The 60346-nt window shown below is 38.6% G+C and overlaps 2 protein-coding genes across 3 annotated transcripts in view; both read right to left on the bottom strand.

The window, feature by feature from the left end:
• Positions 1–17390: 17390 nt before the first annotated feature.
• Positions 17391–21328, bottom strand: LOC100922955 (chymase). 2 transcript variants are annotated; one of them, XM_012540754.3, is made up of 5 exons: positions 21204–21328; positions 20513–20660; positions 19649–19784; positions 18183–18437; positions 17391–17710 (listed from the first exon to the last, which is right to left on the bottom strand). In XM_012540754.3, the coding sequence occupies exons 1-5, from the start codon at positions 21262–21264 to the stop codon at positions 17573–17575; spliced, it is 738 nt and encodes a 245-aa protein (XP_012396208.1). In that variant the 5' UTR covers positions 21265–21328; the 3' UTR covers positions 17391–17572. The 2 variants fall into 2 exon arrangements, with proteins under 2 accessions (XP_012396208.1, XP_003758955.1); XM_003758907.4 differs by having other exon boundaries at positions 20513–20690.
• Positions 21329–38304: 16976 nt separating this feature from the next.
• The window catches only part of LOC116421023 (chymase-like), a 23158-nt gene continuing 1116 nt past the window's right edge, over positions 38305–60346 (bottom strand). The window contains 2 exon segments of the mRNA XM_031949340.1: positions 38305–38325; positions 41689–41910. Of these exon segments, the coding sequence (XP_031805200.1) occupies positions 38305–38325; positions 41689–41910 (243 nt within the window).

Here is a 60346-nt window from a genome sequence, read left to right on the forward strand (position 1 = left end):
CTTTAGCATCTTGGTTAACATACTATCACAGTAAACAAGGCAATTTATCTGCATAGATATTTGTCAGTTTGTGATTAGAAATTACTTTAGTCATTAAAATAAAAAACAAAACTGACAATACACAAAATGCAATAAGGGAAATAAGCAGAATGGGAGGAGCTTAAGAGAAAGTTTTAAAAAACCTGGAGAGGGAATAATCACAATGTAGGCTTTTTAAAGATCCTAAATGGGCATCATGGGGGGGGGGGGGAGGGGGGGGGGGGGGGGAAAGGGGGAAGAACTAAAATGAAGAGGAACCTTAGATCTCTTACATAGCTTGGTGATGGGTAAACAAATTCTGATATATGAATATAATGGAATGTCATTGTGCTATAAGAAATGATAAAAGAGATGTTTATAGAGAATGGGGGGGTGGTGGTGGTATAAATGAATGCAGAGAAGTGAACAGAATCCAGAGAAGAATTTATAAGGACAGCAACAATATAAAGATAAACAACTTTGGAAGACTTAAATACTGTCTCCAGAGGACCTATAATGAAGCATATTGCCTATCTCTAGACAGAGAGGTGATGAAAGACACATACTTTTGGACATGGCCACTGTGTAGATTAGTTTGCTATATACTGTTCTTATTTGTTATAGGTTTCCTCCCCTTGAGGGAGAAGTTGGAGGAAGAGGGGAAATTAGACATAATGATGCCAAAACCTGAGGGTGATTACAGTATTTTTAACAAGGCAGAGAAGAGAATGGAAGGAAATTCAAAAGGAAGTATAGGCTATGGTAGTCTTGCCTAGTATATAGAGTTCTAGTCTCAAAATTAGGAAGACCTGGATTCAAGTCCCACTTGAGACTGGTGGTGTTAATTAACCTGGACAAATGACTCTCCTCCTTAGTGCAACTTTCAAAAATCAAATTATAAAGAAGGTGTCAATCTTCATTGGTAGAGAAAGTTTTCATTGGGAGATACCTCTGTCAATGAAATCATACATATTCTGTCCTTATCTCTAAACTGCATGGTACAATCTGACTTCTTTAATAGCCATACATGGTTAAGGGAATTTTAATAAAAGTAATACTTATATAGCATTATGTAGCAGGTATATAACATTTAGCATTATGTGACAGGTACTGTGCTAAATGACTGACAAGTATCAACTCACAATCCTGCAAGATAGATGTTTCAATCCCCCCCAGTTGATATATGAGGAAACTGAGGTAAACTGAGTTTTAGTGACTTGCCTAGGATCATCCCGCTGATAAATATCTGAGATCTCTAGCATTTCTAGGTTTTGCAGCAAAATATTCCAGCCTCCTTGTTACAAGCCTCTCTTGTTACAAGAAAAATGCCTTCCACACCCAATTAAAATAATGAATTAAATATTTAGGCAATAACTAGCACTTTGACTTGTAAAGTGCTTGACATATATCGTCTCTTTTGATCCTCACAACAACCCTGGGAGATAGGTTTTATTCTCATTTTACAAATAAGGAAACTGAGGCAGAGAGGTTGAATGATTTCCACAGGATCCCACAATGAACAATAAGACACAATTCAAAGTCAGATCTTTCCAACTTCCAGGGCCAGTGCTACATTTTACTATACTATAGTTGTCACATCAGTTGAAGGCAACTCCCAAGGGCTTCCATTTAGACCTACCTACAATAATAACCTGTTACCCATAGCAGTTACCCATAAAAGCAGTTACCCATAGAAGTTACCCATAAGCATCTGTACAGCTACTAACTCCCATGGACATGCATATATTTGTGTTTATGATATACACCTCCTGATTAGCCATGACACCTGAGAAGCAAAGAAGTCTTTCACAAATCTCCATCTGAGTAAAGGTTCTCCTTTCCTCAGTGATTTTATTGCCAAATCTCCAATGGAAATTGGGATACTTCTATATACCCATTCAGAGTCCTTTGCTATGATAATAATATGTTACCCATTATCAAGTGACTTTTACATATTTGGAGCCTCACTTTTCAAAGCCACTTGACCTGAACTGACCTTTTCAAAGCCAACATACCCCTACGGTTCTTGTAAGTTCAAGCTAAGCCTTGGGGCACTTTGGTTCTTATCCCAGGAAAGCTTATCCTAACAATCCCTCAAATCTGAATGTAAAGTCTTGGAGGACTTCAAAGGTCCAGGTGAGTTTAGGGAACAATTGAGTGAGGGGGGCAGGGGCCTTAGGAGTGGTGCTGAATTTGTGTGGGGGCAAAAGCACCCTTAACATTCTTCATTTTGAATGTTGTAATACAAATTTACTAATACCACCATCTTGTCCACCTCAGATTGAGTTATCCTCAAAGTTTCTTGTGGGAAGAGTATGATTATCTTTTTTATCCATCTAACATAGCATCAGATATTGAGTATTTTGACTCTTTCCATCATGTCCAGAGTGACTATTTGAGAAGACAGTCTTGTTTTCCCAAACAGCTGCTCCTGAGGTTGATCCAAATCTCCCATTCAAATTTTACTAGTTGATTTGCCTAGATCTATATAATGTGGAATGGAGGTTGGGGAAGGCACATAGGTATAGCCAAATGTTATTCATGTACAACTTAGTCCAAAAGGTAAAATGATAATAACTAATACTTATATAGGAAGGTTTGCAAAACATTTTACAGACATTTTCTCATTTGTTGGAGATAGGTGCTATTATAATTTTTTTTTTCAGATAAGAAAACCACAGTGACATTCTTACAAAATTAGGCAATGTTTGAGGCAGAATCTGAATTTAATTTTTCCTGACTTCATGCTTACCCACAATGCCTCCTACATTAATTTTAATTGTAACCAAAGGAACTTTTTTTTCATAAAATATTGGAGGCTGGGAAGGAGAAACAAATCCAGTCCACCAAATGGATTTCTTTTAAAGCTTTTGTTCAATCTCAATGAAAGTTCCCCTCAAACTCAGGGAACTAGTTACAAAAGGAATTCATCTTTTTGTTGCAAGTAGTCAGAATCCTTATTTTAGACAAATAAAAAGAGATGAGGAAATCCTCATTGGGATTTATTTATAACAGCTCATAACTTTGCTTATATAACAGCTTATAACTTTGGAAGAGCAAATCCTCTGTAAGTTTCTATAAAATGATGGAACTTTACAACTGAGAAAACCTTTGAGTAGCCTCCCTTAGACTTCATCCTCATTAGTCTTTCTAATGATTCATTAAATTGATATTTAAAATATCCTTAAAATATCCCTACTTTCTTGATGATAAAACTCCATTCACCCTCCAATTCCTTTGTAAAAGGTATCACTTGTTGGGAAAAAGTATACTGGTGGGGAATAATAGGATAAATGGCTCAAGGTTCTCTTCTCATTGGTGTTGGTTCCCAAATTTTATTTTTATTCCTGCTTCCATTTTCTTTCTGTATGGCTCTAATTTCAGCAGGACTTATTATATTTCTCAGCTAAACATTTGGATTAGAAATCTTGTTTCCTGATAGGAGTCTTTCAACCCTTAACTTTACCATTGATCCTTTCAGCTGTGATGTTGCTTCATGCAGAAATTGCCTCTACCTTCTTTTTTTTTTTTTTTCATTGTTTAATTAATATATTTTATCATAAAGTTTATTATATTGATTTACTATGAAATACAATGAAATACAAAATAAGTATACATGTCCAAAAAGTTATTTTGCTGTACAAAAAGAATCAGACTCTGAAATAGTGTACTATTAGCCTGTGAAGGAAATAAAAAATGCAGGCGGACAAAAATAGAGGGATTGAGAATTCTATGTAGTGGTTCATAGTCATCTCCCAGAGTTCTTTTGCTGGGTGTAGCTGGTTCAGTTCATTACTGCTCCGTGGTCACGTCCATCAGAATTGGTCATCATATAGTATTGTTGTTGAAGTATATAATGATTTCCTGGCCCTGCTCATTTCACTCAGCATCAGCTCATGTGAGTCTCTCCAGGCCTTTCTGAAATCATCTTGTTGGTCATTTCTTATCGAACGATAATAGTCTATAACATTCATATACCACAATTTACCCAGCCATTCTCCAATTGATGGGCACCCACTCAGTTTCCAGTTTCTGGCCACCACAAAGAGGGCTGCCACAAACATTCTTGCACAAACAGGTCCCTTTCCCTTCTTTAAGATCTCTTTGGGGTATAAGCCCAGTAGTAACACTGCTGGATCAAAGAGTATGCACAGTTTGATAACTTTTTGAGCATAGTTCCAAATTGCTCTCCAGAATCTGCCTCTACTTCAAGGCATGGTCTTTAAAATTCCAAAGCTCATTCATTTTTTTCTCTTTATTTGTGTAACATGCAAAGACAGTTTAGCTTCATTGTCCTTACATTGACAATTCAACTTTCCTAAAGCCATTAATAAAAGCCAAATAATTCTCTGCTTTGCAATATTTTTACATTTCTTGTCAAATTTCCTAAGTATTCTTTACACTAATACTTAAAAGTCAGTGGGAGTTTCCTCCTTATCCTACTGAAAGGATTCCCCACACTCTCACATCCCTCTAACAAAATTGAAGCAACAATATGCCAGACACCTATATTTGGCCTTCCAATCATCCTAACCCTCCTGTATTTGCCATCCTTTTTACCATGTCAACGATGATTTTACTTGGTGTCATAGCAATTTTTTTAAAATATAATTTTCCCAATTACACATTTTTTTAAACATTAATTTAAAAAGTTTTGATTTTCAAGTTTTCTCCCTTTCTTCCTCCCTCCCTTCTCTACTTTCTGAGGTGGTAAGCAATTTGATATAGGTTATACATGTTGCAATTAGTTGTGAATAATTTCTGTACACCATGTCAAATATCCTAGGTCATTTCTAAGTTAGATCAATCCAATAATTCGGGCCTTCCAGTGGAATGCAATAAGACACTTATGGTCTATAAACTGCAGTAAGATGAGGTTTTCTTTCTTTCTTTCTTTCATAATAAAGGGCAGCTAGGTGTTGAAGTGGATAGAGCACCAGCCCTGAAATCAGGAGAATCTGAGTTCAATTCTGGTTTTGGACACTTGACACTTTCTAGCTGTGTGACTCTGAGCAAGTCACTTAACCCTAATTGCCTCAGGATAAAAAAAAAGGATAAAATTCGTAAGACTGAATGGGATAAACTGAGACCTCATAAGAATGTGGTTTTGATCTGTGCCCTAAATGTGACTTGAGATTTTGCAGTAACAAGTTGAGCTACAGCTAAAAGCTGCAGATATTTGATTATCTTAAAGAAACATTTCCCTCATTTTGCCCCCTCCCCCAACTTTTCATTATCATTTAAGTACCTAATAGGTAAAGTGTATTCTGAGGTTGATATTTAGTCTCTGGGTAAATTAGAACTCTCCAGCTATTGGGAGAAAAGGTAATAAGTGGGGATGGGGGCTTCTGCATTAGGGTCTATATAATCCTATGTTTACAACTTGTACTTTGCACTCCTCCACTGACACCTTGCCTGTTGGGAGTTGCCCTTTCTCCCGAGATTATAATAAATCCTTTCTTGCTTTTTACCTTGAGAGGCTGATTTTAATTTGGATAAAGGGTACTATCCCACACAGTTTTGGGGGCATATTCTAGGATGATTCCTCTTAGTGAGAGGTCTTCTCCCTTCCTGAATCCTTAAAGAATTCTCCAGTGGTCCTTGGACTTGGCTTGGGAACTCCCACTCTTGATCGGGTAAATTCCCAAAGAGAGACACTCAGAGAAAGCAAAAATGGAAGTAGGCTAACCAAAATGGAGATGAATTCGATTCAGGAAATAAGCCAGCTGGGAAATTTTAAATCAGGTAAGTTTTGCACAACCCAGTTGGGTGTGAAACTGTAAGGGTACTCCTATTTTCCTTTGGTAAGATGTGATGAAGTTAATGGCAGTGCAGAGAATTCTGGAAATCCCCTTTTGGGCAACGCAGATCCAAACCGAAATATTAATGGCAAAAATGGAGGTTTATTGTTGGCTAGGAAGCCTGACTTCTTCAGAGGCAAGTCCTGTTAAGGAAATGGGATTAGCGCCAAGAAGAGAATGTTTCCGCATTCTGCAAAGAAATGAGTAAACAGAAACCTGTTATATGAGCAGATTTTAGCTGGGGGTGGGGCAGCCTGAGCTGATCAGATGAGGATCTCCCAAATGAAATTGTTTGCCTTAGAAATGGCCCAATCGGATGAGGCCACTTAACTTGTCTGGGGAGGTATGCTTCCCAGGATGTCCTGAGACTCGAATCTCCCTTTTTTTTTTTTTTTTTTTTTTTTTTAAACAGAGTTTACCTGTGTCAAGAAGCCAAAATATTGTGAATTTTGGGAAAGGAACAAGGTAGCTGGCTCTAAAAACTTATCTAGTGTTCTGGAGAGTCCTTTAGGAATAACTGGGCTGAAGTACCAAAATGTATAGGGACTAAATACTAGTGTTTTGTTTGGGGAGGTGCCCCAGCTGCTGGGAGGAACTGTCAATTCCCCAACGGCTGGGTATAAATTCAAAGTAGCCTTCAGTATCCAGCTGGCCTGGTCATTGTTGGAAAAGCTCTTTGTGAGTGTGAGTGTGAGTGGGGAGAAGGGGCCTGTTAGCCTGTTTTGTGTCCTCTATGTTTCTCTCAATAAGTTGAATTACAAAGGAATAGATCTGGTTGTTTGGGATTTAAAAGTGCTTATTTTATATAAAATTGGATTTGTGCAAATAGTTTTTTTTTAGCTAGAAAGATTGATTAGTTCTGAAATAGGGAAACATTTTAACACCTATATCACAAAGGAAAAAAAAAAACCTGACCTTTCTGGGATCTTGAACAAGCCAATTTGGGTCTGCAGAAATAGTGAATTTTTTTTTTTTTTTTTTTTTTTTTTAGCAGTTCTATAACTTTTATTAGATTCTGATGTTTTTTGAGACTAATCATTAAGTTGTTTGGCACTGTTTACCAACTAAATTGATTTAATCTATTGTATTTTTAAGTAGGGCTAATTTATATGACTAAAACCTTTCTGAAGGCCTGAACATGAGGCTTGCAGAAAAACTGAAAAACTAAAAAAAAAAAATCTCTGGGATTTTCCAAGCTTCTCTCCTTGGAGAGACTTTTAGAATCTTTCCTGGCTAGGCTGGCTGGCCTGGATTCTTCTGGGGTTTGTGTGGGTGCTCCAACATCTTGAACATGCCCCTCTCCCCCACTCAAAGGATTTGAACAAATAATTTTCAGATAAATTTAAAACTATTTCTAATCATATGAAAAGATGCTCCAAATCATCGTTGATCATAGAAATGCAAATTAAGACAACTCTTGAGATACCACTACACACCTGTCAGATTGGCTAAGGTGACAGGAAAAGATAATGACGAATGTTCAAGGGGATGTGGGAAAACTGGGACACTGATACATTGTTGGTGGAACTGTGAATACATCCAACCATTCTGGAGAACAATTTGGAAGTATGCTCAAAGAGTTATCAAACTGTGCATACCCTTTGATTCAGCAGTGTTACTACTGGGCATATATCCCAAAGAGATCTTAAAAGAGGGAAAGGGACCTGTATGTGCCAAAATGTTTGTGGCAGCCCTCTTTGTATTGGCCAGAAACTGGAAAATGAGTGAATGCCCATCAGTTGGAGAATGGCTGAATAAGTTATGGTATATAAATGTAATGAAATATTATTGGTTCTGTTAGAACCGACCAGCAGGATGAATACAGAAAGGCTTGGAGAGACTTACATGAACTGATGCTAAGTGAAATGAGCAAAACCAGGAGATCATTATACACAGCAACAACAATACTATATGATGATCCGTTCTGATGGACATGGCCATACTCAGCAATGAGATGATCCAACCAGTTCCAATTCTTCAGTAAAGAAGAGAATCAGCTACAACCAGAGAGAGAACACTGGGAAACGAGTGTAGACCGCAACATAGCATATTGTTTGCTTGCATTTTTGTTTTCCTTCTCAGGTTTTTTTGGTTTTTTTGTTTTTTTTTTTACCTTTCTTTCTAGATCCAATCTTTCTTGAGCAGCAAGATAACTGTATAAATATGTGTACATATATTGTATTTAACATTTACTTTAAAATATTTAACATGTATTGATCTACCTGCCATCTAGGGGAGGGGGTGAGGGGAAAGAGGGGAAAAGTTGGAACAGAAGGTTTTGCAAGGGTCAGTGCTGAAAATCTACTCATGCATATATTTTGTAAATAAAAAGCTATAATAATAAAAAAGAAGGGTTAATGGAATTACACTGGAACAAATTGTACCTAAGTATGGATTGGTAAAGACCAATGATTCTGATAAAGGAACATACTTGACTTCTAAGGTTTTATAAGAAATAATGGGGAGGGATTGCAAATTTGAGTGGCAATTCCATACACTTGGGTAACTGCCCTCATTAGGGAAAGTGGAAAAAATGATTCAGATTCTTAAAAAACTGATTACTAAATTGATGTTAGACACTAAATTGTCTTGGACCAAGTGTTTGCCTATTGCTTTGTTAAAGAATTAGAACTGTCCCAGAAGTGATCTGAGACTTTCCCCACATATTGGTTTATTTTATTTGGGAGGAAAAAGGAAAAGAGCCTCTACTGAAACATGTAAGAATTCTTACAAGGTTCTAAGTCAGTGGAATTGATAGAGACAATGGTTGTTTAGTAGGGTGCTTAACAGTTCTCCAGATGTACTTGGTACTTACTACAGTTCCACAATATTCACAACTTTGAGAGAGCATATATAAGTAGGAGCCTCAACCAGGATTGTCTCCGGGAGATTCACAAGCCAGGATTCAGTTGAGGAGATTCATAAGCCAGAGATGGCAGAACGAAGGAAGACAGAGAAGTGGTGGCAGGCTGTTCTGTGGAGAGCACTGAAACCAAAATCCGGAAGGCTTCCAGAAAACTAGCTGAGCCCCAAGTGAAGGAGATAAGACTTAGAAAGAGACAATAAAGAATTTGGATTTTAACTCCTGGCTACATTTGAGATGATTATTACTCAGAACTGAAACAAAGGCTGCCTCTAGAAGCTCCCCGAGAAACCTGCTCCCAGAGAACAATTATACTTTAGAGGAGAACATTACAGAAACAAAGGATAAGTTTTTAAGGAATTATATACTGGCAGTGTCCTCATCCCTCTTAACTTTTAGAAAGCAAGGATTGCTGTTTCAAACAACACTTTTGGAGTTTGCAGTTTCAGAAGAATTGGTGCTTACTATGTCCTGGAAGAAGCAGAGTGGAAAGGATCTTACCAGATGTTACAGATGACTGAGATTGCAGTCTAGAGGCTGAGAACACCAGAGTTAAAGAACCTTTGGAGGAACCTTAAGAATGGACTATTAAGGACAATTTATAACCTCTAAAATTGACTTTGCACCAGGGCAATTAGGAATGTTTTGGTAGGAGTGGAGATTAATTGTGCTTAGAGGAATTTTAATAATATTGGTGTTGTACTTGTTATTTATATTTCCAGAAAAGTTTATATAGGGATTCCTTGATTAAATGAAGTTGAATTAACATTTTTTAAGGATGAAGAAATTAATTCTGATAGTGTTCTTAAATGTGAAATTAGGAAAGCACATTCTATATTCTATGTGAGTTTTAATTGCTTGCACTGACTTGTTTTAAAACCGTTCTCATTGTTTAGGGAGATTGAGAACAGTTGTCTGTCTTTATCCATTTGTACATGGTTAATACCTGAACATTTTTGGTTATTGATTGGTTACTGAGCATCTTGAAATAAAATGACTTGTGTAATGTTTAATTAAAACCCATCTACTTAAATATGAAGATAAGCTGTGAACTTTCTAGGATGAATCTCTTATCAATGGAAGATTATAGTCAATATTTATTTGATCCTTGAGAGCTAAATTCACCTGAAGCTTTGATTAATGAAACTTGCTATTTTAGATACAATCTCTTGGGATTATGGCTGATTTTATTATTTGGAGTTTTGAATTCAGGTATTATCTGATGGATAAACAAACCAGTAATCTACCATCTGAAAGGAATATGCCACAAACTACTCCGAGGAATGTGATCCTGAATTGTTACAGGTGGAGTTTAGTATCTGGGCAAAGGTTGGGAGGACAATCTTGGCCTCCACTCAATGTGGAACCTTTCTGATTCAGTTTCCTTTGGTGTTCCTTGGAATAAAAACCTTCCTGATTATTCCTGAGTCTGGCTAAAAGGTGGAATTGTTATGGCATACAATTACCTAAAGTCAAACTGATGTTTTATCCTTTCATGTATGTGGTCTCAGACTGAGACCTGAAGGACCAGTTTTTGATTATAATCGTGTCCCTGCTTTTTCCTCTTATAGCAAATTTCTAAAACCAGGGCAAGTGTACAGTAGAAACTATGAGCACAATTCAAGTATGTAAGAACTTGCAATTTCCTATCTGAAAATATCATTATATCCTAGTTATAGGTAAGTGAGTACTTATCTAGTCATCTATCTGTTGCTAGATGCATATGCCTGTCTCTTTTAGCATCTCTGTTGCTGCTGACTTTGCTGACAGGCATCTTTATTGGTGAAGAGTTACCTACTCTATAATCACTGGGGACACATGGTTGGGGTGATAGGTGGCCCCAGATGGGAGTTGGGGTACAGAACCCCAGTTTGTATGCGGAATAGGCTCATCAGACTACAGGCCATGGTCTAAATAATAACTAACCAGAAGACAAAGGCACTCTATTAACAGACCAAGCCACTCAGACTAGAGAAGCAGCACTCCAGCATTGGTGTTAGATTACTTATTGGCTGAAGAAGGTGGGAAATTTGTGGGAAATTAATTTTTTGCTGGGTGAAAATTGGTGATGTGGACAGGTGGTGAAGGAAATTGCCAAAGACATCAGAAAATTGGCCCAAGTCCCATTCCAGACTTGGTCCCACCATTTAATACCTATCGTCTTGGTCTGGAGGAAGCTGGTGGAAAGAGCCTTTGGTTGCTGCTGATAGCTTTAAGTGGAGTCATACTCCTCCCTGTCTGTCTCCCCTGTGTGATATAGCTTATGACAAAGATAGTGCCAGGATGGTAAAGATTGAACAACCTGGAGGGGGAAGTTCCGTTGGAGTTGGAGTATTAAAAAGACCCTAGGAGAGAATAAGGACAAACAAGGTCCAGAAGGACTAGAAACCGAGAACAAGAGGGTTGTGGAAATGTATCAGACATGGTGTGAACTCTTCCTGTGCAACAAGAGAACTGTTCGGTTCTGCACACATATGTTGTATCTAGGAAATACTACGACATATTTAACATGTATAGGAGTGCTTGCCATCTGGAGGAGGGGGTGGAGGGAGGGAGGGGAAAAGTCGGAACAGAAGCCAGTGCAAGGGATAATGTGTAAAAAATTTCCCAGGCATGGGTTCTGTCAATAAAAAGTTATAATTATTAAAAAAAAAATCATGTGAGAAATCTTCAAAGGTTAGTAAAGGAGGGATTGAATGGGATAAACTGAAGACCTCTCTGAAGAATGTGGCTTTAACCTATGCCCTAATTGTGACATGAGGCTTTTCAATAACTTGAGCTATACCTAAAAGCTGCAGGTGTTCGATTATCTCAGATAAACAGTTCTCTTCTGTTCCCCACCCAACTTTTCGTTAGAATTTAAATGCTACTAGGTAAAGTGTGTTCTGGGTGGATATTTAGTCTCTGGGTAAATTAGAACTCTCCAGCTAATGGGAGAAAAGGTCAGAAGTGGGGGTGGGGTTTCTGTGTTAGGGTCTATATAATCCTGTATTTGCAGCTTGTGCTTTGTACTTCTTCACTGATACTTTGTCTGTTGGGAGTTACCCTTTCTCCCCAGATCCGTCTCTGATTTTTATTTGCATAAGGGTCACTGTCCCCCACAAGACCATAGATCTAGAACTTGATGGGACCTGTGAGCTTATTAAGTGCAATTCTTTCATTTTATAGACAAGGCCTAGGGAAGTTTAAGTGTCTTGTCTAAGATAAAATTGGCAATATGTCCCAGAAATGTGATTTGAATCCAAGTCCTTTTGACACTATATGACAGTGCTTTTTCCTTTGTACTTTTAAGGAATTCAGAAAAATGGCTGTTTCCTTTAACATCTGTATTCACTGTAGCAATTGGCCTGTTAAGTCAGAAAGGCAATTTTTGCTGACCAATGGGAATCTCGATTAAAAACCTCCAATACTAAGTCCTGATAGGGTAGGCTTTTTTTTTTTAAATAACTTTTTATTGACAGAACCCACGCCAGGGTAATTTTTTACAACATTATCCCTTGCACTCACTTCTGTTCCGACTTTTCCCCTCCCTCCACCCCTTTCCCCAGATGGCAAGCAGTCCTATACATGTTAAATAGGTCATGGTATATCCTAGATACAATATATGTGTGCAGAACTGAACAGTTCTCTTGTTGCACAGGGAGAATTGGATTCAGAAGGTAGAAATAACCCAGGAAGAAAAACAAAAATGCAAACAGTTTACATTCATTTCCCAATGTTCTTTCTTTGGGTGTAGCTGCTTCTGTCCATTATTGATCAATTGAATAGGTTAGGCCTTTTAAACTGGAGGCAATATGAAAATCAAATCAAAAGCATTCAGAGAACATCCTTCCCACACCTTAAAGGGAAGCTCTCCCAATTGACATAACAAAGGTGCTATTGCTACTAGGGCAGTCTGTACCCAGTAGAGAAAGTGTCAGGCCTAGAGTCAGGAGGACTCATCTTCATGGGTTCCAAACTGACCTCAGACACTTTTTAGCAATGTGACCCTAAGCAAGTCACTTAATCCTATTTGCCTCAGTTTCTCCATCTTAAAATGTGCTGGAGAAGGAAATGGCAAACCAATATCTTTGCCAAGAAAGCCCCAAAGGGATTCACAGAGTCAGATGTCTTGGTATCTCTGCTAATTCTGGTAAATAGACTCTCTCTGTCTCGTCTCCCTATGACTTCCTAAGCTATTAAAATGACTCACTGTGACGTTGTCTTGCATTTCCCAATAAAGTTGCTGTCTGGTGCATTTTCTAGATCTGTTTGGGGAACTTTTTTCCTTTCTATTGTGTGATCTTGGCTCTGCCCTCCCCAAATCTTTTTTGTGAAAACTATTCTTTAGAGAGAATTTTGGGAAGTAGGTCAGTAAATTTCAAACTCTCCAGATTACCCCCCAAAAGAACAAACTTTTGCCTCAGGGCGAGCATAGACTGGTAAAAATCAGGTAGACTTGGGGTGGACTAGGGGACTTCCTGGAACAACCTAAATAGACCAGAAGAAAGACCCCCAGGCTGAGATTAATTGGGATGAAGTGCAAATACTTCCATGCCACAGAAACACCTAGGGGGGACCCCCATGGCCAAGTAGCTTTGTCTGGAACCTTAGCATGAACCACAGAAACTTTTACCTCCAGGATTGCTTGAGGAGTCCGAGGTCTGAATCCTTGAAGAGTGAGGGAACCTTGGCTGATGGAGAATGTCAGGCCCAGCTGTGCTGACAGCAGTGAGACCCTGGAGGAGAAGGAGCCAGAGGCAAAGGGGCAGGAATGATGCTGGCTGCAGGCACTTGCAGGATGGGGAAGCTATTGATTTGGGGTTTCAGGTTAGGAGAGCAGAAGTGAAACTAGGGGCATCATCCTCATATCCTACAATGAGAGATGCTTACACTAATACTTCTCATTAAAAAAGATGAATTGGCAAAGAAGAAAGAATCCAACTATAGAAAGTTACTATGGGAATGAGGGAAGCCATCTTCAGAGGAGCACACTGAAATAAAAAAAAAGCTTCTTATATCCCAAAGAGTAATATTAAATGGCTCCCTGTCCAGAGAGAATTTATAAAATAACTCAAAAAAGAATTTAAAAATTAAATGAGAGACACTGAGGAAAAACTTAAAAAATAAAAATCAATCAAGAAAAAGAAAAAGATTATGAAAAAAGTTAACCAACTGGAAAAGGAGAAATAGAGACTTAAAGAGGAAAATCTGAATTGTGCAAGGGAAAGGCAATGAAATTATGAGACCAAGAAATACAAAAACAATATAAATAAAAAAATAGAACACAACCTGAAACATAAAAAGAACAGATCTAGAGAATGGATAAAGAAGAGAAATATAAGGATGATTGGACTATCTGAAAGTTGTAACCAAAAAAACCTTGATACAACAATGCAAGAAATAATCCAAGAAATTTGTCCCGGAATGATAGAACAAGAGGTGAAAGTAGAAACAGAAAAAAAAAAAAAGCTACCAAAGACCACTTCAAAGATATCCTTTGTGGAAAATACATAGGAATATTATTGCCAAATTTTGAAACCTCCAGATCAAAGAGAAAGTTTTACAAAAACCAAACAAACCAATTCAAATATGCTGAAGCTACAATTAGAATTGTCATCAGCCACAATAAAAGACCACAGTTCCTGGAATCACATATATATATATAATCATATATATCAAAGATTTATTTCAAGGAATTTTAACATAGACAAATGTTTTGTTTTTTACATGAAAATTTATACCATATGTTTAAAATTGACATCAGCATTTGGGCAGTTGAAAAGATACTTTGGGACAGAGTTAAGAATGATCTAACTCTAAAAAGCAAAACCACCTAGGAAAAGGTAAAAATAGTAATTATATAAATAAAATGCAGAGGAAGAATAGACAGAGAGGCATTAGAGAGGGGAGGAAGGTTTGTAGTTCTGAAAACCTACTCACATGGAGAATGGGCTAAATAGGCAACATTACATATATACCATGAAGGGTATCGCATCCTCCAAAATCTGTAAAGCAATAAGGGCAGAGAATTGGGGAGGGATAAACAAAGAGAGAAGGAAGAAGGCAAGGAAGGGATTCAAAGGTGAAAGGAAGTATAGCAAAGCAAGTTAAGGAGCAGAATTAAAGCAAAAGAATTAGCAGGGATAGGAAAGAAGAGATATAAACATGAAAAGGATCAGGAATAGAATGTTAGGGAAAAAATACAATTAGTAATCATTAATCTTAGACAAAGTCAAACTAAAGATTAAATCTAGAGAAATCTACATTATATGTCACCTAATAATTGTTTTAGATGTCTCTTTACACATGAGTAAATACAGGTCTATATAAAGATACATATATGTGTATGTTGAGTATATGTAGATATATGTATGGATGTTCTATGTATGTGTGTATATAGAAATATGTGTATTATTTGTCTGTAAATGGGTATAAATGTATATGTTTGTGTGTGTTTAACTATAGCATGCTTAGAGTTGGGAATGAAAAGGGAACAAAAAAGTAAAAAAAAAGTGTGCAACAGAGAGCAAAAGAATAACCTATAAGGAAGCAATGAAAAGATGGGATACTCATGACTATAATTTCTTCTACTTTTTTTGAACTGGAAATTTGTTGTTAAATATTTTGAATATTCTCTGATGTTTTGCTGGTCACATGATAATATTCTATTTTGTTTATTTTTTCTATCCTTTTTCCATTCTGCTTTTTATAAATAAAAAAATGAAAAAAGAAAACTTGTTTAGGCACATCTTCCATAATTTATATTTATGCAAGGCAGTTGATGTTTTTGAACATCGATGTAAGACTTTAGATTTGTTCCTATTAAATTTAATTTTGAGAGAAAATGACTTGATAGAATACCAACTTGAGAGTCAGGAACCTTGGATGCAAGTATTATTTTGATTAGTTGTGTAATCATGTGTAAATCACAACTTCTCAATGCCCCAGGAAAGTCTCCTCTATAAATTATGGAGGAATTGCCAACTGGCACTGATATGGGGAATTTCTATATCACAAAATCCCCAAAGGAAGAAGTTTGGTCCTCTCAAATCCTCACTTTTCCTCCATCTTATTAGAATTAGCCCATCATTCAAGCTTATAAAGATAATCAGATCTTCAACTGAATGCTTTTGGATCCTGATTCTTTCATCTAATGTATTTACTATCCTTAACTTTATTTCAGTCTGTGCATTTTGTAGAGATGCCTTCTATATACCCATCAGTTGGGGAATGGCTAAATAAGTTATGGTATATGAAAATAATCGAATATTATTGTTTTATTAAAAATGACAGATTGATTTTAGGCCTGGAAAGATTTACATGAATTAGTGCTGAAAGAAACAAGCAGAACCAGGTCAATATTGTACATAGCAACAGGCAGACTGTGCTATAATCAACTACGACAGACTTTATTCTTCTTAGCAGTTCAATGATCCAAAGTAACCCCAATAAACTTTGGATGGAAAATGCCATCCAAATACAGAAAGAGAATTATGGGGACTGAATGTAAATCAATACATGCTATGTTTGCTTTTTTTTTTCCCCATGGTTTTTCTCCTTTGTTCTAATGTTTCTTTCCTATCATGATTCATAAAGAAATATGTAAATGTACATGTATAATCAAAAAAAGTTGTTTCTACATGTAATGGGAAAATAAAAATAAAAAAAAAAGAGAGGTGCCATGTGTATCCTCATCCAAGTTCTAGATGAAAATGCTGAACAGCAGAGCACAAAGAATAGATTCCTAGGACACTGCAATATAGATCAATATAGACTGATGGTTGATATTAATGACTACTCTTTGGATTTAGTCACTCAAACAACTCCAAAAATATTTAATATAAAATTTCACTATATTATAATTTAGACGATTAATGTCATCTTATCCATAAGACTATCAAAAGGGATACTATGGTAGTAGGGATTTAGAATTAGAGAATCTGAATTTGCTATTTAGTATCTGTATGAAATAGACCAAGTAACTTAATCTTACTGTGCCTCATTTTTGTCTGTGCCTCATCCTTGAAGTGAATGGAGGAGATGGAATAGACATTCTCTAAGAATCCTTTTAACTTTAAATCCTATGATTTTAGCACTGTCAGCTAGCTTGTTGAAATCTAAGACTATAGCTTTCCTCTTATTTATCTAATGACCCAATCAAAAAGGGAACCATAAAAGTGTAGCATAAGCTATTCTTGATGAAACACTATTAACTCTTATGGAAGATTCTTTCTTTCTTTTTTTCCTTTAATTTAAAAAAAATATATCTTTTGAATTTCTTTTGTTTTTATCATTTTATTTCCAAATGTATCTTTCTCTCTCCTTCATCCCAGAAGGCCATTCCTTACAGCAAAGAATAAAAAAGAAAAAGAAATAAAAGCTCTGCATCCCCTTTAAAATGTTCACAAATAATTTTTGAAGTAATATAAGCCAGCATTTTCCTAGAAACCATAGTGAAGCTCACTAATTTATCACGTGAAGGTCGTACTCTCTTCCTTTTTTTCCTTTCCAAAATAAGGCCAGCATTCTTGTGGTGCCCAATTAAAACCCAATGCAATGAGTGGCCATTAGGAAACACCAGCCAAGAACGATGAGGACTATTTACTTTCACTCCAAAACTGTGAATACTGACTCCCTCTTCTCTAGGACGTCCTTTGCTGCTATGCTGACTACCTTGGGCAGGGAGAGGGGGGACTACAGAGGTAGAGAGTAATTACTCACACAAGCCTGGATGCTTCAGTTTATTGCAGTCATAGTCGACCCTTACCTTCCTCCCCTCCCCCACACATCTTAGACTCTGGGATGAAGCTGGACAGGCAGGGGGACAGTCCTAGTGTGAGGGACAGTCCCAGAGAGGAGGCTGGGCCCTAGGAGGGAGATTTCTTTTTGCTGAGCCATGGCCACGGAGCTAATTTGCTTTTAGGATTTTATCGATCCAGGGGCGGTAATGAGCAATTCTTGTGAAGACAGAAGGTGGTTTGTTTTTTCCATATGAATCAATGCCTTGGGCCACACCAGAACAAACGAGGGGTCCTCCAGAATCTCCCTGTTAGACAAAGAGGAGTAAACAAGAAAGGTTGATCCTCCCTTGCCCCCCTTAGCCCTGGCTCTTTCTGAGCTGGTTGCAGAAATCCTGGGCCTTCCTGGGTTCATAAGTTCCAGCACAGATTCTTTCCTTGGGTCATATCCAGAGGCACCTTCCCACCCAGGCTTCCTTCTCTCCTCCCCATCAGTATCTTTCTGAAACTCTGAGTAGAATATGGGGGGGAGGGGGAAAGACAGAGAATGAGTCTCCCACCCTCCCACCCACAAGTGCTCGGGAAATGGGACTTGGATTTGGGGATTTGGAATATTTCCTATTCTCACAGACCTCATTCTTCCCCCCAACCTTATGCTCCAAACCCCTGCCCAATGCCTGGATCCAGCTGAAAGTGCTGAGCCCATCCCTTCTTAGGAGGGTTCTGACTCTTAGAGAGAGAGTGATTTCCAATGAAGAGAAATATGAGTTGTGGACTCACCTTTAATGTTGTTTTATTTGAATTGGGAGTCCCTACACACAAGTGGGATCTCTCATTAAAACATTTTAAGTCTTTGCAGTCACTGGAATTCCTTAATGTCAGTTCCACCTCTTGTAAAGTGTCTGATGCCCTGGCCTCTGGTTTTGTCCTTCCCCAGCCAGCTGCTAGACATTCTTGCCCAGGTAAGACAGATTTGAGTCTTGAGGTCAGGGGGATAGTTTTCACTGCTGCTGTCAGGTTGGCTTTCTTTTCCAGCTGTGAGAAGGAAGGAAAGGGGGTTTTCAGTCCTATAGACAGAGTATGGGAGGTGGGTCAAAAGCGCAAGGAGATGCAGGGACCTCAGATTCTTGAGAAAAGCATGGAAAGACATAGAGTTAATATCATAGAGTGATAGAGGAAGGGAAAGAACCATAATTTCTCACATTTATATGCCATTTTATAGGTAGCAAAGTGATTTGAATTAATGAAAAAGCATTTATTAAGCACTATTTGTATCCCAGGCAGCATGCTCAGCTTTTCTCATAATAGTCTTGTGAGGTAGGTAATGAGGGAATAATGTATTATTCCCATTTTACATATGAGAAAACTGAAGCTCACAGAAGTTAAATGATTTGTCAATAGTCCCCCAGGCAGTAAGTGGTTGAAGTCAGAACTTGACCATATTTTCTAATTGTGAATTCAATGCTTCCTACTAAGTTACACAATTCTCATAGACTGTAGCCCCTCAAACACCTATCACAGTGTCTCAGAGTTATAAGGGCCCCCAGACATCACAGTATGATTTTTTTCCCAAATAGAAATGTCCTCTTTGAAATCCAACATTTGAGGCCTTCAGTAACGGAGGACTTACTACTTCCTGAGTTGTTGGCTTATTGATCTAGTGGAATATTTCATGAATGAGCTCTTGGATTTGAACTCTGGGAAGGTCGGATTTTGAGAGAGTTAGTGGGTGGAGGGTTGAATTTAGAGCCAAGAAGACCTGGGTTCAAATATTACCTCTAGCTCTTAGTGGCTTAGTGAACACCAGGGCAAGGTGTTCAGACCTCTCTGAGCCAGCGTTTCCTCATCTATAAATTGAAGAGGTTGGAGTAGATAGTCTCTAAGATTCCTTCTAAGTCTAAATCTATGATCCTATGAAGGATACTTTTCTTATTCAGACAGAACTGAAATATGGACCTCTCTACCCCCTTCTCCCACCTGTTACTAATGGTTCTGTTCTTTGTGAATAAGTAAAATAGGCTGATCTGCCCTCTCTCCCCCCATTTCTGAACATTGACCAAGGAATACAGAAGCAAGAATGGACTCAGACATCTTTTTGTTCAATTTCTCAGGATATAGATAAGAAAACTGGAGGTGTGAAAGTTCAAGTTATTTGCCCAAAGTGACACAGCTAAGGCAGGGTCCAAGATTGGATTAGTGCCCCAAACTTATTGACTCCCAGTTCTTTGTTTTCTATTAATTATTACCTTTAGTAACATGATGTCATTGAGAAACCTTGTGCCATTATATTCTGGGTGAGGAAATTGATGTTTGACATTAATGGTCTGCCAAGTTCTTTCTGAGTATCTGATGTTATGTGCTCCAAGTTTGACTGTGATGAAGCTGTTGGAGAAGCAAGAGAAGAGGGAGACATTAGGAGTTTCAGATTCTTCATGAAGGGAACATTTTGAGAATGGGGTCCAAGGACTCTCCTAGAATGTCAGTCTCTCCTCTCTGTCTCTATGGCAGCTGGCGGGGCTCAGGGTTGGGATGTGGGACTCAAGCAATCAGGGCTGAAGTACTTGCAAGGGGTGGAGACAGTTCCCTAATTTCTTTGGGAGGGTTGTCCAGATGAGGACAGGATGACAAGTGGATCTGCTTGTCTTGCCTCAGGCTGCTCTTGATTCAGCCTCCAGGGACAGAAAGTCTAGAAGGTCAAGGATGAAATTAAGAGGAGCTTCCCTGCACCAATGTGTGCTCTCAGAAAACCCTATGATGAATTTAGTTCTCCATAGAACCACAGTTGCTAAGTTCTAGGAGCACCAAAAACATGAGTATCATGGTATGTCAGGGAAGAAGAAATTGGCTGAGATATGGAATCTTGGGTGGTAAGATCTGAAGCATGAGCTTCATTATTCAGGGCAAGACAGTCATCAAAGGTGGATTGGCCTGAAGGGGAAAGGGCAGTTCTCAACTAGGAACATAAATCCTCTTGCTTTAGCTCAGACTAGGATTCTTTTCCTTTCGGGTGAGTACCCCCTAAGAGACAGGAGTGCCCTTATTAGACTCTTATTTAATGCAAACCTCACCTGGTGAGTATCAGGGAGGGGGAAGGGGATAGACATACTTACTCTCCTTCACAATGGGCTGCTGTCATCACAAAGTCACTGCGAATCAGGAACCCACCACACCTGATCATTTTATTACATCGTGTGATATTCAGAAACACCATGTAAGGACGGGAATGGGGCCTGGATTCTTTCCCCCCAAAGATCTCGTCTGAAAGAGAACCCATTCCATATGCACATACTACAAATACATAGATATACACAAATGAGACAAAACATCAGGTCTGTGGAAATAGTGGGACACCATCTCCTCCCTAGCCCAACCCAAACCCCCTAGTCTTTCCCTCTGTCATTATTGCTTCTCAGGTCTTATTTTTTCCCTTTTGGAATTAAGGCCAATCTTATGACTCTTGAAATATCATCATCAATATATTTCTTACATCCCCTTACAATATCCATCTCTATTTCAGCATAGGGCAATATCTCCAAGCTTCAATCCCAATCCTTTATCCCTTTACTTTTACCTAACCTTTACCTTTAGTCCTTATCCAAGCACAAGGTCATGTCATAAGCTTCCCTCATGAAAAAACTTTGAAAAAATTTGAATAAGAAGAGCCTCTCTAGAAAGAGATTGGGCCCAGTAAGAAGTGCCTGCCAGGCAGAAGTCTTTTTCCTGGGACACTGCCACTGTACTCCTGGGAGTGTATGTGGAACTCTGACTCAAGCCTGATTCTCTGGGCAAAAGGACACTCACCAGCTCCAGTCTCATGAGAAAGAAGAAAAGTCAGCAGGAGGAGGAGGAGTAGGAGCTTCATCTTCCCAGAGAAGATACATAGAGCAGATGCTGCTTCTGCTCCAGCTCTCTCCTATCTTCTGTCATTTGTAGCTAAGGCAGGTAGAAGAAGGAGGGGCACATTGACCACAGGAACTTCCTGATCATGATTTCTTCCAATGGGGCAGAGTCAGTTATCTGATTAAACATAATTTCTCCTGCAGTTGCTCTTGACTCCCCTCTGTGTTGTCCTGGATCCCCAAGTTATGACTTGGACTAATCAAACTACCAACTAAATTACTTCTTATGTCTCACTTAATAAGGCTACATATACCAAATTCCCCCCCCCCGCAAAAAAAAAAAATAACAAAGAACAAAAACAAAAACAAAAAACCCCACAACAAAACAATGGTGATCGGGGAGATAGCATTATTCTCTCTGATTAAATCTTGCAGTTATACAACAGATCATCAGTCTTCTATCTAGGGATCTGGGTGTATTGGTGAAGATCATTATGCAACCAACAGTTCTTTCTCTACTGTGTCCTCACATGGAGATGATCCGATCTGGGTCCCTGATTGTCTCAGAGACCTCCAGACTGAAGCTTTGTCTTCATTCCCTCATGTCTGTATACTCTCTCCAGGCTGGTTCTACTTATTGGGATCCAACTGAGGGATACGGGACCTTTCATAACAGTCATTTATACCGTTACCATCTTTTAAGGTTCCAAAATGTTTTCCTTTGAGTAGAAATATTGTTGTCCCTGCTGAAGTGAATATTAGCATTGGTAGATAGATGATGTTCTAGAGTTCACAGCTGTAGCAGGGATGTTGCTGGTCGGTGAGCTTTCAGGATAGAGGGCTGTGACAACTGCTCTAATACCCAGGATACCTTAAAATCAGCCAGAGTCAGGATAAGCAAAAGTCCTTAGTCTTTATTCTTGGTCTTTAGGGGTAGAAGTGAAGGGGATGGAAGGAGAATCTCCACAACCACCTTCTTCCGCGTCTACTGCCAAAAATGATTCTGGCTAGTCTTACTCCACCCCCAAGTCCCTCCTACAATCCTCTGTATACACCAATCATTGAACCAGCACAGGATAGTGGGAAGGGCCATTTTCCAAGCATATGCCCATAGAGTATTGTCCAATTGGTAGTTAGCCTCAAGTGCTTGGCTGTCTTGACCTCAGTGCATTGACTCAAGAGTTCAGCCCTCTACATCTCCCACTTTCTTTTGTTTTAGAACACAAGTGGTCATGCCCTCCCTGACTTCTCAGGAAGGGAGATGAAAAGCACCAAAGGGAAGTGGGGATTGCTAGCAGGTTTCTGGGCTGAAGGGTCTTACTAGAAACAGGTATGCACAAACCCATACGCATGGGAGGTATTACACAAGCACATAGCAATAAAGCATAGGCTATTAGTGATTACTCTACCCACAACCAGTGCAGGCTTAATGTGGTGCAACAAACATGAATTGTACAATCAAATAGTGATATAACAAACAATATAAATAAATATGGTATTGTAAGAGATTTCCAGAAGTCCTAGAAGGAGGATATGTAAACAACAGTCACACATATGCCTTCTTCAGCAGCCAAGAAATACTGCAAAATCAATCTATTGTCCATTGTTTCACGTATCAGGGAATCCAATGATCCCTACAAGTTTTTGAAGTCCTGAAACAGTCTTTTTATATGTTAGGGAATCCAGTGATCCCCACAAGTTTTTGAAGTTCCACAACAGTCTTTTTATGTGTTAAGGAATCCAATGATTTTGGAGGGTTTTGAAGCCCTACAACAGTCTTATCATGTCTCAGAGAATCCAAATTCCTGAGGGCTTTGAAGTTCAACAATTTTTGATGTCCATGAGTCAAACACCATAACTGTCATGCTCATTCACTGGTGGGCACAGTCAGCGATGGAACCACCCGATGTTTCTTGGGTCTTCTCCTTTGTTTCAAGGGTCTGCTCCGTCTCTCTCTGATGGACAAGGTGAATACGGCTCGTTGGTACCCATCTGATTCCTTCTCCATCTGTGGAGATACGAGCAAACCCTCTCCCCCAAGCAGTTAGCCTATCTGGTCCCTTCTATTCACCACTTTCTGGGTCTCTCCACATCACCTGGCGATTATCTAAAGATAGTGGAGCTGCTCACACTGGACACTGCCCTTCCAGTGGGTTATAAAACCTGTCTGCCGGAGCCAGTGCATCTTTATCAAAAATCAAGAAGTTAATAGTATAAAGGGCTAGATTTAGAAGTTCTTTAGGGTTACCTGTGGCTCCCCCTGTCTTTTGTTTTTGGAGGAGCTTCTTAATGTCTCTGTTTCTCCTCTCTACTATTGCCTGTAATTGAGGATTAAAGGGTATGCTAGTGGTGTGTAAAATCTTATACTGTGCATAAAACTGTGCAAAATGTTTAGAAGTATATGCAGGCCCATTGTCTGCTTTTATTGCTTGTGGCACACCCATAATGGCAAATGCTTGTGTGAGGAATTCAGTGACCACTTGAGCTGTCTCTTTTGCTGCTGGTATTGCAAAAGTGAATCCTGAAAAGGTGTCTACCACAACATGGATAAAAGACAGACAACCAAAAGATTTATAATGGGTTACATCCATTTGCCAAATTTCATTGGGTCTCAAACTATGAGGGTTCTTCCCTGGAGGTGGTGTAGGAGCATGGAAAGGAAGGCAAGTTGTATAGGCTTTTACTATGCTCCTTGCTTCCTCTCTTGTTATTCCAAATTGCAAACGTAAAGCTTGAGCAGCCTGATGATATTTAAAATGAGATTCTTAGGCTTCTTGAAATAAAGGAGTATTGGCCAGCATAGTTAGAAGGCTATCTGCCTTTGAATTACTATCACAAATAGGACCTGGAAGTCCACTATGAGAGTGGACATGCAAGATATAAATCTTACCTGGATGCTTTCTCACTTGCTCTTGAAGTTCCTTAAAGAGCTGATATATATTAGAGGCTACAAATTTTATTTGGGCTGTGGCATTTCTTTGCACCATACCTACTGAATAGGTCAAATAAGATATTATATTTATATCTCCTGGATAATAAGTAAGAGCTAGCATGATTGCATACAATTCATTCTGCTGAATGGACTGAAAAGGAGTTCTGACTATTCTCTTTATAGTTAAGTCACGAGAGTATACAGCAGAAATATTATGTTTGGATGCATCTGTAAAGATAGTTAGTCCTTTAGGAGGAACTTTAGAAACCTTCTCTTCAAGAATCCATTGACAATTATGTAATAGTCTGGTTATATTTAATGGAGATCTGTGTGTAAAATGTGGAGCCATGGCTAATAAAATTTGCCACTCTGGGATGGTTTCACAGCATACATTAATTTTTGCATTAGTATAAAAGGTATATATCTTGTCAAGTCTTATCCCAGATAATTGTACTGCTCACTTAATGGCCTTTAATAAAATTCTAGCCACAAGAACTGGGTAAGGAGTAAGGCTTTGTTCTGGTTGTGCTGGGAGGGTCACCTACTCTATCACACTGTCTCCTTGATGAAGGACTGCTTATGGGTGTCTCTTGTGTAGCAAAAACTGATATTTCCAAGGGTTTTTGAGACTCTTTCAACCACATTGCATAAGGGCAGTTCAATTTCTCTCAAAGCCTCTTGAGCTTCTTTTGTAAGCTGGCATGGTGAGTTTAAAGCATTGTCTCCCCTTAAAATGTCATATAATGGTTGTAATTGAAAGGTAGTCAAACGTAACACTGGATGCATCCATTGGATATCTCCTATCCATTTCTGAAAGTCATTTAAAGTGTTTAGCTTCTCTGTTCTTAAGCAAAGTTTTTGTACTGTGAGCACCTTAGGGTATACTTCATATCCTAAATATTGAAAAGGAGCATGTCTTTGAATTTTTTCTGGAGCTATGTGCAATTTGTAGTACCTTAGTGTTTCCATGGTCTTTTGTAGACATGCTTCTAACAATTGTTCCTCAGGTGCACATCCCAATATATCATCCATGCAATGTAATAACATAACTTTTGGAAATGTTTTTCTTACTATAGTAAGAGCAGCAGCAACATACTTTTGGCACATAGTAGGGTTGTTTTTCATTCCCTGTGGCAAAACTGTCCATTCATATCTTTTATAACGCTCAGCTAAGTTAACGCTGGGCACTGAAAAGGCAAATCTTTTCATATCTTCCTTATCTAGAGGTATAGAATAGAATCAATCCCTAATGTCTATAACCAAAAGAGGCCATTCTCTAGGCAATTGAGTAGGAGATGGAAGCCCAGGCTGAAGAGTTCCCATAATTTCCATCTGTTCAATTACCTTTTTTAAATCAGTTAACATCCTCCATTTTCCAGATTTCTTTCTTAAAATAAATCCTGGGGAATTCCAAGAACTTAAAGAATGTTGTAAGTGTCCTTGGTGAAGTTACTTCTGTATTATATCTAATAAGGCCTGAATTTTATTGCTACCTAAGGGCCACTGTTCTATTCATACTGGTGTATCAGTTCTCCATTGGTGTTGGCAGGCCTTCAACAACAGCCCTGCCTAAAAAACTGAAGTACTCATTTTTAATCCTAATTGTTGTAAAATGTCTTCCCCACAGATTGATGGGGATTTTTCAACATAAAAGGAGTAAAAACTCCTGTTTCACCTTCCAAAGTCCATTTCAAAGGGGTAGCATTAACTTCTGCTGCTATTGATCCTCCTACACCAGACATGTAGTGTCTCCTTAATCACTGGCCAGTGACTAGGCCAGTTGGCACCTCTAATGACTGTATGATCTGCACCTGTGTCTACCAATCTTCTAATGGTATGCCATTTATATAGATAGTGAGCATAAGTTGGTCAGCTGTCACAGCTGCTGTCCAGTATTCCTGGATTTTGTTGCTTGAAGTCAGAATCTGGGCCATCACCAGATTGCTTATTAGGAGTCTGTATCAGTAAACCTGATGCTACTACTTCTCCTGGGTGATAAGTCACACATTGTCTTCCTGTATTAGTGACTGGGATATTATCTACACATTCCCCAGTTTCCCATATCAGTGTATGGATAGACACTGTTTTGTAAGTGCTCTCAGGAGGTGAAATGGTCAAGCCTACTGTACCCAGAGGCAAGGGATCCATAGGCTGGAGGGGAACAGATTTCACCTCTGCAGGGGGTATCTCAGTTTTCCCAGCTGAATACAACTCTATTCTCCCCAATTGTATTCCCCTTCTCCCATCATATGGCTTCCTGGCTGATTGGTCATATCTGAATACTGGACTTCTAGGCACTCTCTGGGTGTAGCATCGGCTGCCATCATGCCCCAAGTATTTTTTGTCTTGGGCTCTGGGGCTGGGCCCCTCATCCCTTTTCCCTGAATCAGTCTACATTCTGATGTCCAATGGAAGCCTCTGTTGCATTTTGGACATGGGGTATTTGTTGTGTGTTTTTTTTTTTTCTTTAAAATATAAGAGTTCTCTCTGGGAGACAGGGTTTCTTGGGGAGGTTTTCTGGAGGCAGCCTTAGTTTCAGTTGAAAGTAAATAATCACCCAAAATCGTAGCCAGCTGATAAAAGTTCAGATCTTTTATTGTGTCCTTCAATATAGCCTGGTTAGCTCAGAGGCCTATCTCTCTGCTTAGTTCCAAGAGCTCTTGTAGCTTGTCCCTTGCTTCTACCTCTGCTCTCTCTCCTTGGTTCTAAGAGCTCTTGCAGCTTTGTCCTTTGCCTCTGCTTTCTTCAGCCTCCAGATGGAATGAATCTGTCTTGCCTCAGAGAGAGGGCTTCTGGCTCTTAATCTCCCAGAGTGCTGAATCTCTGACACCTGGGAATGTTCCCAAGTAAAAACTTTCGAGTGCCTCACTGAAGCTCTATTTATGCTGCTTCTCCGAGAGTGGGATTGTGGGATATCTCCCAGCGTGCTCTCTGGCCCTAAGAGCTTCAAGGGAGGTGTGAATTCAGATATCTCATACTAAACCCTGAAATCTCCCAAACGTGTGAACTCCAATGAGTACTTAAATAGTTCTTGCTTATAAGAGCTCTCTAAAGGTATGAACACAAGCATTATTGTCTATCAGTATTAGCAACTTATCACCTTGTAAGGATTGACTCTAAAGTGTGAATCAATAAGCATTGTATCAATTCCATTGAGTTAACACTAGGATTCTGACAAGTTTTCACCTTGTTTCAAGTTGAGTTCACATTAGGATTCCAACAGGTATTGGGTCTTGTTCTCCAACCCTGTTTTCTCACTCTATCTCTATGCCAACATTGAGCTTTTAGATGCCCAATTTGCCACATTGAAAGCATTGATGAGTCTCTCTGGAAGTCCCTTGCCCAAAGGGACCCTGTTTTCCCATGTTGGGATCTTGGGAAGTCTGCTTCATAGCCTGGCTATAAAAGGCATTTGTGCCCACTGTGGCACAGTATCTTATGATCTCTTTTAAAGGAGCATCCTTGTGTAATCCTAGTATAATTCTTTTACAAACCTCATAAGCAAGTTTTTTCTAGGTTCTTCCATGTTTGCCCTGCTTATAAGCATCAGAGCTGAGATGCAAACACAGAACTCTATAGTCCACCTTTCTTTGCCCAAATGCACCTTTCTTTCTTTCCTCAAACATTTTCTTACTTGAAGTTTATTCCTTGGCACAACCTTGGCTGGGTTTTGCCATCTTTTATATCTTGTATAGAGAAACTGTGTTCTATGCTTCTTGACATCTTCCATCCCTGGCAAAGTTTGTTTCCAAGCATGCAACTATATATGCTCTTAGGATAGAACTATGACCTGCTCTCTTTCTACCTTTCTCTATGTCTTTCTCTTCTCCATCCCCTTTCCCCTCCAGTTTATGTTCTAGGTTTCAGAGAGGTCCCTGAGGTTCCTTTTGTAACATACTACAAAATGTGCTCCCCTTTCTTGTTGGAATCTTTACAAACTGTTAAGTCATTAGAGTTGATAGAGACAATAATTATCTAATTTAGCATGGTTCAGTATGATTAATCTGATCCTATGAGGAGATGTTATGGGCCAGAACTTGAAACAAGGTACTAAATACAACTGATAGACAATAATGCTTGTGTTCACACCTTTAGAGAGCTCTTATAAGCAAAAAGTATTTTAGTACTCATTGGAGTTCACATATTTGGGAGATTTCAGGGTTTAGTATGAGATATCTGAATTCACACCTCCCTTGAAGCTCTTAGGGCCAGAAAGCATGCTGGGAGATATCCCACAATTCCACTCTTGGAGAAGCAGCATAAATAGAGCTCCAGTGAGCCCCTTGAGAGTTTTTTACTTGGGAACATTCCCAGGGGTCGTAGATTCAGCACTCTGGGAGACTGAGAGCCAGAAGCCCTCTCTCGGAGACAAGAGAGATTCATTGCATCTTCCACCTTGGTGTTGGCTGGAGGCTGAAGAAAGCAGAGGCAGAAGCCAAGGACAAAGCTGCAGGAGCTCTTGGAACCAAGTAGAGAGACAGGCCTCTGAGCTAACCAGGCTATATTGAAGGACACAATAAAAGATCTGAACTTTTATCAGCTGGCTGCGATTTTGGGTGATTATTTACTTGTAACTGAAACTAAAGCTGCCTCCAGAAAACCTCCCCAAGAAACATCCTCCTAGAGAGAACGATCTTATATTTTAAAGAAAAAACCCACAACACTTTCTCTTTCATGTCCACCTATAGTTCAGGGGCTAATTTGATGATATTTGTCCTATGTGACTATTGGAACAGCCAACAGGTTTTACCTTTAGTCTACAGAGGGAATTGGGCTGAACCAGAACAACTACATAGAGTCCAACACTGAATCTCCAAGAGAACAATACAACTAACAGTAAGTATATTACCTCAAAGGCAGGATATAGGAAGGAAGAAGGTAAGGAAGTTTGGCTAAGTTCTTAGACAGACCAGTATTGTTGACTCTAAGACTTGTGTTTAGACTATTCACATGCAGGTGAAGATGGGAAACCCCATAGAGAATTCTAGCTCCATATCTTTCTATTCTCTTCTTCCATTTGCTTCTCTGTTATTGTTTGGCTCTTTGTGATCCCATATGGGGTTTTCTTGGCAAAGATACAGGAGAGGTCTGCCATTTCCTTCTTCAGCTCATTTTACAGATAAAGAAACTGAGTTAAGTGATTTAATGAGAGTCATGCAGCTAGTAAAGTGTCTGTAGCTGGATTTGAACCCAGGAAGATGAGTCTTCCTGACTCTCAGCCTGGTCTTCTTTTCTTTATTAAATCGGGGAAGATAAGCCAATCTGTCAAGAAACATTTATTAAGTGCCTACTGAGTGATAGACACTGTACTAAATGCTGAAGATAACAAAAAAAGGGTGGGGGGCAAAAACCAATTAATGCCCTTGGGAAGTTCACAGTCTAATGAATGAGAAAATAAGATAACAAATATGTACAAGCAAGCTGTGGCCAAGAAAATATTGGAAATAAACAAAAGGTGAAACACAAGAATCAAAAGGCATTGGGAAAGACTTCCTATAGAAGGTGGGACTTTAATCAGAAGTAAGAAAGACAGGGAAGTCAGAGGCAGAAATAAGAAGAAAAAGCATTATAAGTATGGGGGACAGGCAGAGAAAATATCCAGAACCAAGAGATGGAATGTCTTGTTCAAGAAATAGCTAGGAGATCCCTGAATTGAAAAGCATGAGTGTAATGGTGATAAGGTGCATGGAAGGTATAGGACTGGAAGGATGGGTACATGTGTGTGGATATGTTATGAAGGGTTTTGAACACCAGAGGATTTTTATTTCATCCTGAAGGTAATAAGGAGCCCTTCGAGTTCATTGAGGATGGAGCATGATATAAAACTATGTTTTAGGAAAATCACTTTGCTGGTTAGAGGAATTAATAACAGAAAATAAAGAGAAAATTTTAGGGTGAAGTAGATTGGAGAAATCTCAGAAAGAATCTCAAATCCCAAATTTAATCATTTGTCTCAAGGGAGACAATTTGCAAGATATTTGGAAACTTTTTTCTTAGATGGGAATGTACACACATACATACATAACCGATATGTTATGTATATATGTGTGTTATATATATATATATATATATATATATATATATATATATACATATGTTGATATATATGTATGCACACATATATGTATAAAAAAGAACTTACATTATAATGGACAAGATAACATCAGGAATTTGCATTCTAATCGTGGAGATAACATCCATGTTATGTTGCAGCTAAGGGATGATCAATGTGAAAGTTACAGGGATAGTGAGGGCCATGGAGGAGCAGATTAATATATTCTATCCAGAAACAGTGGTTGCTCATTTGGTCATGGTTCCAGAACTGGAGATAAGGCTATTGGTAGGAGTTTGTATGGGAAAGATACTTACAAAATGGTCAGGTGGTTGTGCTATGGAGGACACAGCTGGAGAGAAGGGAGTGAAGCTTGCCTGGGTTTGCTTGAAATAGTTGTCAGGAGAAGTAGTTACCAATGAGGACATCAGTGTCCCAAGGTGAAAATTCTGGAAATGGAGGATTAGAGCCTGAGCCTTGCAGACTGTTAATTGTTCACTAGTAAGCATTTACCCCTTGGAAATCCACAAGCAGTTAAAATCTGTGCTTGATTTATTATTTTTTGAATATTATTATAGAGCAATGGCATCAAGCTTAAATGGAAACAGGGCCAATAAATTATAAGTATCCTTGTGGACCATATTTTTGACTTTAAAAACCCAATACTTTACTTTTTTAATTAAAACAAAAACACAATTAAAACACATAGAAACTCATTTTTTTGGTCTGGTTTGGGGTTTTGGAGTTTATTGACTAGGTGTGTTAGGGAGTCTGATATGGTCAGAGCTATACTTTGGAGGACTACTTTGGTAGTAGAGGAATGGGCTAGAATGAGGAAAGACTTGGGACAGGAAGGCCAATCAATAGACTATTGCAACAGTCTGTGAGATAATGAGGGTCTGCAACAGTGGGAGAGCAGTGTTAGAAACTCAGCAAGAGATTTAGTATCAGTTTTGTGCTAACAAATAGAACAAAAGTGGTAACATTTTCTGAAGCAAAATCTGATCCCTATTGGTACAGATATTCTCCAGAAAATTTGTTGTAGGTGGTGACTTTTTTCCAAGTTAGATTTAGAATTCTTGTATTTACCTAGTTCGAGAGAATGACTTTTTGCATGACTTGGGGATAGGACTGGGTGAGATTGTGGCAGTTTAGATTTTACCTCTTATTAATATCTTTATGAAACCAGAAGAAATTTACAGTTAATTTTGTTTAGAGATAATTGTAACTGTTTCCCTTATTTCCTATCACCTCCTCAAACAGCTGGCTCCTTAGAGGTGGTAAAAGGAAATAAAACATTTTACAAAGGAAACGAAATATCCTAGAGATAAGAATGCTGTTCAAGACCTCCATGGTTCAGAACCTCCTTTATACTGCTGCCTGAGCTCAGTTGTTTAACTGGAAAAATGGGGTTCACAAAGTTAATAGTAGAATTGATAGCCTTCTGTACTTCTGGTTTCCTTAGGGATTTGGAGCAATGTTGGGAAAATAGACCGTTTAAAAGCTCCTGATCCTCTATTTCTTACTTCACTTTGTTTTCTACCTTCCCTTCTCCCTTTATCTTCCCATTCTTTTTTAGTATGTGATTTGGGTTATAAGGATCTGGGTTGGAGGGAATGATTAAAAATAATTTCACTTCTTCATATCTCTCTCTATTTATCATCCATGTTCTGACCTGTATCCCCAATCCCAACAGGTCAGGTGGCCAGGAGCAGGGAAAGTTGAAGCCTTCCCATCAAAGGGGCCTCTTATTTCCTCCTTTCCTTCAATTTGCTTCATAAATTAAGACAATGTTAGATTAGCATAGAGTTATACCTTCCATTACATTTATTTATTCACACGCTTTGTACCCCAATAAATAAGATCTCTAAGGATCTTGGCTTTCATTTTTATTTTTTGAGTTCCCATGATATAGGACAGTGAGCCCACCACGTACTCTGCCATCCAGGAATAATGGCTTTTTTCTTGCTTATCCTAGCAAAGGGCATCCTATCTCTAGACTGTGGGATCCCTTCCTTGCTTGGAATACTCTCTCTCCTCATTCTGACTTGTGGCTTTCTTCAACGTTCAGCTAAAATCCCATCTTCCCCAAGAAACCTTTCCAGTGCCCTTTAATGCTAGTGCCTTTTCCCTATTGGTTATCTTCAGTTTACCCTGCACATACAGTTGTCTTCATTTTTTCTTTCATTAGATGTAGGGTTCCTGAGGGCAGGGATTTTTTTTTGCTTTTCTTTGTATCCTGTGCCTGCATATAATAGGTGCTGCTTATGGACTGACTGCCCTGCATGTGGTCAGTACTAAATAAAGTTTGTTGAATTGAGTTAAAAAGCAACTGTATATGTTATCGCCAGGATACAACTTCTTATCTGTAAGGTTGACACAGAAAAGAGAAACTGTATTTATGTAATACATCCAGAAAAATGTGTTCTTTAAGGTATCCAGGTCTCCATCACTAGAGATGAGATATGGGGAGAAAATAGCTGTTGTCCAAATTCAATGAATAGCTTAAAGTTGCTAAAGAACCCCTTTAAAGGCTAGATCATGAAGGGAAAAATAGCTTTATGGAAAGTCTCAGAGCACAATCTCTCACCTTGTAGGTTATATATGAAAATAAATTCATGATAGATAAAGAAAAACCTTCCTGGTGAATCACTTGGCTTTACCTTTCCCCCCTTTTAAGGAAAAAGGACCCACATGGGCAAAAATGTTTGTAGTAGCCCTTTTTATAGTAGCAAGGACCTGAAAACTGAATGGATGCTGACTGAATAAGTAATGGTGTATGTATCTTATGGAATATTATTGTTCTATAAAAAGTGATCAGCAGGATGATTGTACATATAGCTATATATACCAACCCTCCCCCCCCAAACAAAAACAAAAACAAAAAACCCACAACAAAATAATGGTGATGGGGGAGATAGCATCATCCTCTCTGATCAAATCTTGCAGTTATACAACAGATCATTAGTTTTCTATCTAGGGATCTGGGTGTGTTGGTAAAGGTCATTATGAAACCAACAGTTCTTTCTCTACTGTGTCCTCACATGGATATGATCCGATCTGGGTCCCTGATTGTGTCGGAGACCTCCAGATTGAAGCTTTGCCTTCATTCCTTTCCATCTTTGTGCTTCTCTCTAGGCTGGTTCTACTCATCAGCATCCAACTGACAGGGCCTCTCATAACAGTCATTTATACCACTAGTGTCTTTTAAGTTTACAAAATGTTTTGGTTTGAGTAGAAATATTGTTGTCCCTGCTGGAGGGGACATTAGAACCAGTAGATAGATGATATTCTAAAGTTCACAGCTGTAGAAGGACTGTTGCTGGTTGGTGAGCTTTCAGGGTAGAGGGCCACTGATCTGTTTAAGGGAGAGTGAACCTGGACCGTGTTGTAAAAATGGAGCAGGTTAAAGCTTCTGTGACAACAGATATTGGGGTTGAACCCATGAGTGGCTCTGTCTAGTTGAAATAGGGAGAAAGTCTCAAAAAAATTTGTGTGAGCTCCATTTAAAATATAAAGAAACTGAGGTTTAAGATGGTTCACTGATTCATCCATATTTGCCTTGCTTATAAGCATTAGAGCTGAGATTCAAACACAGATTATAGTCCATCTTTCTTTACCCAAATGCACCTTTCTTTCTTTCCTCAAACATTTTCCTACTTGAAGTTTGTTCCTTGGCACAACCTTGGCTGGGTTTTGCTATCTTCTATATCTTGAATAGAGAAATTGTGTTCTATGCCTCTTGACTTCTTCCATCCCTGGGAAAGTTTGTTTTCAAGCATGCAGCTATGTATGCTCTTAGGATAGAACTATTACATGTTCTCTTTCTACCTTCCTCTATGTCTTTCTCTTCTCCATCTCCTTTCCCCTCCTGTTTGTGTTCTAGGTTTCAGAGAGGTCCTTGAGGTTTCTTTTGTAACATATTACAAAAGGTGGCCCCCTTTCTCTTTCATGTCCCCCTATAGTTCAGGGGCTAGTTTGATGATATTTGTCCTATGTGACTACTGAAACAACCACCAAGTTTTCCCTTTGGTGTATAGAGGAAATTGGGCTGGGCCAGAACAGTTATATGGAGACCAGCATTGAATCTCCAAGAGAATAATACAACTAATAGTAAGTATACTACCTCAAAGGCAGGATATAGAAAGGAAGAAGGTAAGGAAGTTTGGCTAAGTTCTTGGATAGACCAGTATTGTTGGCTCTAAGAGTTCTGTTTGGACTATTCACATGCAGATGAAGATGGGAAACCCCACAGAGGACTCGAACTCCATGTCTTTCTGTTCCCTTCTTCCATTTGTTTCTCTGTTATTGTTTGGCACTTTGTGATCACATTTGGCCTGGTGCTCTATGCTTTCATTAAATCAGAAAAGTCAAGCCAGTCTGTCAAGAAGCGTTAAGTGCATTCTGTATAACTGTTCGAGACACTTGCATTACTCAAACTGACTACTCAGGAGTCGCTCCAAATGATGTACAGAAAGAATTTATTAGAATCTCGAGAAGTGGACCATCTTGACCTGTAGGCCCGAAAGGACAGCAAGGATACCCACAGGAGAAGCGTCATTCCATTGAGAGTTTTTACAATTTTTATACATTTCAGACAGAGAACCCCCTCAAATCCCACACGTATTGTACACATATTCTATATCTTTCTCCCTAAGCATAATATAAGTAGATAGAATATTAACTGTATGATGTGTTATAGAGAAGAAAAGGACGCTGCATCATATACCCTAGCAAACTGGCTTCTGAAGAGTTTGCTATCTTTCTCTGTTAAACCATGCATGCAGAGATAGAGTACAATGTTCCCTTTTGATATGCCACCACCCTGTATCTTCAGTGTCTTTCCCATAAAGTGTCTCTGGTGAGAAGTATCTCAGAATCACAAAGGGACAAGAAAGAGGTCTTTTGGGAGAGTGGATGAAAATATCCAACATGGTCCTAAAACAGAATAAACTGTCATAGTTTTTATATATAATAATAATTATATCATTAATTCCATTGTCTAATTTGCAACAATTGTCCTTCCTATGATCCCCAAAGATGAGTGAGACTGTAGAATGGCAATTCCTCCTTATTAGGAAAGCCTCAGATTTTTTTCCCTCATCACCTGAAATCCAATTATTATTTTTTAAAGGTTATTGATACTTTTTGTTTTTTTCAGTTTTCACTGAGTCTTTGCCCAACATACCCCAATATCTCTCACAAATTGTACCTGCCTTTGTAACAAAGAAAAACAATTAAGCAAAATCACTGCCATAATGACTGGTTCTGATAGGATATACAACATTCTGCATTTCTAGCATTCCCACCCTTGATTTGAGAGAAGGGATATATGTTCCATCCTTTGCTTTTGGGTACAGCTGAAACTTTTCAAAACTCTAGGCTTGGCCCAGAATGGTCTTTTTTTTTTTTTTTTTTTTTTTTTTTTTACTAGAACAAAACATCACTTAAGTTTATTTCAGATGTAACAGCAATGTCATGTTAAAATTGACAGTTTTAATCCTTAACTGCACCAAGTAAACTCAGCCACTTAAGTATTTTTAAAAAGTTATTCCCTCCCCCAAAATGCGGGAGCTTTTCTCCCCACTGCCCTGCAGCACAGTTTCTTGGTATTTGTGTGTATGGACAACATATTCTTTATTGTTTCAACTGGTGACCAAGTTGCTGGGAAAATTTGCCAACAATTTTCCTCACAATCTCTATCTGGATGAATGTTATTTGCATAGATTTTTCTTTGCATCCTCTTCCCTCTGGAAACTTTGATTAACATCCTATATAAATTTGTAACTGTTAAAGCACTAATGGATGTTTTTTTGGTGATTTTCCAATTAATGGGATTCCTCCTTTCTTACTAAATGCCAGAGGTAATATTTTATTATGTACCCAAATAATAGTTCCATACTGGACACTGCATTTCAGCCTTCTGTTGATCTCACTAAGAAGAACCATTCTTCACTTCCTTTTCTCTCAAATTGCCCTCTCCCTCATTGGACAAATTTGATATTAATACCTGCCTCAGCCCGTGAGGCACAGTGTGTGGACCCTAGAAGAAAAGAGATAAGGGCAAGAGAGAGGGGACGCGCAAAATGGAGGCAAGACAAATTCATCTGATCAAGCCTCATTTTAATGGGTGCAATAGTACAGATATATATAGCAGTAGAAAAGAAGGCAGGGTTATTCAAACACAGTACAGGGTGAGGGTCCTAGACAAAGGATTGGTATCCCGCCCAAGGATGATCTGCTCAGATGTTTCTGGTGGCAGGAAGCTCTATGATGTGATTAGGGGATGCCTAGATATCTGCCTATTCAAAGTTAGGATGTGATTAGGAGATTCCTATTCAGGAAGTCTTTGGTATGATGTGATTAGGAGATTCAACCTATTTAAGGTTGGCCTTATGTGGCTGTAGATTAGTGCAGGCTCCCCACAAATACCAATTTCAAGACCAATACTGCCTTTTACTTCCCCTCAAAATATTCTATTATGAAAGCTTTCAAATTAAACTGGGGGGGGGGGGGGGGGGGGGGGGGAAGAGAAAGCAGAGGGAAACTGTGTCCCTACAAGAGGTTACTTATATATTAAACTTGGGTTTCTTCTTTCCCCTTTATATATGTACTTGTGGTTCACAGTGAGACAACTCCTCTTTCATATAGTTTGTCAATAGCCACTTTTAGGGACACATTCACAGAAGTAATGATGGTTCACTGTTTTAGAAATGAGGAGTAAAATTATCTCAGATTAGTCATATACATATTACAATTTATACTGAATTCTGGAAGCTTACAAAAAACCTAAAGTTCTGTGATCTGAATGTTTTACAGCTCAAACAGTCAGTTTTCTTAATAACCATAATCTGAATTTTATCTACATATGAATATTAGGGCCTCTTTTATGCACAACTTAGGCTTTAAGTTTCTGTAGACTGTGGATCAGGAACTCATTTGTAGATATCCAATGTGTGGTCAATGACTAGAATCAGTACTCTCATTAAGAATATTCCTTTTTGGTAGCATTTAATTATGGCACCCAAGATGATCCTAGATTTCATACAGTATCTCTTGAAAAGATGGCTATGAAATGTGTCACAAAGGACCTGTGGAATCTGTCACCTCTTCAAATGTGTAAAAACTTTACATAAAAGGACAAAAATATAATTCAACTGTATCCTTAAAAACAAAGGACAAACAGTTCAAACCCTATGTATTATAACTCCAAGAGTCTAAATAATAACATTTGCATTATTAAGCATCAACATTGGCAACTCAAAATTAAAATATATAGGGAGTAGGATCATGAGGGAAGCATGAAATCATGTGCAAATATTCTAATTTTCATAGACCTATTTCCCATAGCTCTTGGTTAGCACAAAAATAATCTATTATAGTCAACCAGTCAATACCCTCTTTTTACATGCCATAAAATGATACAGCATAAAACCAGTTCAGTGGGCAGAGGCAGTCACAGTAACATTTGCATTATTTAACACCTTCTAGGAGAACAATTTTCAAGAGTAGAAACATGTTTAACACCTCCATTCCCTAATGTCCTGTAACAAAAACAAGGCAGGCACATGGTGTAAGCAAATTTGGGATGTTTCCTGGTAGGTTATGGGTAAGCATAGGATTCCTGTGATATAATTCTCAGAACAATTATTTGCACACATTCTTTGCCCTGCACCTCAAATCCCAGTGGCCACAGGTTTAGGAGTTTGCATCAGCTGAATTTTAAGGAGGGGGGAAAAAGCTGACAAATGCACAGATCATCATGCATAAACCCATCTAAACCTCACTTCAGATATTGTGAATAAATGATGAGCAGTCCCTTAATAACCCAAGAATCTGCACATCCAGGTTAATTTAGGAGGATTGACTTATATAAGGGTATTCGTTCAATTCCAAGGCTGGGACTGACCACTGTCAAGGATTCCAAAAGCAGACAAGGTGTTTGCAGAAAATAGGAAAGCAAGTCACACCAAGCCTTTTAGGTCAATTAAGAAAAACATACTTAGCTGGGATGTAAGAACTTCATTAACATCTTACCAGCCCACAAACACCAAAAATAATTAATGCCACTAGTAACAATCAGCAGCAGGTAGGATAAGCCTGCAAGACAACCAGTCCATTCATCAGCAAAAGCAGAGAAGCTTAACTCAAAACTACTGAGACCAAAGGACTTAACACTTTTCACCCTCTTTCAAAGATTAGGGGGAAATATTTGCTTTAAAAAAAAAAAAAGGATCAAGCTTAATATTGATGAAGGATGGAACCTGGCAGGAATATGGGTTGGTCTTCTAGTTCTCCAAAACACCAAGTTAGGGCGGGTTCAGCGAGAAATGCTACACAAAAGGCTGTGATAAGAAAAGGCACTTTATTAAGAGAAAAGACACTAAGATGTTCTCTTAGTGGGCAATATCAGAAATTGCAAAGAGACATTTTCTCAGGGCTTACTTATATACAGAAACAAAACAATTTGGGTTTTGCATCCGAAAGGAACATACTTGGGATAGGTTTGCATCCAAAAGGTGCATAGGTTTTACATCTGAAAGGGACATACTTGGGATGGGTTTGCATCCAAAAGGTGCGCATCGGAAACGGACATTTTAATGCAGATGCTCTCCTGGGCAAGGCTGTATTGTCCTCATCAATATTTCTTACAGGTGGGCATAAATATAGGGATTGGGAATTCAATGTAATGGTCCTTAGTCATCTCCTAGAGTTTTTTCTCTGGGCGTAGCTGGTTCAGTTCATTACTGCTCCATTGGAAATGATTTGGTTCATCTAATTGCTGAGGATAGTCAGGTCCATCAAAATTAGTCATCATATAGTGTTGTTGTTGAAGTATATAATGATCTCCTGGTCCTGCTCGTTTCACTCAGCATCAGTTCATGTAAGTCTCTCCAGGCTTCTCTGAAATCGTCCTGCTGGTTATTTTTTACCGAACAATAATATTCCATAATATTCATATACCACAATTTATTCAGCCATTCTCCAATTGATGGGCATCCATTCAATTTCCAGTTTCTGGCCACTACAAACAGGGCTGCCACAAACATTCGAGCACATACAGGTCCCTTTCCCTTCTTTATGATTTCTTTGGGATATAAGCCCAGTAGTAACACTGCTGGATCAAAGAGTATACACAATTTGATAACTTTTTGAGCATAGTTCCAAATTGCTCTCTAGAATGGCTGGATGTGTTCACAATTCCATCAACAATGTATCAGTGTCCCTGTTTTCCCACATCCCCTCCAACATTCAGCATTATCTTTCCCTGTCATTCTAGCCAGTCTGACAGGTGTGTAGTGGTACTACATATTACATTTTGTTGAACTGTATTGTTTTGTTTTTTATTTTAATTTAATAGCCTTTTATTTACAGGTTATATGTATGGGTAACTTTACAGCATTAACAATTGCCAAACCTCTTGATCCAATTTTTCACCTCTTACCCCCACCCCCTCCCCAGATGGCAGGATGACCAGTAGATGTTAAATATATTAAAATATAAATTAGATACACAATAAGTATACATGACCAAACCGTTATTTTGCTGTACAAAAAGAATCAGACTCTGAAATATTGTACAATTAGCTTGTGAAGGAAATCCAAAATGCAGGTGGGCATAAATACAGGGATTGGGAATTCAATGTAATGGTTTTTAGTCATCACCGAGAGTTCTTTCTCTGGGCATAGCTGGTTGTTGAACTGTATTGTTAGGAATTAGGGATATTATATACTATTAGGAAGAATGGGCTGTGAACCAAACCCAAAGGGTTGGAGACTGCGCCTTGTATATGTATGTATGATTTTATGTGGGTACAGGTTTTGTACTGGTACCTCGAGAGTAGTGGGGTATGAAAATACTTTTCAAACCCTGATCTAAACAATAGCCACTAGCGTTAGATTGACTGACTGTTGGATATGTGGGGAACCTGATCAACTTACACAGTGGCCCTGGGTTCGTTCCCTTGTCTCTAGCCTAAATTTTGAGCAACAGGTCAGTGATACACAATGGAACAGGTTTCTGGTCAGCAGAAAGGGAACTAATGAGAATCTAGCATAAGCTGTTCTTAATGAATCATTATAAACTCTTATGGAAGACTACTTGTCTTTCATTTTTTCTTTTCTTAAGCTTTTAAATTTATGTACTTTGCATTTTAAAAATTTTTTATCATTTTATTTCCAAATGCATATTTCTCTCTCCTTCATCCCAGAAGGCCATTCCTCACAGCAAAGAATAAAAAAGACAAAGAAATAAAAACTCTGCATCCCCTTTAAAATGTTCACAAATAATTTTTGAAGTAATATAAGCCAGTGTTTTGCTAGGAACTATAGTGAAGCTCACTAGTGAATTGTGTGAAGGCCATACTCTCTTCCTTTTTTCCTTTCCAAAATAAGGCCAGCATTCTTGTGGTGCCCAATTAAAACCTAATGCAATGAGTGGCCATTAGGAAACACCAGCCAAGAACGATGAGGGCTACTTACTTCCACTCCAAAACTGTGAATACTGACTCCCTCTTCTCTAGGAGGTCCTTTGCTGCTATGCTGACTACCTTGGGCAGGGAGAGGGGGGACTACAGTGGGAGAGAGTAATCACGCACACAAGCCTGAATGCTTCAGTTTATTGCAGTCATAGTCGACCTTCAGTTCAATGTCCAGAGTAACTCTTCATACCCTTTACTCTCCTCCCCTACCCCACACATCTTAGACTCTGGGGTAATGCTGGGCAGGCAGGGGGACAGTCCTAGTGTGAGGGACAGTCCCAGAGAGGAGGCTGGGCCCTAGGAGGGAGATTCCTTTTTGCTGAGCCAGGGCCACGGAGCTAATTTGCTTTTAGGATTTGATTAATCCAAGAGCTGTAATGAGCAATTCTTGTGAAGACAGAAGGTGGTTTTGCTTCCCTTTTTCCATAGGAGACAATTCCTTGGGCCATGCCAGAACAAATGAGGGGTTGTCCAGAAAATACCTGTTAGACATTGAAGAATAAGCAAGAAAGGTCGATCCTCCCTTGTCCCATTTAGCCCTGGCTCTTTCTGAGCTGATTGTAGAAATCCTGGACCTTTCTGGGTTCCCAAGTTCCAGCACAGATTCTTTCCTTGGGTCATATCCAGAGGCACCTTCCCACCCAGGCTTCCTTCTCTCCTCCCTATCAGTATCTCCCTGAAACTGAGTAGGATGGGGGGGGGGGAGGGGGGACAGAGAATGTGTCTCCCACCCTCCCACTCACAAGTGCTCAGGAAATGGGACTTGGATTTGGAGATTTGGAATATTTCCTATTCTCACAGACCTCATTCTTCCCTCCACCCTATTCTCCAAACCCTGCCCAAGTCCTGGAAGCAGTGAAAGTGCTGACCACATACCTTCTTAGGAGGTTCTGACTCAGAGAGAGAGAGTGATTTCCAAAGAAGAAAAATATGAAATGTGAACTCACCCTAAATACTGATTTCCTTGAGTTGGGATTCCCTACACACAACTGGGATCTCTCATCAAAAGAGTCAAAAGACATTTTGCAGTCACTGGGATTCGTTAGTGTCTGTTCCACCTCATGTAAAGTGTCTGATGGCAGACCCTTTGGTCCTGTCCATCCCCAGCCAACTGCTAGACATTCTTGCCCAGGTGAGATAGAATCAAATCTTGAGGCTAGGGAGAGAGTATTCACTGCTGTTGTCAGCTTTGCTTCCTTTTCCAGCTGTGAGAAAGAAGGAAAAGGGCTTTGTCAGAGCCAGGGATGGGTTATATGGGCTGGGTCAAGGGCTCCATAGACACAGGGACCTCAGGTTCTTGAGAAAACAAGGGAAGAGAAAAGGAAATAGCATCATAGAGTGGGGAAGGGAAAGAAACATAATTTCTCACATGTACGTGACATTTTATAGGTAGCAAAGTGATTTGAATGAATAAATGAAAAAGCATTTACTAAGCACCAAATGTTTCTCAGGCAGCATGCTCAGCTTTTCTGATAACATTCTTGTGATGTGGGTAATGAGGTAATAATGTGTTATTCCCATTTTACATATGACAAAACTGAAGCTCACAGAAGTTAAATGACTTGTCAGTAGTCCTCCAGGTAGTAAATGGTTAAAGTCAGAACTTGACCAGGTTTTGTGGTTGTGAAGTCACTGCTTCCTACTAGATCACAAAATTCTCATAGACTGTAGCCCCCAAAACACCTATCACAATGTTTCAGAGATATAAGGGCCCCCAGACATCACATAATGATTTGTTCCCAAATAGAAATGTCCTCCTTGAAATTCAACCTTTGAAGGCCTTCAGCAAGGGGGAACTTACTGCTTGCTGAGTTGTTGGCTTATTGGTCTAGTGGAATATTTCATGAAAGAGCTCTTGGATTTGATCTCTGGGAAGGCCTGATTTTGAGAGTGTTAGTGGGTAGAGGGTTGAATTTGGAGCCAAGAAGACCTGGGTTCAAATATTGCCTCTAGCTCTTAGTAGCTGTGTGATCCTGGGCAAGGTGTTCAAAGCTCTCTGAGCCAAGGTTTCCTCATCTATAAAGTGAAGGGGTTGGAGTAGAAAGTCTCTAAGATTCCTTCTAAGTCTAAATCTACAATCCTATGAAGGATATTTTTCTTATTCAGACAGAACTGAAATATGGGCCTCTCAACCCCCTCCTCCCACCTGTTACTAATGGTTCTGGTCTTTGTGAATAAGTAAAATAGGCTGATCTGCCCTCTCCCCACCTCCCACCCTCCATCTCTGAACACTGAACAAGGAACACTGAAGCAAGAATGTACTCAGACATCTTTTTGTTTAACTTCTCAGGGTATAGATAAGAAAACTGGAGATGTGAAAGTTCAAGTTACTTGCCCGAAGTGACACAGCTAAAACAGGGGTCAAGATCAGACTAGTGAACTGGGATTATATCCCAAAGAGATTATAAAGAAGGGAAAGGGACCTGTATGTGCACGAATGTTTGTGGCAGCCCTTTTTGTAGTGGCTAAAAACTGGAAACTGAATGGATGTCCATCAGTTGGAGAATGGCTGAATAAATTGTGGTATATGAAAATTATGGAATATTACTGTTCTGTAAGAAATGACCAACAGGATGATTTCAGAAAGGCCTGGAGAGACTTACACGAACTGATGCTGAGTGAAATGAGCAGGACCAGGAGATCATTATATACTTCTACAACAATACTAGATGATGACCAGTTCTGATGGATCAGGCCATCCTCAGCAACGAGATCAACCAAATCATTTCTAATGGAGCAGTAATGAACTGAACTAGCTATACCCAGAAAAAGAACTCTGGGAGATGACTAAAACCATTACATTGAATTCCCTAATCCCTATATTTATGCACACCTGCATTTTTGATTTCCTTCACAAGCTAATTGTACAATAATTCAGAGTCTGATTCTTTTTGTACAGCAAAATAATGTTTTGGTCATGTATACTTATTGTGTATCTAAGTTATATTTTAATATATTTTAACATCTACTGGTCATCCTGACATTTAGGGAGGGTGGGGGTAAGAGGTGAAAAATTGGAACAAGAGGTTTGGCAATTGTTAATGCTGTAAAGTTACCTATGTATATATCCTGTAAATAAAAGGCTATTAAATAAAAAAAAAAAAAAAAAAAAAAAGATCAGACTAGTGAGGCAAACTTATTGACTCCCAATTCTTTGTTTTCTATTAATTATTACCTGTAGTAACATGATGTCATTGAGAAACCTTATGCCATTATATTCTGGGTGAACAAATTGATGCTTGACTTTAAGGATCTGCCAAGTCTCTTCTGGCTTTCTAACGTTATGTGCTCCAAGTTTGACTGAGATGAAGCTGTTGGAGAAGCAAGAGAAGAGGGAGGTATTAGGAGTTCCAGATTCTTCATGAAGGGAACATTTTGAGAATAAGGTCCAGGCACTCTGCTAGAATGTCAGTCTCTCCTCCCTGTGTCTATGGCAGCTGGTGGGGCTCAGTGTTGGGATGTGGGACTCAAGCAATCAGGGCTGAAGTACTTGCAAGGGGAAGAGACAGTTCCCTAATTTCTTTTGGGAGGGTTGTCCAGATGAGGACAGGATGACAAGTGGATCTGCTTGTCTTGCCTCAGGCTGCTCTTGATTCAGCCTCCAGGGAACTGAAAGTCCAGAAGGTCAAGGATGAAATTAAGAGGAGCTTCACTGCACTCTGTGTGCTCCCAGAGAACCCTGTGATAGAGTTTAGTATTGTAACTCCTGTTTATTTCAATATTTTTTTCTAGCTGCTTGTTTTATTTTTTTTTTTGGTATGATAGTTCTGGAATTTAGCCACAATAATTCTTGAAGTTTTGATTTTGGGGTCTTTTTCAGTAGATGATCAATGAATTCTTTCAATGAAGAATTCTATTCAATTTAAATTCTATTTTACCCTCTGTTTCTATGACATCTGAGCAGTTCTCTTCGATAATTTCCTGAAAAATAGTGTCTAGGCTCTTTTTTTTCATCATGTTTTTTAGGAAGTCCAATAATTCTCAGATTATTTCTCCAACATCTATTTTCCAGGTCTGTTGTTTTCTCAAGTAGGTATTTAACATTTTTTCCCATTGTTTCATTTTTTGGGTTTTGCTTGACTGATTCTTGGTGTCTCCCTGAATCATTCATTTCCATTTATTCAATTCTGATTTTGAATGAATTATTTTCTTCATTTCCTTTTTTTATTTCTTTTTATAATTGTCTAATTGAGTTTTAAGTGACTTGTTTTGTTCTATGGAATTTTTTTCCATTTTGCCAATTTTATTTTTTAGAAAGCTTTTTTCTTTTTCCAATTCACTAATTCTGTTTTCCTTGTAATTGTTTACCTTTTCCAATTCACTAATTATGTTTTTCAGGGAATTGATTTCTGTATCCACTCTATCTTTAAATGAGTGGGATGACTTATCCAGTCCCTCTTGCCAAGTTTTCCTTTCCTTTCCCCATTTTTTTTTTAGCTCTCTTGTGAGAACTTTTAAAATTTCTTCTATGAGAATCTTGTGTGTTGGGGACCAGATCATATGCCCTTTTGGGGATTCATCTAGAGGCAAACTCTTTTTAGGCTCCTCAGGGTTTAAAGTCTGCTCTCTAACCATATAGAAGCTATCAATAGTTAGAGTGTGCTTTAATTTTTTGCTCATGTTGACAAAAAAGAATCAAAGGAAACAAACAAAAAAAGCAAATACAGTCTGCTTTTTGGGCTGTATGGTATTACCAAGCTTCCTCTCCAGGCTACAGGAGGTAACAATGAAGCAGCAGTGGTATAGCAATGGCTGCACTATGGCTGTACTGAGGCTGCGCTGCGTTAGGGCTCTGGGACTGTGAGAGCATGCTGAGTCACTCTGGTTGTTGGATGGGTGTGACCAGATCCCGAGAGACCCTAGCTTTTCAAGATTGAGGTCTTTACCCCCTATGTTTATAGGTTTTCTGCTGATCTACTGGCTTGCTGCCAGGACAAAGAAGCTCACACTGGGTAAAGTTCTCCCTGCCAATTTTTGAAGGCTGAGACCACACCTCGCCCTTTCCATTCTGCTCAGTGTTAACCACCTTCCATGCTCTTGCTGCTTGCCTGCAGTCTGTGCCTAAACCATTCCCACCCATGAACTGAAACAGATCTTTTTGGGCAAAGTTCGAGGATATCTTCTGTTGGTAATTATTTGTGGGTTTTCTCCGTCAAGCACTAATTCCGTATCATGAAAAAAGTATTCTGAGGGCAAGAAAGAGCTTAGATAGATGCGTGTGTCCTCTCCAGCACTTGGCGAAGCCCTATTTGGGATTCATCTAGAGGCAAACTCTTTTTAGGCTCTAGTTTAAGTCTGTCTCTACCATATGAAGTATCACTGTAAGTTAGCATTTGACTTTCATTTCATGCTTGACAAAAGATCAAACAATACAAAAGCAATTCATCTGCTATGGGCTGTCCCAGGTTTACTCTAATTGCTTCCTCCAGGCAATGTTTGGAACAATAACACTGATCACAATGCTGCATAATGTGTACTGTGCATCCATTGCTCTGAGGACTGTGAGGCATTGCTGAGTCACTCGTCTGTTGGATGCGAAGTGCAGTCCTCAGAGACCTAGTTTGAAAATGAGTCTTTACCTATGTTTATAGGTTTTCTGTGATCTACTTGCTTGCTGCAGGACAAGCTACACTGGGTAAGTTACTCTGCCATGTCTAAAGCTAGAAACTGCTTTCATTCTGATGAAAGATGTTGAACACTCATGTTCTTGCTGACTTGCGAGTGTGCCTAAACCATTCACACCTATGATTCCTCAGAAACTAGGACTTTGAAGAAATCAGGACATTCATCTGCCATTGGTATATTTGTGAATTTTTCAAGCCATATTGTATCTGAGTACTGGGCAAGAGCTCAAAGATGCGTTCCTCATACATCTTGGGAAGTCATTAACATCTAAGAATTTTAATAGTCTGTCTTAAGTTCTTCCGATTAATCACTGTATGTAACTTTGTTTTCATTTCTTTCTCGTTCATTCTAGGTTCCAGTTTTTGTTTTATCAAATGTTTTGACTCAATAATATCCATCAAGTTCTATGAATAATTTATTCATCCATCCTAGATGATGGATACTTACAGTTCTGTGCAGAAAGTTCAAACTATTTGACAGAAATGTTGTGTTTGTTGTTTATTCTTCTCCAGGCAGTGGTTCCATGACTTTGACCTAGGTCTACACGCTAGGAAATTACATGTCAGAGAAGGATACTCAGTGTCTTTCTAGACTTCAGAGTCCTATCACTCATCACCTAGATTCTCAGATGAATCTGTTTGACCTGAAATAACACATCAGTTATACTTTGCTACTTGGTACTAGAGAATGTACCTCAAGTTTTGTGGTGCAAGCTCCAAATTTCTTACTTTTGAGATAGCTCAAGTGTTAAGTCGGTCCTTAGCCTTATATTTTGTTTTATTTGTCTTCTGTATATTATCAGTTTAGCTCCAGAATGCTATCAATGTCTTGAAATCTTTTACTAATGAAATTCCTGAGATAGATCATGAATCAAATTATCCTAGTTATATGGCCTCGCAGTGTGATTCACTTTAATAGGCATCTAACTGATAGGGATCAGAAGTTCTAAGAAGAATCACTTACAGTGCTTTAGTCACTATACATACACACAAGATCTTCACACTGAACACACATTCACATATAACATTCTCTTAATCAAGAGGATGACTGAAGTTCTTGAGACATCCTTTTACTTTCTAGCTTGTTGTTAGCCTAGCTAATTAAGAGTCTGTCCAATGGACAAGAAGCTCAATGTATCTATGAGTCTGAACATCATCTTTCTTCTGAGCTATAAATTCATATCTTCAATGACATTGAGCTTTGTACTTACATGTGATCCTAGATAGCGATCTTAAGTTCTGAACATCACTTTCACATGTGGTATTGATCTATCAGCTGAACAAACACACACAACACACAAGAAACATTCTAAATTGATTTTGAAACACTTGGGATTTCTCTTAAGATCCAAATAGGAGTCTGGTCAATGGAACCTTTTGATTCCTATAGCAGTCTGAAACAGATATCTTCTTCCTACATTTATTATTTCTACCTCATTAATTCTCACACTTGATCTAGAAGCATCTTGCTCTGACCTCAGTTTTTCTGTGTTCATCATATAAAACCTAACAATCAGAAACATTCATGGATTTCGTATAGGGATCCAGAAAACATCAAGAATTTGATTCCCATAGCATCGAAAGCGATTTAAAGCTTTGTCAATCTTCAATATACACCTAGTAATTACTATGTAAATCAGTTATCCTCTGCAAGCCTAGTTTCTCAGTAGGACATTACTTTCAGTATCAATAAACATGAATGTAAGCATCTATGTACATCAGAGATTTTTCCACAACGAAAGATTTAAGTTGCATTCAAATACAAGGTAATATTTATAAGTGATAAATTCTAGTTTATCCTCTCTAACACTAGTACTAGTAGAATTCTTTCCAGTCATATATAGTCCCATGAACTAGTGTACAAGAGTTTTTCCACTAAATAGTTTGAACTTGATACTATAGGCTCTGATCTTTTATAAGTATGATATAGTTTCTGAGTTTTCCATCTACACAGAAATAGACTATGATTCCTGACCTGAACTAGGAAGGTTGCAAATGGTTGAGCTAGAACAGGGACAGGCATTTAAGTACAGTGATTTCTGCAATCTCACACTATTGATCTACCATGATAAAGTATAGTGGATAGGAAGGGATAATTTATGTAATATAATTTATCAACTCATTATAATATATTATAAGTAGAATATAGTTATAATATATATTAATATATATTTAATATATAATTATGATATAATTCTATTATAGAGACTTTATACCAAAGAAAATTCACTTAAGCTTCTTTACTGTCTTCCTCCCAGAAGCAAGTCAATTAATTTGGCCCCCATTTGCATTTCTCATTTCCTAATGGATTGTGCCAAACTTATTATCTTCAAATTATTTTTTCCCAAGAGGGCCTTATGATTTGGTCATTGCCCTTACCAAATTTCTTTGTGCATCAGCTTGGGGATCGGTGATGGGGAAATAGCATCACCTTCTCTGATCAAATCTTGCAGTTACACAGCAGTCTTCTATCTGGGGATCTGGGTGTGTTAGTGAAGGTCATTACAAAACCAATAGTTCTTTCTATATTCGTGCCCTCACATAGAGATGATCCGATCTGGGTCCCTGATTGTCTCAGAGAACTCCAGACTGAAGCTTTGTCTTCATTCCCTCATGTCTGTGTGCTTCTTTCCAGGCTGGTTTTATTCATCAGGATCCAATGGGTGGGGCCTCTCATAACAGTCATTTATACCACTACCATCTTTTAAGGTTACAAAATGTTTTCCTTTGAGTAAAAATATTGTTGGCCCTGCTTGAAGGGATATTAGAACCGGCAGACAGATGATATTCTAGGGTTCACAGCTGTAGCAGGCCTGTTGTTGGTTGGTGAGCTTTCATGATAGAGGGCCACTGAACTGTTTAAGGAAGAATGAACCTGGGTCTTGCTATAAAAATGGAGCAGGTTAAAGCTTCTCTGCCAACAGGTATTGGAGTTGAACCTATGAGTAGCCCTGTCTAGTTGAAATAGGGAGAAAGTCTCAAAAAAAATTGTGTGATCTAAAATATAAAGAAACTGAGGTTTAGGGAGGTTCAATGATTCATCCATATTTGCACTTTTTATAAGCATCACAACTGAGATCCAGAGAACTCTATAGTCCACCTTTCTTTTCCCTGATGTACCTTTCTTTTTCTCTTCAAACATTTTCCTACTTGCATTTTGTTTCTTGGCACAACTTTGGCTGGGTTTTGCTATCTTTTATTTCTTGAATAGAGAAGTTGTGTTCTATGCCTCTTGACTTCTTCCATCCTTGGCAAAGTTTGTTTCCAAGTAAGCAGCTATGTAAGCTCTTAGGATAGAACTATTAACAGCTCTCTTTCTACCTTCCTCTATGTCTCTCCCTCCTCCATCTCCTTTCCCCTCCAGTTTGTGTTCTAGGTTTCAGAGAGGTCCCTGAGGTTTTTTTTGTAACATATTACAAAAGGTGCTCCCCTTTTTCTTTCATGTCCCCCTATAGTTCAGGGGCTAATTTGATGATATTTCTCCTATGTGACTATTGGAACAGCCACCAGGTTTTCCCTTTGGTCTATAGAGGGAATTGGACTGGGCCAGAACAGTAATAGAGACCAACATTGAATCTCCAAGAGAATAATACAACTAATAGTAAGTATACTACCTCAAAGGCAGGATATAGGAAGGAAGAAGGCTAAGGAAGTTTGGCTAAGTTCTTGGATAAGGACCAGTATTGTTGGCTCTAAATTGTGTTTGGACTATTCACATGCAGATGAAGATGGGAAACCCCATAGGGAACTCTAGCTCCATGTCTTTCTGTTCCCTTCTTCCATTTGCTTCTCTGTTATTGTTTGGTGCTTTGTGATGCCATTTGGGTTTTTTTTGGCAAAGATACAGGAGTGGTTTGCCTTTTCCTTCTTCAGCTCATTTAAAGATGAAGAAACTGAGTTAAGTGATTTAATGAGGGTCATGCAGCTAGTAAAGTGTCTGAGGCTGGATTTGAACTCAGGAAGATGAGTCTTCCTGACTCTAGGCCTGGTTCTCTATCTTTTCATTAAATCAGGGAAGGTAAGCCAGTCTGTCAAGAAGCATTTAAGTGCCTACTGAGTGATAGACACTGTACTAAATGCTGAAGATAACAAAAAAAAGGGAAGAGGGCAAAATCAATTAATGCCCTTGGGAAGTTCACAGTCTAATGAGTGAGAAAATAAGTTAACAAATATGTATAAGCAAGCTGTAGCCAAGAAAACATTGGAAATAAACAAGAGACAAAAAAATTCAAGAATGAAAAGGCATTGGGAAAGACTTCCTATAGAAGGTGGGATTTTAATCAGAAGTGAAGAAAGACAGGGAGGTCAGAGGCAGAAATAAGGAGAAAAAGCATTATAAGTATGGGGGACAGCCAGAGAAAACAGCTAGAACCAAGAGATGGAACATCTTGTTTGTGAAACAGCCAGGAAATCGCCAAATTGAAAAGCATGTGTGTAACGGTGATAGGGTACGTGGAAGGTATAGGACTGGAAGGGTGGATGCGTGTGTGGTTATGTTATTAAAGGCTTTGAACACCAGAGAATTTTTATTTTATCCTGAAGGTAATAAGTAGACTGTCGAGTTCATTGAGGATGGAGTATGACATAAATCTATGTTTTAGGAAAATCATGTTGCTGGTTAGGGGAATTAACAACAGAAAGTAAAGAGAAGATTTGGGTGAAGTAGATTGGAGAAATCTCAGAAAGAGTCTCAAATTCCAAGTTTAACCATTTGTCTCAGGGGAGACAATTTGCATAATATTTGGAATTTTTTTTTTCTTGGATGGGAATGTACACACACACACACACACATATATACATATATATATACCCATACACATATATATTTATGTATATATTTTATATGTATAACACATATAAAATATATACATAAATATATATATGTAGGTATATATGTATAAAAAACAACTTAAATTATAATGGGCAAGATAACATCAGGAAGATTATATCCTAATCATGGAGATAACATCAATATCAGCTAAGGGAAGATCAGTGTGAAAGTTAGAGGGATAGTGAGGGCCATGGAGGAGCAGATTAATATATTCTATGCAGGAACAGTGGTTGCTGATTTGATCATGGTTCCAGAACTGGAGATAAGGCTATTTGAGGGGGATTTGTATAGGAAAGATACTTAGAAAATATTCAGGTGGTTGGTCTATGGAGGAGACAGCTGGAGAGAAGGGGACTGAAGCTTGCCTGGGTTTGCCTGAAATAGTTACCAGGAGAAGTAGTTACCAATGAGGACAGCAGTGTCCCAAGGTGAAAATTCTAGAAATGGAGGATTAGGGCCTGAGCCTTGCAGACTGTTAATTGTTCACTATAAGCATTTAGTTACCCCTTGGAAATCCACAAGCAATTCAAATGTGAACTTGATTTATTATTTTATTGAATATTATTATAGAGAATTGGCAGCAAGCTTAAATGGAAACAGGGCCAATCAATTATAAGTATCCTTGTGGACCATATTTTTGACTTTAAAACCTAACACTTTTCTTTTTCGATTAAAACAAAAACACAAAGTAGATAGGAACTCATTTTTAGGTCTTGCTTGGGTCATTGGAGGTTATTTAGTAGGTGTGTGTGGAGGTCTGACATGGTCAGATCTATACTTTTGGAGGACTACTTTGGTAGTAGAGGAATGGGCTAGAGTGGGGAGAGACTTAAGGCAGGAAGGCCAATCAACAGACTATTGCAACAGCCTAAATGTGAGATAATGAGGGTCTGCAATAGTGGGAGAGCAGTGTTAGAAACTCAGCAAGAGATTTACTATCAGTTTTGTGGTAACAAATAGGACAAAAGTGGTAACATTTTCTGAAGCAAAATCTGATCCCTATTAGTACAGGTATTGTCTGGAACATTTGTTGTAGGTGGTGATTTCTTTGCAGGTTAGATTTAGAATTTTTGTAGACCTTTTGCATGGCTTGGCTATAGGACCAGATGATAGTTTAGATTTTACCTCTTATTAATATCTTTATGAAGCCCAAAGAAATTAGAGTTAATTTTGATTCAGAGATGATTGTAACTGTTTCCCCTATTTCCTATCACCTCCTCAAATAACTGCTGCTTAGAAGTGATAAAAAGAAATAAGACATTTTACAAAGGAAACAGGAAATATACTAGAGATAAGGATGTTGTTCAAGACCTCCATGGTTCAGGACCTCCTTTATATTGCTGCCTGAGCTCAGTTGTTTAACTGTGTGAGGAATGTAGAAGCCCCTTACCCAAAATGACTATTCAGAGATCATTCAGTAGAAAGCAGAAAAGTTTCTTTATTGAAAACCTCTAGAGGGTGAAGTCATCTCATCACGAGATAAGAAAACAATGTTGGGAAAATAGACAGACTAAACTTCTGATCCTCCATTTCTTACTTCACTTTGTTTTCTACCTTCCTTTCTCCCTCTTTCTTAGCATTCACTTTTAGTATGTAACTTGGGTTATAACAATCTGGGTTAGATGGAATGATTAAAAATAATTCCATTTCTTCATATCTCCCTCTCTTTATAATCCATGTTCTGACTTGTATCCCCAACCCCAACAGGTCAGGAGGCCGGGGCAGGGAAAGTTGGAGCCTTCCCATCAAGGGGGGCTCTTATTTCCTCCTTTTCTTCAATTTGCTTCATAAATTAAGACAATGTTAGATTAGTATAGAGTTAAAGAATCTGATGCTGGGAAGGCCCTTGGCTGGGAATGTTGAGGACAGTTTCAGGGGCATCTTCTGGAATCAGTGTAAATTCCAGAGAGGCAAAGTATGACCACTGGCATGAACCCATCCACATGAACATTAATTCATAGTGTCAGAGATTTTTAAGGGAGCTCAGCAGCCATTTAGATCAGACTTCACTGAGAATCATTCCTATGACAGCTCTAACAAGTGACTGCTCTGACTCTGCTTTAGGAGCCCCATTAAGCTCTACATTACCTTCATCTGAGAGAATGAGCTTACATCATTGAAGTATAAAAACTCAAAGATCTGAGAGATTTATGATGAAATGGAGCACCTCAACCAAGGATTACTGCCAGATCTCAAACTGCCACTGATACCATCACTTACTTTTGGTTATTATTGGTTAATTTTCCATTTTTGCCACTCAAGTATAAAAGTGAGAGGAGGGCAGAGAGCATTTTTTCTGCTGAGGACCTTGTCTGAGTGATCAAGTCTTCCTTCCCTTTTCCTCTCATGCATAACCTCTTTTTCTTATAATTGTTCCTTGTATAGATGATTCAAGTGCACAGCTTCTTCAGTGTGATGGAATGTAGCACTTAAGCCACATATCCTTAAGATAACTCACAAGATAAGTTATGTTATGTAGATTGTTACATGGATTTGGCTTGTTTGTCTTGGCTTCTTCTGTACTATCTATTCCAAAGTCCCATTTGCTGTTGTCTCCATAGTCTTTCCCTTCCCTGAAATACCTAGTTATTTACATTCTCTCAACTTCTTTAGATTACCTTCTATTACTCACATGCTTTTACCCCAATAAATAAGGTCTCTAAAGGTCTTGGCTTTCCTTATGATTTTTTCCATTCCCATGGTATAGACATTAAGCCTACCACATACTCTGCCATCCAGGAACAATGGCTTCTTTCTTGCTGTTCCTAGCAGAGGGCATCCTGTCTCTAGACTGTGGGATGCCTGCCTTGCATGGAACACTCTCTCTCCTCATTCTGACTTGTGGCTTTCTTCAGTGTTCAGCCAAAATCCCATTTTCCCCAAGAAGCCTTTCCAGTCCCCTTCAATGCTAGTGCCTTCTGTCTATTGGTTATTCAGTTTATCCTGAACATACAGTTGTCTTCATATTTTCTTTCATTAGGGGTGAGGTTCCTAAGGGCAGGGATTTTTTTGCTTTTCTTTGTATCCTGTGCCTGCATATAGTAGGTGCTGTTTATGGACTGACTGCCCTGCATATAGTCAGTACCAAATAAATGTTTGCTGAATTGAGTTAAAAAGCAACTGTATATGTTATCACCAGAATACAACCTCTTATTTTTAAGGTGAACACAGAAAAGAGAAGCTGTATTTATGTGATACATCTAGAAAAATGTGTTCTTTAAGAAATCCAGGTCTCCATCACTAGAGATGAGTTATGGGGAGAAAATAGTTGTCCCAATTCAATAAATAGCTTAAAGTTGCTTAAGAAACCCTTTAAAGGCAGGATCGTGAAAGAAAAAGTAGCTTTATGGAAAGTCTCAGAGCACAATCTCTCACGTTGAAGGTGATGTATGAAAAGATATTCATGGCAGATAAAGAAAAACCTTCCTGGTGAATCACTTGGCTTTAACTTTTCCCTTTTTTAAGGGAAAAGGACTCGCATGGGCAAAAATGTTTGTAGTACCCCTTTTTGTAGTAGCAAGGACCTGAAAACTGAATGGATGCTCATTAGTGGAGAATGGCTGAATAAGTAATGGTGTATGAATCTTATGGAATATTATTGTTCTGTAAAAATGATCAGCAGGATGATTTCAGAAAAGTCTGGAGAAACTTGCATGAACTCATTCTATTTGAAGTGATTAGAAGTAAGAGCAACATTGTACATAGCAACCGCAAAATTATGTAATGATCAATTCTGATGGATGTGGCTCTTTTCAACAGTGCAGTGATTCAGGCCAGTTCCAATAGTTTTCTAATGGAGAGAGCACTCAGAGAGAGGACTGTGGGGACTGAGTGTAGATCATAGAATACAGTATTTTCACTTTTGTTGTTGTTTTTTTTTTTTCATTTTTTCTCATTTTTTTTTGTTTTTGATCTTAATTTTCTTGTGGGGCATGAGAATTGTGGAAATATGTATAGAAGAATTGCATATATTAACATATATTGAATTATTTGCTGTGTAGGGGAGAGGGTTTTGTAAAGGAAGGGAGAAAAATAATTTGCAATACAAGATTTTGCAAGGGTGAGTATTGAAAACTATCTATATATGTGCTTTGAAAATAAAAAGCTTTATTAAAAAATAAAATAATAAAACCACAACAACCACAACTGAAACTTTTCCCTTTCTTTGGTTTAGGCTGTCATTGGGTAAAAGGCAGGAGACAGAATCTTGGTACTTGACAGTTTCCTCTTTCTTGGCTCTTTGTCCCAAGTCATTCCTCAACCCTTCAAGCAATATGTTTTTCTTGAGGAAAGATTTGAGAGAATGATAAGATAGTTTGGGCCTGGATTTAGAGTCCTGTGGCCAGGATCAGAACTATTCAGCTAAGGGATGAGAGAAATGATATCAGTAAGTGGTGATAAAAGATCAGAACTCACAGGTTCCTGCTTCAGTTTTTTCAAACTTAGAGTGTTCAATGATGAAAAATGTTTTAGAACCTAAACTTTTTATCAGTTCCTGAGTTAATAACCAAAGGCCTGCGTTCAATGTTTATTGAATTAAATTAGATGCTTAGTGAATTGAATTAAGTTTAAATGAATAGGATGAAACAGCCAGTCAGTGGTATGTCCTATATAAAACCATAGTTGTTAATACTTTGAAATTACATTGTGTTAATTCATTTGTACACACACACACACACACACTCCTTTGTATGTATACATATACATTTGTATACATGTATATATATATATATATACATGTGTATGTGAATACATATATTCTACATCTTTCTGTATAATGTGTTATAGAGAAGAAAACACATTGCATCATATATCCTAGCAAATTTCTCTGTTAAACCATGCATACAGAGATAGAGTACAATGGTCCCTTTTGGTGTGCCACCACACTGTATCTTCAGTATCTTTCCCATAAAGTGTCTCTGGTGAGAAGCATCTCAGAATCACAAAAGGACAAGAAAGAGGTCTTCTGGGAGAGTAGATGAAAACTTCTAACATGGTCCTAAAGCAGAATAAACTGTCATAATTTTTATATAAAATAATAATTGTATCATTAATTCCATTGTCTAATTTGCAACAATTGTCTTTCCTATGGTCCCCAAAGCTGAGTGAGGCTGTAGAATGGCAATTTCTCCTTATCAGGAAAGCCTCAGATTTTTTTCCCTCATCACCTGAAATCCAATTATTATTTTTTAAAGGTTATTGATACTTTTTGTTTTTCCAGTCTTCACTGAGTCTTTGCCCAACATAACCCAATATCTCTCACAAATTGTATCTGCCTTTGTAACAAAGAAAAAAATTAAGCATAACCATTGCCAAAATGACCGGTTCTGATAGGATATACAACATTCTGTATTTCTAGTATTCCCACCCTTGATTTGCGAGAAGGAGATATGTTTTTCCTCATTTATGACTTTGAGTGTGAGTTCATTTGTCCTGCTAATAAGGGCAAAGATCTAGCCTACAGGGAGTGTTAGCCCAGGCCCCATATGATTCTTGTCTATTAATTGGGTCTCCCTTCTCCTTGCCTACCTGCTTATGGATGCCCTTTCCTGAGAGATCATAATAGAATTCCTTTCTGCTTTTGCCTTGAGAAGTCTCCTTAATTTATTTGATTTATTTTGACCTGGTGGTCTTGTTCCATACAATAGCAACATTAAGACTGGGTTGTGATCAATATGACAAACTTGATTCTTCTCAGAGGATCAGTAATCCAAGGTAACCTTAATAAAATTTTGGAAAACACCACCTAAATACAGAAAAAACCCTATGGAGAGTGAATGTAAATCAATGCATGCTATGCTCACTTTTTTTCTGTTTTATTTTCTCTCTTGCAATTTTTCCCTTTTGTTATGTAAAAAATGAATGTAGATGTATAACCAAAAAAAAAAAGAGTTTGTTTCTACATGTAATTGGGGAAAATAAAAGTGAAAAAAAAAAAAAGAGATTCCATCTATATCCTTATCCAAGTTTTTGAAGAAAGGATTTAACATGAGAGTATAAAGAATTGATCCCAGGACACTACAATATAAATATTAGAATATTATTATATTATATAATATAAATCAATATAGACTGATGGTTGATATTAATGACTACTCTTTGGATTTAGTTACTCAAACCATTCCACACATATTTAAGATAAAATTTCACTCTAGTATAATTTGGATGATTAGAGGCATCTTGTCCATGTCAAAGAGATACTATAGTTTCAGGAATTTAGAATCAGAGAACCTGGATTTGCTATTTAGTACCTGTATTAAATTGAGCAAGTAATTTAACCTTAATCTGTGCCTCATTCTTGCAGAGAATGAAGGAGATTTAGTACAAATTCTCTAAGATCCCTTTCAGCCTTAAATTCTGTGATCTTACCACAGTTAACTATTTTGATGAAATCTAAGACTATAGCTTTCCTCATCTATCAGTCTAGTAATCCAATCAAAAAGGGAACTAATAAGAATCTAGCATGAGCTATTCTTGATGAACCATTATAAACTCTTATGGATGACTACTTGTCTTTCATTTTTTTATTTTCTTAAATTTTAAAATTTATATACTTTGCATTTTAAAATTTTTTTATCCTTTTATTTTCAAATGTATCTTTCTCTCTCCATCCCAGAAGGCCATTCCTTACAGCAAAGAATAAAAAAGACAAAGAAATAAAAGCTCTGCAGCCCCTTTAAAATGTTCACAAATAATTTTTGAAGTAATAAAAGCCAGCATTTTGCTAGGAACTATAATGAAGCTCACTAGTGAATCGTGCGATGACCGTACTCTCTTCCTTTTTATTTCTTTCCAAAATAAGGCCAGCATTTTTCCTGGTGTCCAATGAAAACCTAATGCAATGAGTGGCCATTAGGAATCACCAGCCAAGAACAATGAGGACTATTTACTTCCACTCCAAAACTGTGAATACTGACTCCCTCTTCTCTAGGAGGTCCTTTGCTGCTAGCTGACTACCTTGGGCAGGGAGAGGGGGGACTACAGTGGGAGAGAGTAATCACACACACAAGCCTGGATGCTTCGGTTTATTGCAGTCATAGTCGACCTTCAGTTCAATGTCCAGAGTAACTCTTCATACCCTTTCTCCTCCTCCCCTCCCCCACACATCTTGGACTCTGGGATGAAGCAGGGCAGGCAGGGGGACAGTCCTAGTGTGAGGGACAGTCCCAGAGAGGAGGCTGGGCCCTAGGAGGGAGATTCCTTTTTGCTGAGCCAGGTCCACGGGGCTAATTTGCTTTTAGGATTTGGTTGATCCAGGAGCTGTAATGAACAATTCTTGTGAAGACAGAAGGTGGTTTTGCATTCAGCATTCTATAGGAGGCAATTCCTTGGGCTACGTCAGAACAAACGAGGGGTCCTCCAAAATCTCCCTATTAGACAAAGAGGAGTAAGCAAGAAAAGTTGATCCTCCCTTGCCTCATTTAGCCCTGGCTCTTTCTGAGCTGGTTGCAGAAATCCTGGGCCTTCCTGGGTTCCCAAGTTCCAGCACAGATTCTTTTCCTGGGTCATATCCAGAGGCACCTTCCCACCCAGGCTTCCTTCTCTTCTCCCTATCAGTATCTCTCTGAAACTCTGAGTAGGATATGGGGGAGGGGAGGCAGAGAATGAGTCTCCCACCCTCCCACCCTCAGGAAATGGGACTTGGATTTGGGGATTTGGAATATTTCCTATTCTCACATACCTCATTCTTCCCCCCAACCTTATGCTCCAAACCCCTGCCCAAGTCCTGGATCCAGCTGAAAGTGCTGACCCCATCCCTTCTTAGGAGGGTTCTGATTCTTAGAGAGAGTGTGATTTCCAAAGAAGAGAAATATGAAATGTGAATTCACCTTAAATACTGATTTCTTTGAGTTGGGATTCCCTACACACAACTGGGATCTCTCATCAAAATATTCAAATTCTTTGCAGTCACTGGGATTCGTTTAGTGTCAGTTCCACCTCATGTAAAGTGTCTGATGGCGCAGCCTTTGGTCCTGTCCTTTTCCAGCCAACTACTAGACATTCTTTGCCCAGGTGAGACAGAATTGTTTCTGGAGGGCAGAGGGAGAGTAGTCATTGCTGTTGTCCGATTTGCTTTCTTTTTCAGCTGTGAGAAGGAAGGAAAAGGACTTTGTCAGAGCCAGGGATGGGTTATATAGTCTGGGTCAAGGGCTCCATAGATGCAGGGACCTCAGGTTCTCTTGAGAAAACAAGGGAAGACAAAAGGAAATAGTATCATAGAGTGGGGAAGGGAAAGAAGCATAATTTCTCACATGTACATGGCATTTCATAGGTAGCAAAGTGATTTGAATGAATGAATGAATGAAAAAGCATTTATTAACGCTATTTGTTTCCCAGGCAGCATGCTCAGCTTTTCTCATAACATTCTTGTGAGGTGGGTAATGAGGTAATAATGTATTATTCCCATTTTACATATGAGAAAACTGAAGCTCACAGAAGTTAAATGACTTGTCATTTAAGTGGTTGAAGTTAGAACTTGATCATGTTTTCTGATTGTGAATTCAGTGCTTCCTACTAGATCACACAATTCTCATAGACTGTAGCCCCTAAAACAGCTATCACAGTGTCTCAGAGTCATAAGGGCCCCCAGACATCACAGTATGATTTGTTTCCAAATAGAAATGTCCTCTTTGACATCCAACCTTTGAAGACCTTCAGTAATGATGGACTTACTGCTTCCTGAGTTGTTGGCTTATTGGTCTAGTAGAATATTTCATGAAAGAGCTCTTGGATTTGAACTCTGGGAAGGCCTGATTTTGAGAGTGTTAGTGGGTAGAGGGTTGAATTTGGAGCCAAGAAGACCTGGGTTCAAATATTGCCTCTAGCTCTTAGCAGCTGTGTGATCCTGGGCAAAGTGTTCAAACCTCTCTGAGCCAGGGTTTCCTCATCTATAAAGTGAAGGGGTTGGACTAGACAGTCTCTAAGATTCCTTCTAAGTCTAAATCTATGATCCTATGAAGGATATTTTTCTTATTCAGACAGAATTGAAATATGGGCCTCTCCACCCCCTCCTCCCACCTGTTACTAAAGGTTCTGTTCTTTGTGGATAAGTAAAATAGGCTGATCTGTCCTCTCCCCCCATCTCTGAACATTGAACAAGGAATACTGAAGCAAGAATGGACTCAGACATCTTTTTGTTCAACTTCTCAGGATATAGATAAGAAAACTGGATGTGTGAAAGTTCAA

The sequence above is a fragment of the Sarcophilus harrisii genome, chromosome 2 (genome assembly GCF_902635505.1).
Source record: "Sarcophilus harrisii chromosome 2, mSarHar1.11, whole genome shotgun sequence".
Taxonomy (NCBI): Eukaryota; Metazoa; Chordata; class Mammalia; order Dasyuromorphia; family Dasyuridae; genus Sarcophilus; species Sarcophilus harrisii.

Coding starts and splice junctions, on each gene's coding strand:
- LOC100922955 (XM_003758907.4), bottom strand. CDS start 21,264: ATGAAGCTCCTACTCCTCCTCCTCCTGCTGACTTTTCTTCTTTCTCAT. Junction 20,691..21,203: donor TTCTCATGAGACTGGAGCTG/GTGAGTGTCCTT, acceptor ATGTATTTGTAG/TATGTGCATATGGAATGGGT. Junction 19,785..20,512: donor GCAGCCCATTGTGAAGGAGA/GTAAGTATGTCT, acceptor CTTCTCCAACAG/CTTCATCACAGTCAAACTTG.